Here is a 72,089-nt window from a genome sequence, read left to right as displayed (position 1 = left end):
AAGCGGGAATATAAGTTGATGTCATCTAATTGGGAAAAGAGGATACAGATATGCTAAGTGATATTTTTCAAACTGTCTAAAATGGTTTATGGTTAATGTAATCAATGGAATCCATAAATATGGCTTGTTTTCTTTTACTGCTTTCTTTTAACCAGATATACAAAGCTGTGGTGGGGACCAGTTATTTCCCACACTATCCCACCATACACCTTGTGCCTCTTGGGAAGTATCCACCATTCTCTCTACTTTCTTTCCTTTAACCCAGGGCTTGACTCAGCTTCTCAGAAAATATTTCTCGAAATAGTGCACATGGAAAAAAGCCTATATTTCACAAATTGCCTAGAAGACACCCTCCAAACCATTGAATTTTACAAACTTGTTTTAATATCTCTGCGAATCTTTGAAGGTGCCCAACATTGACTGTGGCTTGTTTTGCAGACAAATCAGGGAACTCCTGAAATGCCACCTGTGGCCACCATGGTGTGTGTGTGTGTGTGTGTGTGTGTGTGTGTGTGTGTGTGCCCTTAACAAGGACACTGCTCCACCAGTGCAGAAGACACCAGTTAACCTCCTTTTGGACTTCCTTCAAGATCTCAGCGAATTTCTTCAAGGATAGAATAAATATTACTCTACAGATTCTTGTGGATCTATTGATAATCCCTACAAGTGACAACCTAAGGTACTACAGTGACTAAACTGCATCCTTCTTACACATACAAATACATAAAATTATAAATGACTAAATGAAGGTCCATGGAACCTCCCCTCAGAGGAGACAGACAATGAACCCCAAATGGGTCACCAAACTAAATTTAAGAGGAGAAGTAATAAACCTCAGAGAATAACGCCTACAAAGAAATCTTCCTGACCTTAGCTTTGGCATCTGTTTCTTATGATGACACCAGAATCAACAAGTGCAAGAAGAGGTACATGGGTAAATTGTTCACTGACACGAATGCCTTTCCCCTGGACTCCACATGTGCTCCCAGGCACCAGGCAGGAACTGTATGAGTCATTTCTTTCTACATCCCACTTAGCAGTACTCATTACATTCTCCAATTTAGGGGTGGGGTCTGTAGCTTCAGAGCCTTGCTTGAGGTCACCCAGCTACAAAACGTCTGAGCAGGGACTAGAACTGCTGTCTCTCTGCCATTGGACTCTGTGTTCCATCCACTTGGCTCACTCCTGGAACTCAGATGTGCAGAAAGCTCCACATTCAACCCCGAGCCCTGGAGAACTCACTAAATTCAAGGGGAAGTGGTGTCATCTCTCACTGGGACTTGTCACTGGTCTGTTGTCTGATGATGTTGTGCCTTGGCACTGAAGACTCTCCCAGTACCAGCCAGGCTTTGTCTGGGTAGGAGGAGGTTTCTCCCTGGTTACAAAGGCCAATGAAACCTCAAGGTTAAGAAGTATCTTCTGAAGCATCTGGACACAAACTTCTTGTGAGATTGGGCCCAAAATGCTCGCAAGCCCTAGGTTCAAACCCTGCCTGTAACTCAATGTGGAGCATGGAAAGGGACAGTTTCTTAAAGGTTTGGTTTCATTCTTCATCAAACAGAGAGAGCATTTCTACCTTCCTCATGGAATTGTTAGGGGGATTAACTGACGTGATTGATGCTATCAAAAGATACTCAGTACTCCTTAGCTTTACCTGCTAAAATTAGTCCACAGGGAACACATTGCTGTCATGGGCTCTTGGTTTCTGCCTTACTGTGTCCCTTCAGCCTGCCAATCCAGGCTCCCCTGACTCAGTGGTCCTTCCAGAAAGACTTCATCATCTCCATTATGGGATCCCACAACACTGGTGCTCATCCATCAGACCCAGGCCAACCCTGGGACAGGGTGTCACCTGGAGCTTTTGTCCTGGACATGGAGAATCCTCAGTGTGGAGACTGGCAGGCTGGAGCCACCAGAACAACTGTCACCTGTTTTTGGAACAAATATGGGCGTGCCTTTTGACTGGGCTCTTTCTCCCCAAAACAAGGAAATTAGCTGCCTTAAGTTCCATGACACCTGTCCCACCTTTCCCCCACCGGGCAATCTTTGGTACAGAGAATCTTAGGTCTCCTTGGCTGCCTGGGTCCCACTGCCATTTCCTAGTTGCAGTTGAAAGTATTTTATGGGTGTCATTTTGGTTTTTGATGGACCTATTGTTAGGAGGAAGCCTGACCATTCCCTATAAACCAACAGAAAGCCTGTGTCACTGACCAATACGGCAGCACTCAGCCCATGGCCGCCCTTCCCCTAGTGCTCAGAGCTCTCCTTTCTCACTGAGTCCCACTCACTGGTGTTTCTCTTTCTTCCTGCAGGGAGCACCCCAAATGTTCTCTCTCTAAGGATAACTTCTGTGCCTGATTATCTCCATGTAATGGCAGAGAAGAAAGGAATTAATGACGATGGCCTCTAATAGAGCGTCAGATCAAGTGGACTCCCCCTTACTTGACTTGGGGTAGGAGAGTGGTCTCAGCAGGAAGCACAGCCCCTCTCTCAGACAAGCTTAACTTGAGGGATGCCAAGGTTGGGTTTAGCAGGGCCAGGGTTCACAACTAGAGCATCTGGAGGTGTGTGGATGAACTATGTCCAGTGTCAAACCCCTGGTTGAGGCTCTGTCCATCCTGAAGTTTCTATGAGCAGCCAGTGTGCTTTGTAAAGGCCTGTCTTGCTCACACAAGTTCAAGTGGTTCTTGCTCTTGCTACTAAAACTAAATCTGGATGAACACTTGTCTGTAACCACTGACCTGCACTGTCTTTGGAGGTGCCTCCCTGGGAAGATGGGGTTCAGCCAGGAATGAGAGGAAGCAAGCTGAGAGGAGTGGCCTGGTCTGCACCCCTCTGCTGGCATGGAGCATGGTTCTGGTTGCTCTAGTTAACATCTGAGTTAAGGAGCAAGAGGGCCTGGAGTGGCTGGAGCATGTCACCGGACAGGACATGTGTGAGTGTGTTCCAGGACACAAGGCATGGAAGCTTGTGGGAGAGGACAAATGGGGGGGGGGTTGTGGGCAGTCTCTTCCATATTCTATGGTCCCAGTACCCCCATGGCATCACTGCTGGCTTGTCCTCCTCATGATTTCAGGTCTCATATATAGATTCCAGGATCCCTCCTTTCCAAAGCAATGCTTCTCCATAATAAAGAGAGCATAGAGGAGCCAGCAGCCATTCCCCCCAAAATGTGATTAAAGTGTTTCCAGTATTGATGTTTATAGGAATTATTCTTAAAGAAACAGAGATTTATGGCACAGACATGCTTATTACTTACATTATGAGAGTCAAATAAATGGAAATGTCTTAGTTGTTCATCAGATGGGGCTTCTGAGTGCTGTCACTGTGAATGCCCAAGCGGACAGGAGCGACAGTGCCTGTCCTCTGTGGGGACATCAGGTTGAACAAGAGTGCAACCCTGGAACCTTCTCTGCCCCACTGTGTCACACACATGTGTGTGCACATGCATACACACACACACAAACACACACACACACTACGCTTAGGGGGAAAGGGAGGGAAGATGGACACGTGTGTTATGGGCGATTATTTCTTTGTAGAAGGAACGTGCCTTCTTTTTTCATATTTAAATCATTATTTACTAAATAAACATAGTCTGGATAAAACCCAAAGTACTATTTACTTCATTGCCTAACGTGTTAGCATAAATTAGAATATTTAAGATATGATTTTAATATTTTATAATATGCCCATTAGAATAGTTTAAACATAGTCTATCCAGGAAAATGAAAGAATTGAAAGGTGTCTCATGGACCCAGACATTTCTCTTGTGGTTTCTGCTTTTCAAGGCATCCTCATGAAAGGGAATCCTAACAAAGATAATGAAAATAGTTCATTTTGGGGCTTCCCGTGATCTTTGTTCTCTCAGGAACATTCCCATGTAACAAAATGTTATTTGTATATGTATATTTTTTAGTGTGAATCACTATTATGTTCTGCAGACAGACAAAGAAGACCATATTGTAGGATTCCAGGCACATGAAAATCGAAGATGAGGTAAAGAGAACAGCAGTGGTTTCAGGGCCTGGGGTGAGGGAATGAGCAATGAGTCATTAGTAGCACAAGTGTCTCTGTGATGGAAATGTAGAAGTAAATGGTACCTAATGTACCTGAACTCTGAATGTACCTAATGAGACATCGATATGCCATTGAAAAGGATCCGAGTAAAATTTTATGTAAACTCAAATTTTACTTTATTTAATGAACAAAGTCTACTAAGTCATGCAGGTGTATACAAAACACAAATATTACAAAGATGGCAATGACAGGGGAAGAGAAGGCATTGTTTGGGGCTACAACCTGCACCAGCTGCTTCTCAGGGGCTGATGCTGCTTGCTCCACTGAGGTAGGTAATGGTTCAGGCTGTTCAGGGACTCCAGGATCAGGGACAGGACCCTGATGGACCTCCAGTTTAGGCAAAGGGGCCCCTGGCTCTTCCATCTCAGGAGCGTGAATTAGAGCCCTGACTTTCACCTGCTCTGGTCCCAACATGACAGGTGAAGTCACTCCTCTTCCTTACTGGTGAGCCACAGTGGCAGAGATGGGATGGGCCAGTTCAGGCTCCAAGATGCAGGGGGTGCCAGAATGGGTATTGGGACGGGTTCCTGAGGTGGATCAGGATCTTGCTCTAGGGCTGGTGCTGTAGCTCCAAGAAGAGAAAGCATTATCAGCATGACTGACTTTTCTTTTACCTTATAACTAAAAGAAACTTTTCCCACCACTCAATTTGGTCTGCAGTCAAGACCACATCCTTGGAAGGTCTCCCCAACTAAAGCCCCTGGGGACGAGGATCAGAGACTACTCACTTCTCTCAGACCAATAACAATCTGTGGAGGCTTACTCAGTGTGGCCCACCTTGTCTCCTCCTCAGGTCCACGTCAGTCAACCCCTGTCCTCCTCACTCCTAGTCTCTGGCTTTGTGGGCTCAAGGTGTGGCAGCTGTGAGAGCAGAGGCTGGGCACGATGCTCTAGGTCTGAGCCTGGCATGTTGAGCCCCATGTATGCCAGCAGCATATACAAGCTGGGAAATTCAGGGGGCTGGAAAAATTCCCCAGAATATTGTTCCAGCCAGATGCCCAAGATGTAATAGATGGACCTAGGGACAGACAGTTAGGCAGAGAAGTCAGACGACAGGGCACCCATCCAAACCAATATCCCAGGGAACCCCTGTGGAACCTGGACCCCTGGACATCCAGCTCTTGTCAGAGACCAGTCCTACTCCTTGTTAACCTGTGATCTGTCAGTGCTTCCCAGGATAGGCCTGGTCACAGATGGGGGGCTGGCAAAAAGGAGTTATGACTGGGGATCCTTGATCAATGGTGTGAGCATTTCTGTCCTTCTTAGGGGAGCTGGACACATTCCTCAGTCTCTCTCCTTCCTCTTGCCACATGAATTCAACTTCATATGCCCAGAGAAGGGTGGTGTCTGGCCTCCTAATTACCCTCACTGCACCCACAACTGCTCTGTAAAGATCCAACAAAGGAAGGAACAAAGGTACTCTGTCTCTAGCCAGGCCTTCCCAGGACCCTCAAAATACCTCAAACGTTACCTCCTGTGCCCGTGTGCTGCCTTATTCACTAGGTTGCCATGAGTGGGTCTCCTTCCACTGACACTAATCTCCCATAGGATGTGGGTTGTGTGGTCCCTGATCTAGCACTTGGTCTCCTGAGCACCCTCTCAACACAAAGTGTCCAGTCTCTAACAGACTGCTGTGTGATGGTTCCTAAATCCTCTGTTCAGGGTCCTAGATTTGAGGTAGAAATAGAGCTGGGAGGATGCAGAGTTGAAGAATGACCCTCTTAAGGGTTGAAGTTGTCCTACATCCCACTATGATTTTCCATAGTGCTCACACACCAACCACGTCTCCCCAGGACACCTTCCCATTTTCCAGAAAAAGCTCTCAGACCTGAAAAGAATAAGGTGACTCAGTGTTTCCTTGGGTTAATAATAAGGCTCTTGGTTTTGGTTCATGTCATATTCTCAATGTCCTGGGACTGCGCTCTTGGTAGGGCTGAGCCCGTAGGGCAGTGTCTGCTTGAGGATTCTGTCTCTATCTCTGCTTCTCCCCACTCTCCCCCTGCCTCTCTCTCAAATCCGTCAATCAACCAATCAATTAATAACCTTTAAGGAAAAAGAAAAAAAAAGAGGTTCGTGGCATCCATTGAAGTAAATGGTGTCTGAACTGATAGTATCTCAGATCACTTTGTGAGCTAAGTACTGATAGCAGCACCCTGCATGAATGGCATGAATCCTGTGATTTCTGATAACATCCCATTCTTGAGATGAGAACACAGAGATGTTTTAGGTGAGAGGTCTTAGGATATTAGGGCGTGAAGGATGTAGGATGCAGTACTGTGCATTGGCAACAGAAGGGGATCACATTAAATTCCTGCTTCAGTAAAGTGCTCAATGTCTGTGATAAATGACTGGCCTTCTGGAATGGTGTGCAGCACAGTGGAGCCCCTGATCCTGACCCTGGAGGCATCCCAAAGATGTGTTCCATCCAAACAAAAGGGCATAGCAAGAGAAATTGTACCATGGGATGAAGGGCCCTTTGGATAAAAATCTCCCAATTCACCATTATCATTTGCAAGACTTGCAGAACTTGGGGAAGAGCTGTTGGTCCAATGGGGACATTTGGGAGCTCGAGCTGGGAAAATGTATAGCACAGTGCAAAAGAACTCTAGATAAATGAGATGAGACATGGTTTAAAGTCTCTTTTCTGATATTCTTATAAATAAGTAGACATGACTCTGCTTCTGTCCTAGGTGTGGGCAGGACCAGATGGGAAAGTTTGGGGAAGAGATGGGATGGAGATGAATGTGAGTATAGGACCCTAGGAGCCCAGGCTAGCTTCTAGGATGTGGGGTACTTTGTTCTGCATTGGCGCCCTTGGAGTGGGATCTCCCCAACACCTGCACTCATCTCGAACTAGTGCTGGATTCTGTTGGCAATGTGGGGCACCTTCTTATCCTTCAAGGAGCTATAGATGGTGATCTCATCATTCAGCTCCGGCCCCATTTAGTTTCCAGAGGTCTGTAAAGACAGTGACCGGCAGCCAGGCAGGAGGCCTCAGAGCCCTGTCTGGATGTCTTTGCTGGTTTTCTGACCAAGGGAATTCCATTACAGACACACCACACCCCAGTATTCACACACCTCCATCAAGGAGAGAAACGTGGCACAGCTTCAGGATCTTGGATGGGCTCTGTCACAGGTTAAGAGGCACCTCAGGGATCCTCTTTCCACCCTTCCCACCATGACATTTGTGTGAACAAGAAGGGATCACCAGGGTGTCCACGGTGCACAACCTACTATAGCCCTAGGGCGGGAACCCCACATATTCCTCTTTCCCTAAAACTCAAGAGGAAGGGAAGGGGCTGCCCTTTGATAATTCACAGGGGTGGGCATCGCCTAGTCTGCTCAATATTAAGTAAGTTATGGCACCTCCTGCCAAATGCCCTGAGGTATTGGGGGCGAGGTTTTGGGCCAATACCAGCAGCATATGAAAAAGCCATTCCCTTGGGGTTTCTGGAAGCCAGAGCCCCAGAAAGTAGGCAAGCAGCAAGAGAACATCTTTCCATATCAGATGTCTCTAGCCAAGTAACCCTGACACTGGAGTGCACTAGAATGTGGGTGCCTGGTTGCAGGGGTTCCAAGTTCTGTTGGGGTCTGTGGTCAAGGAAGTGACATCACTGCCTGGGATCCCCTACTGGAGTCCACTCCTGGTTTGACACCAAAGCAAAGAGTGCTCTGGTTTGTCATCTCCTCATCCCTTTTCTGCATGCAAGGCCACATCTGCACACAGTGACATCAACATACCCCTCTGTACAGGGCCCAAGGGAAGATCTGGGTGCCGCCAGAGCCCCAGCTTGGAAACACATCTGGTTTCAGACAAAAATCTATTCTTACCTGTTTTTGCCCCTATATAAGCCATTGTTCCTGACAGGGATGGTCTTCTCTGTAAAATACAGTTGATTCTAGCACGCCCTTCTACCAGATATCCAAAGCCATTGGTTGGATAATATCTATGATGTTAGAGGTATAGTGTCACATGTAGGAAATACCTCCGACCAAATTTCTTTCCTCCTATCAACTTCTTTGAATCTTCTACTAGTCATATCCCACTCCACAGTCCCTACTGGTTTGTGTGTTTTTGTGTGCACATGCACTCTCCCTCCTGTGTGCACACATCTGTTCATCAGCGCTGACATTCTGCAGTCCCAGAAGATGACAGTCCCACCTACAATGGGTGGGTAATAGCCTCACAAGATCTTAGCCTTCTAATTTTTAATGCAATCCCTAAAGAAGGGATTGGTATCTTGGCCCTTTATGGTCAGAATGCACCCTTATACTTTGAGACTGCCTGTCCTGGGATGCAAGTCATTACCTCCTTTCCAATGTGTGTGATGTAGATAGGGGCCCATTCAGTAGGTTGGCATAAACTGGGGTCCTCCTCAGACAAGAACATGGGGAGATGTCTCCTTTCCAAGATATCAATGATCACCCTCAGCCCGATACCATTTCCATGTCTAGAGCCACTTCCTTCTTGACAACATTTTCCAGAGCCCCACGTGAATGTATAGGTGTGCCAGGACCCCACCTTTGAAGATACTCAAAGAGCTGGATTCATGCCTGGTAAGACTTCCTACCAGTCTGATTCTGGGCAAGGCACTGACCCCGCAGGTATCATCACCTTCTCCCCTCAGGGGTACCGTTGGTTCCACAAATCCTCTGCATATATCCTTGTGTAACACCCTCCCCTGAATGTGGTCTGGATTTAGTGATTCACTTCCATTCCACAGAAAATGGCAACATGACCCAAAGTCCCTGCTGAGATTTAGTTATAAAAGATCATTGCCCAGCCCCATGTTGACTCTGACCCATGTTCTCTATCAGATCCTTATACTGGAGTACAAGCCCTTAGGTTGAACCATGACACAGACATATGTATGTGGCCTAGCACTGTGATTCAACATCAGACAGAATAACTCAGGTATTTGAGATGAGCTGTATCTGGCCAATGCCCCTAAGTGAGCTCAGGTTCTCAGAGAAGCAGATCCTCCCTTGGTGTTGTCAATAGCCTCAAACTAATGAGAGAATGTGGAAGGAGCCCCCAGCTAAGCACTGCTGGATTTCTGATCCCCTGAGACCGGGAGACAGTGTTTGTGTGTTCAGCCATTGAGTATGTGGAAATGTGGTCATATAGCACTGGGAGAAGGGCACTGATACTGTCGAACTGCCCCAGTCCCTGGCCCTCCCTCTCTGCTCTCTTCCTCAGCTTCCTCTGGACACCCTGGCCTCCTTTCTAACCTCCACTCTGGGAACATCAAATTCTGCCCCGATGCTTTGCTCCACGGTGTCATCTGCCAGGTTGAATACACTCAGATTTGTGCAGGGATGTCTCCTTCTTTTCCTGACACAGGACTTCTCAATGTCATCTCAGCATAACCTTGTCAAACCCCTCACTTGGTGGAGCTCAGGACTTAGTTGTAGTCCCCTGCTCTTTTCCTATTGAGCAATTGCTCTTATCATTCTAATTTTTGTTTCTTGTTTGTCCATCTTCTCCTCTAGGCCCTGAGTTCTTAGATGGAGAATCTGGTTGGATGATAAGCACTGGAACAACCTGAGTCTGCAGTGCCCAGTGGCTGAATGAATGGGAGACAGGATCCATCCCCACACTGACCAGCTACATCCTTTAAGCCTCATTGATTTTGCTCATGTGTAAGTCCTTTTTTTCATTTTTATAATTTGTTTTCTAAATAACTATGCCTGATGGCTCAAACTCATACCAGATATCAAGTATCCTACTGACTGAGGAAGCCAGGTGCCTCTTTGGTCATTTTTAAAGATTTTTGGCTGATAACTCTTGAAGTTAACTTGGTGATGTCAACATGTTGTAGGTATATTACATTATGCTAAGTTATGAAATAACTCCCCAAATTTTGGTAGCATGTCACCACAGATTTCCCCCCCCATTACTGTGCTGGGGGGTCTTCATATTAGGAGACTGAAATCCTTTATGTGGTCTTTCAGGAATGCAGAGTCCCTCCACCATCAGCCTTCTCACTCCTTGGGTTGTCATGCACCTCTGATTCCACTAGCGCAAGAGGAAAGATGACAAAGAAATACACAAAGGAGGATGTTTCCAGTCAGGTCTTGAAGGCCTAAGTGTACAATTTTAAGCTAAAACTTTTATTATTTTTTCAGGATTTTATTTCTTTATTAGAGGGTAAAGAGCACAAGCAGGAGGGGATGAGCAGAGGGAGGAGAGATGCTGAGGTGAAGAAGACAGGATGTGGTAGATATAGACCAGTGGATGGAATAGCTTAGACCACACAGAGCTAGTCTCCATCTACTGGTAGTCCAGGAGTAATGAATATTCTCAGATCCCTATGCCCATGACCTGCCATTAGGGGAGACTTTCCAGGGAGTGCTTCATGTACTCAGAGACCATTGAGTAGTGGGAAAATTTTTCATTATTTAGGAGGGACATGAAAAGTCAGTCATGATGATGATACTTTCTCTTCTTGGGCCAACAGAACCAGCCACAGAAGAAGAACCTGAACCACCTCAAAAGCAACCTTTAACTCTCACTGTGGTGTCGGCAGCAGTTTCAGAGCTTGAGTAGCATGGGTGGGAATAATTTGTGGCGGTGATATGACTGTGGATACAGCAGAGGGGAGGCACCTACCTGAAGGAGCTTGCCACAAAGTTTTTAGTGACAATGAAGTGCTTGATTGAAACACTTGGGAGTCGACAACTATGGGGGACATTTATGGCTTAAAAGTGTTCAAATGGTGAAACTGGGTGGAATCCCAGGTGTGACAGCATGATCTGAGGATCCTGAGGGTTGCAAGAAGAACAAGTGGGGCCAGGATGCTTCAGAGTTCCCAGACATCAGTTAGGGAAAAATGGCTGAAAACCACTGAGCTAGGTCCTGGCTTTCTGCTCTGTGTAGCCCTATACTCCGAATCACAGTATTGTTGGGCATTCACTTTACTGAGAGGGGGCTAGAAAAAAAAAAAAAAAAGCATGGCAAGACCTCAAACACCCAGCCGGTATGGTGAGGTTCTGTGCCACAGGAATCCATAGAAAATGGAATTGGGGCCAGCTGGGTGGCTCAGTTGTTTAAGTAACTGCCTTCATCTTAGGTCATGACCCCAGAGTGTCCGGATCTAGTCCCATATCAGATTCCCAGCTCCATGGGGAGTCTGCTTCTCTCTCTGACCTTCTCCCATCTCATTCTCTCTCTCACTTTCACTCTCACTCTCTCTATCTCTCAAATAAATAAAATCTTTAAAAACAAAGATATTGGAGTTAGAACTCAATTGTGTTCCTGAGATAAAAATGCCTTGTCACTGGCAGTGTGAACACAGATTCTGACAGAAACCAGGGAGTTAACGACTGGTGGACTGTTTTTTTTTTTTTTTTTTTTTTTTTTTTTTTTTTTTTTTTTTTTCCTGTGAAGGCTCTCTGAAGAGCTGGGGTGCAAATTTTCAGCTCCGCATAGAGAGCAGGGTGCAATGATATTCATCTCACCCATTGGTGCTGCAAGAATTCAGGGAGTAAAACTGTGCCACATACTGGACTCTAGGGCTGCTTACCCTGAGGCCTGTCTCTATTGCTTAGGAGGGCTGCTTTTGAACCAATTGGAGTCCACTTGAGGTTCAGGGCAAGAGATCCCTCCCCTAGAAGACCAGCACAAACAACTCACTCCTCTCAAGTTTACTGATAGTAGAGGGCTGCAAAGCTTCAGAGTGTAGGGAAAACACTAAGCACCATTTTTGTATTTTAATTTTGTAGACTTTTATTTATTTTTTCAGGTTTTTCTTATTTTTCATTTTTTTAAAAATAATTTTTATTAGAGGGAGAGAGTGTGTGTGTGGGGGGGTCGGTGTTGGGCAGAGGCAGAGAACCATCAAGCAGACTCCCTACCGAGCATAGAGTCCAACGCTGGGCAGGATCTCAGGGTCCAAAAGAAAAATACCTGAGCTGAAACTCAACAAGACTGAGCCTTCTAGGCTCCCCTCAAAGAGAATCTTCAAATGAGAAGAAGTTAAAATTGTATCAATCCTAAATATGTAAGAATAAAAAGGAAGAGTAGGAGAAGGAAGAGAAAGAAGAAATACAAGAGCAAAGAAAGAGTAGTAAAGGAGTAATATGAATTTTATTAAAGTGTGACATGAGACAAAACTAGAAAGAAAGAACTGTATTAGTAGTATCTTTGCAGTATGACCAAATATGTTTTGTTTTTATTCTACATACTTGAAAAAATATCTTCCTATTTTAAGGCATGCATGAATTATTTCAATTTTATCTTTAATATTTAAAGAAAATATGTTATATAATTTACTTTCTCAAATGTCTTAGGACTTCTAGCAGGAATTTTCCTCAACCACACTGCATCGCCAAAGGTCTTTTTTTTTTTTAATTTATTTTTTCAGAGTCACAGTATTCATTGTTTTTGCATCACACCCAGTGGTCCATGCAATACGTGCCCTCCCTATTACCCACCACCTGTTCCCCCAACCTCCCACCCCCAACCATTCAAAACCCTCAGGTTGTTTTTCAGAATCCATAGTCTCTTATGGTTCGCCTCCCCTTCCAATTTTTTTTTTATAAACATATAATGTATTTTTATCCCCAGGGGTACAGGTCTGTGAATCGCCAGGTTTACACACTTCACAGCACTCATGATAGCACATACCCTCCCCAATGTCCATATCCCCTCCCCCTCTCCCAACCCCACCTCCCCCATCAACCCCCAGTTTGTTTTGTGAGATTAAGAGTCATTTATGGTTTGTCTCCCTCCCAATCCCATCTTGTTTCATTTATTCTTCTCCTATCCCCCTAACCCCCCATGTTGCATCTCCACGTCCTCATATCAGGGAGATCATATGATAGTTGTCTTTCTCCGATTGACTTATTTCACTAAGCATGATACCCTCTAGTTCCATCCACATCGTCGCAAATGGAAAGAATTCATTTCTTTTGATGACTGCATAGTATTCCATTGTGTATATATACCACATCTTCTTTATCCATTCATCTGTTGATGGACATCTAGGTTCTTTCCATAGTTTGGCTATTGTAGACATTGCTGCTATAAACATTTGGGTACACGTGCCCCTTCGGATCACTGCATTTGTATCTTTAGGGTAAATACCCAGTAGTGCATCGCCAAAGGTCTTGGAGGTGACCCTCGACTGTGTTCTCGAATATGAACCAATAATACTAGTCATTCCTGCATCATGTTTGTTTCTTTAATTGTCCTTACCACAATGATAAGTACTTACTAATTTAGTTATGTACATATTAAATGTTTTTTTTTCTCTCCTACTTATCAACGTCAAAAGAGCAGTCACCTATTCTGTTTTGTTCACCAATGTATAGTCAATTGCCTACCAAAATGACACATTAGGTAGGAATTCAATAAATACCTTGGAATGAATAAATATGTAAACCAAGAAAGTGAAATTGTATCAGACTTTGGACATATAACTGAAAATCTATAAATACGAAATAAAAAATGATTCATTGGAGCAAATGGTTGCAAATTTGTCATCACAAAATGGGCCATTAGTGTCCAGATTTTTTTTTACTACTCTTTCATTACTATTGTCCACTAAGATTTGCTGTTCCCGAAACTGAAAAATAGCCATATCATCTGAGAAAAGAATAACTAATTGTTTTTGATGCAGTGTAAACACCAGAACCATCACTAAGGTGAGGCAATTGATGTATCCAGAGCACACGATGTCAGGAGACATTCACACCTAGGTGTTCACAAACCTCACCCATGAATCTTCATGACCCTGCAAGTGAGTGGCTCCTTAAATTTTGTACCCTAGGGACCTCATTTGTCTCATTCTGGTATCTCTGTTAATTGATCTATTATTTATTCTTTCTATAAACTTTTCCTTGAAAGAGAAATGAGTGCATCTCCAGGCTATCTCAGCTTGCCAACGATAGGTTCATGAATGTTCTTTTCATACACAGATTTCTTTCCATCTCTTGACTGCCTGCCAGGCACACACAACAAAACTTCCAGGTTGGTGACCACTATCTACTTCCTTTCCTCCAGTCCCATACTGTTAATTGTGACTCAGCTGACTGGCTGCACTAAACATTTTTGTTATTCAGCCTTAGCTGGTCTGTAATAAGACTCGTTATTCTTTTCTTCTTATCACTTTGTTCAGACCAGAGATTACAAATGAGGTGTTGGGTCTCAGTGCATAGACACCTTTCTTTGCCTCCAACATACTTAATGTTAACTACTTCATTTAACTGTTTACTTCATTTCTCTAAAATCTAGTTTCCTGTTTTCAAAATGGAGTTGACATTTGTACATCTTTCCTGACTGTCAATGAGATTTATGAGATTTCCCAATAATATTGGGAAATATGCAATTCAGTACTCTGCATATAGTATAGTGATTACTATATGTTTTATAGTATATGTGCTTTATAGTACAAAACACAAAAATGAATCATTACATCTTTATAGAATAAAATGATGTAATATATAATTTTATGCGTTTCCTCCATGCAAGATTTTACTACTTGATCTTTTATTCCTAAGGGAGACTTCATATTTTGTAGTACATTCTGTGACTTTCTTTCTTTTACCAGATTGCTCTAGGTCATCACCAGCCCACTTTATGGGAATATACTATTTTATTCAATCAGAGTAAGCAAGAGTTTTAACCCTCCTTCTGAAAAAGAATCTCTTCTTGCTTGGCAAAGACCTTTCCTACATATTAGGGGCATTGCCTCCAGGATACTTTCTATGTAACACCATTAAACTTTCCCCAGAAAACCAACCATAAGTCAGGGAGTTCCTAGTTCATCCTTTCATGCTCCTTGTCTGAGCTGCATGGGCTTCTATACACAGTAAACAAACTGTCTTCTCCTTGGTATTTAGCCTTGGCTAGTATGGGCTATTGCTACTGCATCATATTTGCCCAAAGTCTAGTTATGTCTCATATATTGTAATGTTATGTCTCATATATTGGAAATGGGATGTTTGTTCTTCATTGCCAATGGCAACACCTGAGACTATTGTGTGATTCAAGTATTTTCAACTCCTCCTTCTCTTTTGCTTTGAAATCCATCAGGCCACGTGTAATCAGAGAACAAATATGATCACTCAAAGGTACTAGTGGCTGGAAAATATAGAACTAACCCTTCATACCTGATTCACACAGAGATTGCTTTTCATCTTTCTCTGCATGACACAGAGCTCATCTAAATGAGAAGTACAAATGTTTTCAAAGGCAACTCCCATCCCAACTCAAAACTGTAAAATAATGACAAAAACACATCTTTTGGTATTATCTGTTTCGCCCACCTGACTTTTGATTGCAATCAAGATACATTAATGATGGGATTGAATGTTCAATGATTTTGTTTATTAATTGGTCAGGGTTGCATCTTTTAGAGAAAGATCTTTGAATATTCACAGATAAATGATAAGCATGTGGAATTAGAAAGGATATGTTAATCAGCATTAATGGAAAATCTACCATATGAAAATTATTGTGATAGGTTTTATGGGAATATAAGGAAAATGTCTTAGTCAGATTGGGCTGCTATAACAAAATACCATAAACTGAGTAGCTTCTCAACAATAGAAATGAGTATCATCCTGGAAGCTTTAAGTCAGATATCAGAGTTGCAGCATGGTCAGGTTCTGGTGAGAGCCGTCTTCCACACTGCAGATTGCTAACTGCTCTTTGTATCCTCATGTGGTGTAAAGAGAACTAGCTAGCCCTCTGACCTCTCCCTGTAAGGACACCAGTCCTATACATGAGGGCTCACCATTGTGACCTAATTATCTCCAAAGGCCCCAACTCCAAATACCATCTTACTGGAATTAGGATTTTAACATGAATTTTTGAGAGGCATAAATTTTCAGTCCATAAAAGGTGACTAAAAATAGTTATCTCAAGAACTTCACTTTAGAGTTATAGATCATTAAGGTATACCTCTGGAACTGTAAGATTCTAGTTGCTTGAGGAAAATCCTACTGTATACGTCTGAGCCTGTAGTACTCAGTGTATCTAGGACATATGCTATATTGAGTAGAAAATAATCCCTTTTTGCAAATGGTCTTAACATAAAGTAGAGAAAAGATGAGGAGGAAAAAGAAATCAGAAATCAATCACGGAATGGTATGTGCAAATTGAAAGTTTAGCTAAATGTTTTCATCACTTACAGTTTCTGAGGGGCAGAGATTCATTCAACCCAACTTTCATTCTAGAACTGTTGGAACTCTTGTGTCCCTATTACTCTGCTAAGAATATTCTCGCTGAGGCTCAATTCTTGCCTCTCTTGGACCCATTATTGCCTCCATCCCATTCATACATTCTTAGCTCAATGCTGTACTCTCCTTAGTGCTGCCTTTACATGACATCTGAATCTGATCTACCACATACCTTTATTCTCTTGCCTCAAGCTCCTTATCTGCGTTAATAATGTGTTTTTTCTTTCCTTTTCCCTTTGCAGTCCTAGTGTAATATGTAAAGTTCAATACCACATGAAACGTTAGAAAACACCTTTCTGGAACTATTACTCATGAAACGACTGCTGGCTTTTAGCCATGGATCATATGCAGAGACTAATATACATAGGAGGAAATCAATAAGCTTCAATTTATAGAAAATAAATGAAGTAGAGCAATATTTGAAAGAAAGATCCATAGTATCACAAGAATGTGCCTTGTGCCTGGTATCATTTGCAAATTATTTATTCTGATAGCAACTAGAAGTGCCGTAAGTTTAGAAAAGAAAGACAAGTCTCTGGATTAGTCTAGAACAGCCTTATGGATTAACAATAACTATTGTTAGATTATGAAGATAGATAGGATTTAGAAAGTAAAAAAGATTGGGAAGGTTGTTCTATAGGAAGGCAATCTGTGGTTAATGATAGGTGCATAACTGTATTATAAGTGGAGCTCATCTAAAAATAGTAGTTCCTATGTAGCTGAGGTCTAATTACACCTAAATCTGAGTCTGCATCTCATTACTCCCCTCCACGGTTTTCTAATGAATGCCTTGGCAGTGTATAGAAAACATGTACGTGTGTATGTGTATGTTTGTATGTGTGTGTATCTATACACTAACAAGTTTCTCCATATATATATAGTGAGATACTGTTTCATTGTGTGCCTCTGTATCAACTACAGAGACTGGATTCAAGTGCAAAGTAATAAAAACATAGAGAATGGAATATTACTATATTAAAGGATAAGCTTTCAAATATACTCCAAATAACACTGATAGCGGTTTAGAGGAAATCGCATTTCATTTGCTAACTTTTCTAATGCAGGTCAGGGGTATAACCTGTCTCCTGAGAAGAAAACAATATGCTAATAAGACTGAGCGAGAATAGCCAACACTGGGGAGGAAATAATCACCCTTCTCTTCATTTTTTGTGTTTAACAATGATGTGAAGGCTAAGTGTTTAGCCTACGTAAGGTGTTAATTGAAGTCACTGGCATGGCAATATAAACATGAAATGGTACGTTTGCCTATATTGTTATTTCTAGTTATTTTGGTGGAGATATATATGGATATGGAGATATATATCTCCATATCCAAATATTTTAAAAAGTTTGAGTATGTTTCCCAAAACCCAGTAAAGTGCTTTTAATTATCAGTCAATGATATGAGCCAAAACACATAATAAAATAATTACATGGATTATTCTGCCTCTCAGATAAAAATATGCCAGTGGCCTCAGAGCACTCTATCATAGGAATTGATGTAATGTTAGCAAGGCTTTTCTTGAGATATAAAGAGACACATTGAATTTCATACTTGAAATTTAATGTCATTACCACAGTAATGACAACTAATAATTCTAATAAGTCTATCAGACTGAGTTGTGAAGTTACAAAGATAGCATGTCACTGTGAAAACAGCAGGAATCTTAGAAACAGACATCCGTGGTTCCATATGTGAGTTATTTAACGTCGGGCATGTTATTGACCTTTCTGTCTGGAGGGGAATGCCATTTCCCACTCCAGGCTTCCAAGAGGAGGTTATATTCCTTTTGCATATTCTGGCCTTCCTCTACTTCTTCACTCACTCAACCCTAGTAAAAGTGAAGTTTGCATAACTAATTGATTACTTGGGGAAGAATAACTACATATTTGAACTAATTTCACTCTTTTCTCTTTTGCTACTAACCTTGTCTTTAAAAAGCACAAGTTTTTCTCCAGTCCTCTGATTTGACCATAATCGGGAGGGTAAATCTGCTTAGGTCTGAGGTTCAGGATTAGCAGGGACACTTGACTCACCTATTGTGAGCCATTCTTGTCAACTAGGTATCTATTATTATTTTAACCCCTATTTTGAGGACTTGACTATTTTTTTTTCCTCAGCTTCTTCAGATTACACCAGGGTCAGGGAGGGACAATAGTAATTTTGTGATGGCTTTGTTATATGGTCTCACTTATTTGTGGAGCATAACAAATAACATGGAGGACATGGGGAGATGGAGAGGAGAGGGAGTTGAGGGAAACTGGAAGGGGAGATGAACCATGAGAGACTATGGACTCTGAAAAACAACCAGAGGGTTATGAAGGGGCGGGGGGGGCAGGGGTGGGGGGGGTGGGAGGGTGGGGTGGGAGGTTGAGGAACCAGGTGGTGGGTAATAGGGAGGGCACATACTGCATGGAGCACTGGGTGTGATGCCAAAACAATGAACACTGTTATGCTGTAAATAAAAAAATAAAAATAAATAAATAAATTAAAAAAAAAAAACCCAACATCAAATGTATCAGCCAGAAATACTGAAAAATAAAACCAAAAGAATGGAATTGGGAGACCAAAGTGTGCACATGGGAAGTCTTGGTGGTTTAAGGATAAGTAATTTGGGCCTTGGTGCTCTGACTATGGTGATTTGTAGAGGTAGCATTAGGTTCATATGTGTTTTTAAATTCTATGATTGAGTAAATTGAAATATTTTAGCCCAGCCATGTGGTATTTTGGTTGTGGTAGATGATTGCAGCTTGCAGGATTTTTTGTTTGTTTGTTTTGTTGTTGTTGTTGTTGTTTGTTTGCTTGCTTGCTTTGTCCGTAATTAAATGGCTTTATTTCCCTGCATACAGAAATTTAGACGAAGGTCCCTGGCCCTCAGGAAAGATATTCAAGAAGGGATATCAATGAGAAAGTTCCATGAGGATGAAATCAGAGAGAGACAGTGGGCATCACAGCAAACTGGTATGGGGCCTCTCAATTCTCAATAGAAGGGCAGAGTCTGGCAAAGACTCAAAGCTCCAGGGCTTAGAAAGGGTAGACTTCCAGAATCAGGAAGCTGCATCCTCCTCTTCTTATTTTTCTTTTTCTGGCTGAAGCAAATGTTCCACTGCAAGGAAGAGTACAGGCCTTTTAGGTATTAGTGGGAAATACAGTGTTTGCTGATTCTAAATTGCAAGGTAGTGAAGTTCTGCATGTGTCTCAAAGCAGTACTGGGTTTTTAGCTTAACCCACTGAGCTACCCAGGTGCTCCGGATACATCTATTCTGACACCTCTGTGCTCCATAGTGGTTTTTTTAATGTTTTTTTTAAATTTTATTTATCTTCTTAACTTCTTTTCAGTGTTACATAATTCATTGTTTATGCACCACACCCTATGCTACATGTAATACCTGCCCTCCATAATACCCACAACCAGCCTCACCCAACCTCCCACCCTCTCCCCTCCAAAGCCCACAGAATATTTCCTCAGAGTCCACAGTCTCTCATGGTTCATCTCCCCTTCCAGTTTCCCTCAACTCCCTTCTCTCCATCTCCCATGTCCTCCGTGTTATTTCTTATGCTCCACAAATAAGCAAAACCATACGATAATTGACTCTCTCTGGTTGACTTATTTCACTCAGCATAATCTCTTCCAGTCCCATCCATGTTAATACAAAATTTGGGTATTCATCCTTTCGGATGGAGGCATCATACTCCATAGTTTATAAGGACCCCATCTTCCTTACCCATTCATCTGTTGAAGGACATTTTGGCTCTTTCCACAGTTTGGCGACTGTGAACATTGCTGCTATAAACACTAGGGTACAGATGGCCCTTCTTTTCACTACATCTGTATCTTTCGGGTAAATGCCCGGTAGTGCAATTGCAGAGTCATAGGGAAGCTCTATTTTTTAATTTCTTAAGGTATCTCCACACTGTTTTCCAAAGTGGCTGCATCAACTTGCATTCCCACCAAAAACATATAAGGATTCCCCTGTCTCCACATCCTCTCCAACACACGTTGTTTCCTGTCTTGCTAACTTTGGCCATTCCAACTGGAGTAAGGTGATGTCTCAATGCAGTTTTGATTTAAATCTCCCTGATGACTAGCGATGATGAACACTTCTTAATGTGTCTGTTAGCCATTTGTATGTCTTCATTGGAGAAAGTGTCTGTTCATATCTTCTGCTCATTTTTTGACATGATTATCTGTTTTGTGTGTGTTGATTTTGAGGTGTTTTTTATAGATCCTGGATATCAGCCCTTTGTATTGTCATTTACTAATATCTTCTCCCATTATGTGGGTTACCTCATAGTTTTGTTGACTGTTTGCTTTGTTGTGAAGAAGGTTTCAACCTTGATGAAGACCACAAAATTTATTTTCACTTTTGTTTCCTTTGTCTTTGGAGACATATCTTGAAAGAAGTTGCTGTGGCTGATATCAAAGAGGTTGCTGCCTATGTTCCCCTCCAAGATTCTGATGGATTCCTGCCTCTTTTATCCATTTCGAGTTTATCTTCATGTATGGTGTAAGAGAATGGCCGACTTTCATTTTTCTACACACAGCTGTCAAATTATCCCAACACCATGTATTGAAGAGACTCAATTTTCCACTGGATATTTTTTCCATATTTGTTAAAGATTTTTTGATCTTAGAGTTGGGGATCCATATTTGGGCTTTCTACTGTGTTCCACTGGTCTATGTGTCTGATTTTATGCCAGTACCATGCTGTCTCGGTGATCACAGCTTTGTAGTAAAGCTTGAAATCAGGCAGCGTGATGCTTTCAGTTTTGTTTTTCAACATTTCCTTAACAATTCTTGTTTTTTTCTGATTCCATACGAATATTAGGGTTGTTTTCTCCAGCTCTTTGAAAAATATCAGTGGAATTTTGATTGGAATGGCATTAAAATTATAGATTGTTCTAGGCGGTATAGACATTCTAACAATGTTTATTTTTCAGATCCATGATCATGGAGTGGTCTTCCATCTTTTTGCATCTTCTTCAATTTTTTCATGAGTGTTCTGTAGTCCCTCAAGTACAGATCCTTAACCTCTTTGGTTCACTTTATTCCCAGGTATCTTATGATTCTTGGTGCTATAGTGAATGGAATGGATTCTCTAATTTCCCTTTCTGTATTTTCATTGTTAGAGTATAAGAAAGCAACTGGTTTCTGTACATTGATTTTTGTATCCTGCCACATTACTGAATTGCTGAATGAGTTCTAGTAGTTTGGGGATTGGGTCTTATGTGTTTTCCATATAAAGTGTCATGCTGTCTGCGAAGAGAGAGAGTTTGACTTCTTCACTGCAATTTTTGCTCCATAGTTTTAAATGGTTCTTGACTGGGTCAGTCAGCATAGTATCTGTCTCTTGATCTCAGAATCTTGAGTTCAAATTTTTGTCATGGAGATTGTTTTAAAAAAAGGTGGGGGTGTTAATAACATTCTGTCCAATTTTCGTCTAGGTATTTTATAGGTGTAGCTGTTTTGTTGGAGTCCTTGTCACGTGTTGACTCCGTTGTTATGGATGGGGTTGGGTATACATTCAGTTGCATTGCTTTATTTGAGGTTGCCCAGTGTTTCCAGAACCTCTAATGTGGAGACTGTTGCTTCCCTATTTTTTATTGTTGGAGCTTTGGTTGGAAATGAATTGACTACATACGTGTCAGTTTCTTCCTGGGCTTTTTTCTATGTTCCATTCATAGAATGTGTCTGTATATCAATAATATACCGTTTTGATTTCTACAACTTTGTAATACACTTTGAATTCAAAAAGCATGATACCTCCAGTTTTTTCCAGATATTTTTGGCTATTCAAGGCCTTCCATGGTATTATTCACTTTGTATGATTGCTGTTCTTATTTCTGGAAATGATATTAAATGTTGATGGGGTTTGAACTGAAGGTTTAGATTGCTTTTTTGCAGTGTGTACTTTGGGATTACATATATTCTTGGGATCCATTAGTATGGGATGACTAAAGACTTCATTCTGTCTTCTCAAAATTCTCTCATTAATGATTTATGGTTTTCAGTATACAGGTCTTTCCCTTCTTGATGAAAATAATTTGTAAGTATTTTATTCTTTTTGAGTGATTATGAATTAAAAATTATTTTCATAATTTCTCTCAGTGATAACTTTTTATTCATGTATAGAGGTAAAACTCATTTTTTTTGTATATCGAATCTGTGTCCTTAAGCTTGAATTAATCTATCTGTTGGTTCTATGAGGATTTTAGTAGAATCATTTTGGGTTCCATATATCTTATCATGTTCTCCTAATATGTAAAAAATACACTGGGAATATAGGTTGATGTTATCTAACTGGGAAAAAAGGATACAATTATGCTGAGAGATCGTTTACAAATTGTCTAAAATGTTCTGTGGTTAATGTAAGCAAAAGAAACCATAAATGTGACTTGTTTCCATATACTGTTTTCTTTCAACCGGATATACAGAGCTGTGACTTAGACCAGTTATTCCCCCACACTTTCCCACCCTACATGCTGTGCCTCTTGGGATACATGCACATTCTCTCTGCTTTCTATCCTTTGACCCAGGGCCTGACTCAGCTGCTCAGAAAATACTTCCCAAAATAGTGTGCTTGGGAAGAAGCCTATTTTTTCATAGAATTCCTAGAAGACATCCTCCACAACATTGAATTTTACAGAATTGTTTTTCATCTCTCTGGGATCCTTGAAGATGTCCAAGGTTGAATGTGGTTTGTTTTGCAGACAGGTCAGGGAGCCCTGCAGTTCTCCTGCAATGTCTCCTGTGGCCACCAGAGGGGTGGGTGTGCTCTTATCAAAGACATGGCTCCACCTCTGCAGAAGGTAGAAGTTAACCTCCTTAACGACTTCCCTCACAATCTTAGACAACTGCTTCAAGGATTATTTACTGTAAAGACTCTTTGGGATCTATTGACAGTTCCCTACCAGTGACAACCTAAGGGTCTACAGTGACTAAACCGTGTTCCTTCTTGCACATGAAGATACATAAAATTATAAATGACTGAATGAAGGTGGACCCTCCCCTCACATGAGACACAAAATGAACCCCTAACGGGTCACAGACATAAATTTAAGAGCTAAAACTATAAACCTCAGAGAAGAAAGCCTGAGAATAAATCTTTCTGACCTTAGATTAAGCGTCTGTTTCTTAAAGATGATGCCAGAATCAACAAGTGGAAGAACAGATACCTGGGTAAATTTGTCACCAACACAACTGCCTTTCCTCTGGGTTCCCGATGTGCTCCCAGGCACCAGGTAGGAACTGTGGGCGTCTTTTTTTCTACATTCTATTTAGCTGTACCCATTACTATGTCTAATTAAGGGATGGGGTCTGTAGCTTCAGAGCCCTGCCTGGGGTCACCCAGCTTCAAAGAGACTGAGTAGGGGCTAGAACTGCTGTCTCTCTGCCACTAGACTCTGCTCCATTCACATAGTCCCAACATGGAATTCAAAGCTGTGCAAAGCTCCACATACAAACACCCAGGCCTGGAAACCTCATTGAACTCAGGGGACAGTGGTACCACTCTGGAGCTTGGCCTGGGTCTGTTGTCTGACAATGATAGTTCTTGGCACTGAGGACTCTCCCAGATCCATCAAGCCTTTGTCTGGGCAGGATGAGGTTTATCCCTGGGTACCAGGCACAACGGATCGTGTAAACTCAGAGTCGAGAAGTCCCTTCTGAAGCATCTGGTATACAGCCATCCTGTCAGGTGGGGCCAACAAGGGTAGGCAAGACCTGGGTTCAAATCCTGCCTCTGACTTACTGTGGAGTATGGAGAGGGGCAGTTTCACAAGGCCTTGGTTTCATCATTTGTCAAACAGGACAGTATTTTTACTTTCCTCATGGAATTGTTATAGAGATTGACTGACAAGATTCATGTTCTCAAAGGACACTCTGTCATCCCTAGCTCTATCTACTTAGATTACCCATTGTGAGCCTACTGCTGCCATGGGCTCTGAGACTCTACCTTATTCTGCCCCTTTTGCCTGGCAAGCCTGACTCCCCCTGACTCAGTTTTCTTTCCATAAAGCCTTCATCCCCTCCAGTATGGGTGACCTGTCCCTCAGCTGGGATCCCACAACACTGGTCCTCATCCATTAGACCCAGGCCAGGCCTGGGTAAGGATCTCATGCAGAGCTTGTGTCCTGGACATGGGCAATACTCAGTGTGGAGACTCTCAGTCTGGAGCTTCCTAAATTGCCATCTGTTTTTGGAAGAAATGTTGGGGTGCCTTGTGGTGGGGCTCTTTCCCTCGAAAGCAGGCAAATGAGCTGTCATCACTTCCATCACGAAAGTCTCCTATCTCATCCTATCGTATAATCATTTGTACATAGCATGTTAGGCTCCCTTGCTTGCCAGGATACCAGAACCTTTTGACGGTCAGAGTTGAAAGTGTTTTCTGGAGGAGAGTTTGGTTTTTGATGGACCTGTTGGTAGGATGAAGCCTGACCACTCCCTACAAACCTACACAGATCCTGTGCCACTAAAACTACATCTGGATAAACACAAGTCTGTAACTCACTGACCTGCACTGTCCTTAGAGTTTCTTCCCTGAGAGGATGTGATCCAGCCAGGATAGACAGGGAGCAACCTGACGGGAGTGCCCTGGTCTGCACTCCTCTGCTGGCATGGAGCAGGGCATTGCTGCTCAGGTTAGAATCTGAGTTAAAGAGCACAAGGGGCTGGAGTGGCTGGAGCGTATCCCTGGACAGGGTCTGGGTGATGTGTGTTCCAGGATATGGGGCAGGGATGCTTGTGGGGGATGACACATGAGGGGGGTGTGGGAAAGCTCTTACCTGCTCTGCGGTCTCTCCCACTACTAATGGACTCACTGCTGGCTTCTCCTACTTATGGCTTCAGGTCTCATCTATAGACTCCAGATTCCTCCTTTCCCAAGGAAGGATGCCACTGGATAAAGAGAGTGTAGATAGAGGAGCCTGCAGCATGTCCTCCAAAAATGTGGTTAAAGTGTGTTCCAGATGGTGCTTATAGGAATCAGACATAAAAAAACAGAGATTTGTGACACAGATTTACTTATTACTTTACTGATGTGTGTCAAATAATTGGAAATGGCTCAGTTGTTCATCAGATGGTGATTTGAATCCTGACACTGAGAATGTCCAAGAGGACAGCAGCAACCGTGCTTATCCACTGTAGGGACATCAGGTAGAACAAGAGGCCAACACTAAAACTCTCCCTGCCACACCCCCATCTTTGCACACAAAAATTCATGCAAGCAAACACACACTAAATCCAGAGGGAAAAGCATGGAAGCCGGACACCATTCATTATTGGTGATTATTTCATGGAAGAAGGAAAGTGTCTTCATTTATTCGTATTTAAATCATTATTTTACTACATAAATATTGTCTCCCTAAACCTAGAGAACTATTTACTTTATTTCCTGGCTCGTTAGTAAAAAATGGGGAGATTTAAGATGTAATGTCAATATTTTTATAATATGCCACTAAAATAGTTTAAAAGTAGCCTATGCAGGAAAATGAAATCATTTAAAGGTGTCTCATGGACCCAGATATTTCCCTGGTTTCTGCCTTTCAAGGTATCCTTATGGAAGGGAACACAATTCAAGATAATGGATGTGGTTCATTTTGGGTCTTCCCATGATCATTGCTGTTTCAGAAACATTCAGTGTAATAAGATGCTATTTTTATAAAAAATTGGGGGAAAAAAGATTTTTATATCTTTCTTATGTTCTGTAGCCAGATAGAGAAGGTCAGAATGTAGGATACCAGGCACACGAAAATCCCAGATGAAGTAAAGTACCAAAGACATAGAGAAAAGCAGTGATTGCCAGAACTGGGGTGAGGGTATGAGCAGTGAGTGATACATAGCCCAGATTTCTCTGTGATGGAAATATTCTTCAAGAAATAAGTGATCAAATCTTGAAGATGGCGGGGAAGTAGGAGGAGGCACCGTTTCAACCTGTACCCTAAAGTGAGCTGATTCCCTGCCAAAGAACTCCGACCACCCATGAAATCAGACTGAGATCAGAATTATACACGTCTGGATCTCTAAAGGTGCAGAAGACGCCAGTGGCAGGTAAAGCAGACTGGGAGCGTCCGACTGATATCGGAAGGTAAACAAAAGGGGGAGGGAGCCACCAGAGGTGACCAATTGGAAAGTAATACCCCAATACGAGAGTGCCCTGCATCTGGGGACCAGCATTAACTTGGAGTCTGGTTGAAAGCACTCAAAAAACAAAGAGCAAAGGATCGCGGGGGGGTAATAGTGGGAACCTGGGCGGTTAGGGTCAGGGACCTAAGTCCCTGGACCCAGGACAGCCTCCCCTGGGTTGAGCCAGAGAGAGTACGGTGGAGAAATCAGGTCACAGTCCCTGAGCCTCCAGTGCACCTGACCCGCGAGCACCTGAGAACGAGTGGGGTTTGGCTCCCATGAGGGGCTAGAAACCTGGCCAGATGGCAATCCTGAAATGCGCGCGTCCCACACCCTCCCTTGGGAGAGGTGCTTGTAGGTGCTAGTCTGGAGCTCTGGCATACGGAAAAAACAGACATTCCCAGCCCAGGACAGCGGGAAAATCTCAATGTGCGATCTCTGCTTGGAACCACTCTGGCGGTCTGCAGCTGCATAGACAGCCGCCGCTGCCCTGGTATTGGGTACAACAAGGAGCTCCTGCATCCCCAGGGACAGTGACTCAGAACCGATTCTGACAGCCCTTTTGCAGAACATTCTAAGACTTCTCTCTGAGAGGGAGGTCGGGGTGCAGTTTGCTCTCCTCTAAAACTCCAAAAACCATCAAAAGCTGTCAAGGTGAGAGAAAGCAGATGAAAGAACATAAAAACCCCCAGAGAACAAAAGCCTGAAAAAAACAGTTTCCTCAGAGCCCACCCCCTTGAGGGGAGCGGGAGGACCTAACTCATGGAACATCATTGTCTGAAAACATACGTGGCAGGCCCCTCCCCCAGAAAACCAACCAGGAAGGAAGAAAAAAAAAAAAGACTACAAGAGAACAACCACCACTACTTCATAAATACAACTTTTATTTTTAACTCTTTACCAATATTCTGGTTCTTTTTTCTATACATACAGATAATTTTTTAACCTATTTACCATCACACTGAGATGTCCAGTACATCAAATTCTTTAATAACCTTCTAACCTGAACTTTTTGATACATACACCCGTGTTTTTCTTCTGCTTTTCTATTTTTTTAATTCTTTTTTAATTTTAACTTGTTTAGTCTAGTTTATTCTTTTTTAATTTTTATTTTCTACTATACATATACAGTTAAACTTCAAGGTAATCCCCTTTCCACAATCACTGTTACCCCTATAGGCAAACCAGTTCCTAATCCCCCTGTAACTTAGGAAAGTTGAATCCCTTAACAAAAACATCAAGATACATTCAGGAAGAATCAAAATAAACTTCCTCACCCACACTGAGAATTTGTAACCACTCTCCCAATTTTTCCTTCTGTCAGTGTTTCTGTGAATTTGTGTTTGTCCTGATAATATATAAATCATATACGTGGGGTTCTTTCTGATGAGGTTCCTCCCTTTTTTGCATACATCTTTTTTTCCCTTGTCATATACTTTTTTTAAAATTTATTTATTTTTATTTGTTTATTTACAGCATAACAGTGTTCATTGTTTTGGCATCACACCCAGTGCTCCATGCAGTACGTGCCCTCCCTATTACCCACCACCTGGTTCCTCAACCTCCCAACCCCCCCATCCCCCCAACGTCCCTTCATAACCCTCTGGTTGTTTTTCAGAGTCCATAGTCTCTCATGGTTCATCTCCCCTTCCAGTTTCCCTCAACTCCCTCTCCTCTCCATCTCCCCATGTCCTCCATGTTATTTGTTATGCTCCACAAATAAGTGAGACCATAGGATACTTGACTCTCTCTGCTTGACTTATTTCGCTCAGCATAATTTCTTCCAGTCCCATCCATGTTGCTACAAAAGTTGGGTATTCGTCCTTTCTGATGGAGGCATAATACTCCATTGTGTATATGGACCACATCTTCCTTATCCATTCATCCGTTGAAGGGCATCTTGGTTCTTTCCACAGTTTGGCGACCGTAGCCATTGCTGCAATAAACATTGGGGTACAGATGGCCCTTCTTTTCACTACATCTGTATCTTTGGGGTAAATACCCAGCAGTGCAATTGCAGGCCATAGGGAAGCTCTATTTTTAATTTCTTCAGGAATCTCCACACTGTTCTCCAAAGTGGCTGCACTAACTTGCATTCCCACCAACAGTGTAAGAGGGTTCCCCTTTCTCCACATCCTCTCCAACACACGTTGTTTCCTGTCTTGCTAATTTTGGCCATTCTAACTGGTGTTAGGTGGTATCTCAATGTTGTTTTAATTTGAATCTCCCTGAAGGCTAGTGATGATTAACATTTGGTCATGTGTCTGATAGCCATTTGTATGTCTTCGTTGGAGAAGTGTCTGTTCATATCTTCTGCCCATTTTTTGATATGATTCTGTTTTGTGTGTGTTGAGTTTGAGAAGTTCTGTATAGATCCTGGATATCAACCTTTTGTCTGTACTGTCATTTGCAAATATCTTCTCCAATTCCGTGGGTTGCCTCTTTGTTTTATTGACTGTTTCCTTTGCTGTGCAGAAGCTTTTCATCTTGATGAAGTCCCAAAAGTTCATTTTTGCTTTTGTTTCCTTGGCCTTTGGAGACATATCTTGAAAAAAGTTGCTGTGGCTGATATCGAAGAGGTTACTGCCTATGTTCTCCTCTAGGATTCTGATAGATTCCTGTCTCACGTTGAGGTCTTTTATCCATTTCGAGCTTATCTTTGTATACGGTGTAAGAGAATGGTCGAGTTTCATTCTTCTACATATCGCTGTCCAGTTTTCCCAGCACCATTTATTGAAGAGACTGTCTTTTCTCCATTGAATATTTTTTCCTCTTTTGTCGAAGATTATTTGACCATAGAGTTGAGGGTCCATCTCTGGGCTCTCCACTCTGTTCCACTGGTCTATGTGTCTGTTTTTATGCCAGTACCACGCTGTCTTGGTGATCACAGCTTTGTAGTAAAGCTTGAAATCAGGTAACGTGATGCTGCCAGTTTTGTTTTTGTTTTTCAACATTTCCTTAGCAATTCGGGGTCTCTTCTGGCTCCATACAAATTTTAGGATTATTTGCTCCAGCTCTTTGAAAAATATCGGTGGAATTTTGATCGGAATGGCATTAAAAGTATAGATTGCTCTAGGCAGTATAGACATTTTAACAATGTTTATTCTTCCAATCCAAGAGCATGGAACAGTCTTCCATCTTTTTGTGTCTTCTTCAGTTTCTTTCATGAGTGTTCTGTAGTTCCTCGAGTACAGGTCCTTTACTTCTTTGGTTAGGTTTATACCCAGGTATCTTATGGTTCTTGGTGCTATAGTAAATGGAATTGATTCTCTAATTTCCCTTTCTGTATTTTCATGGTTGGTGTATAAGAAAGCCACTGATTTCTGTACATTGACTTTGTATCCTGCCACGTTACTGAATTGCTGTATGAGTTCTAGTAGTTTGGGGGTGGAGTCTTTGGGGTTTTCCATATAAAGAATGATGTCATCTGCGAAGAGAGAGAGTTTGACTTCTTCCTTGCCAATTTGGATACCTTTTATTTCTCTTTGTTGTCTGATTGCCGTTGCTAGAACTTCTAATACTATGTTGAACAAGAGTGGTGAGCGTGGGCATCCTTGTCGTGTTCCTGATCTCAACGGGAAGGCTGCAAGCTTTTTCCCATTGAAGATGATATTTGCTGTGGGTCTTTCATAGATAGATTTTATGAAGTTCAGGAATGTTCCCTCTATCCCTATACTTTGAAGCGTTTTCATCAGGAACGGATGCTGGATTTTGTCAAATGCTTTTTCTGCATCAATTGAGAGGACCATGTGGTTCTTCTCTCTTCTCTTATTGATGTGTTCTATCACACTGATTGATTTGCGAATGTTGAACCAACCTTGCAACCCAGGGATGATTCCCACCTGGTCATGGTGGATAATCTTTTGAATGTGCTGCTGGATCCTGTTTGCTAGGATCTTGTTGAGAATCTTTGCATCCATATTCATCAGTGATATTGGTCTGAAATTCTCCTTTTTGGTAGGGTCTTTGCCTGGTTTGGGGATCAGGGTAAGGCTGGCTTCATAAAAAGAGTCTGGAAGTTTTCCTTCTGCTTCAATTTTTTGGAACAGCTTCAGGAGAATTGGTGTTATTTCTTCTTTGAAAGTTTGGTAGAATTCCCCAGGGAATCCGTCAGGTCCTGGGCTCTTGTCTTTTGGGAGGTTTTTGATCACTGCTTCAATCTCGTTACTAGATATCGGTCTATTCAGGTTGTCAATTTCTTCCTAGTTCAATTTTGGGAGTTTGTAGCTTTCCAGGAATGCATCCATTTCATCTAGGTTGCTTAGCTTATTGGCATATAACTGTTGGTAATAATTTCTGATGATTGTTTCTATTTCCTTGGTGTTAGTTGTGATCTCTCCCTTTTCATGGATAATTTTATTAATTTGGGCTTTCTCTCTTTTCTTTTGGATTAGTGTGGCCAATGGTTTATCGATCTTATTGATTCTTTCAAAAAACCAGCTTCTAGTTTCATTGATATGTTCTACTGTATCTCTCGTTTCTACCTCATTGATCTCTGCTCTAATCTTCATTATTTCCCTTCTTGCATGTGGAGTTGGTTTGATTTGTTATTGATTCTCCAGTTCTTTAAGGTGTAGAGACAGCTGGTGTATTCTGGATTTTTCAATGTTTTTGAGGGAGGCTTGGATGGCTATGTATTTCCCCCTTAGAACCGCCTTTGCTGTATCCCTTAGGTTTTGGACCGAGGTGTCTTCATTCTCATTGGTTTCCATGAATTGTTTAAGTTCATCTTTGATCTCCTGGTTGATCCAAGCATTCTTAAGCAAGGTGGTCTTTAGCTTCCAGGTGTTTGAGTTCCTTCTGAACTTTTCCTTGTGATTGAGCTCCAGTTTCAAAGAATTGTGATCGGAGAATATGCAGGGAATAATGTCAGTCTTTTGGTATCGGTTGAGTCCTGCTTTGTGACCCAGTATGTGGTCTATTCTGGAGAAGGTTCCATGTGCACTTGAGAAGAATGAGTATTCTGTTGTTTTAGGGTGGAATGTTCTGTATACGTTGATCAGGTCCATCTGGTCCAATGTTTCATTCAATGCTCTTATTTCTTTATTAATTTTCTGCTTCGATCATCTGTCTATTTCTGAGAGAGGCGTATTAAGATCTCCTACTATTATTGTATTCATATCAATATGACTCTTTATCTTGATTAGTAGTTTTCTTATGTAATTGGGTGCTCCCATATTGGGGGCATAGATATTCACAATTGTTAGATCGTCTTGTCGGATAGTCCCTTTAAGAATTATGTAGTGTCCTTCTGTATCTCTGACTACAGTCTTTAGTTTAAAATCTAATTTATCTGATATGAGAATTGCTACACCGGCCTTCTTTTGAGGCCCATTGGCATGAAAGATGCTTCTCCATCCCTTCACTTTCAGACTGGGTGCATCCTTAGGTTCAAAGTGGGTCTCTTGTAGACAACATATGGATGGGTCCTGTCGTTTTATCCAATCTGCAACCCTGTGTCGTTTTATGGGCGCATTTAGGCCATTCACATTGAGAGTGATTATTGAGAGATAGGTTTTTATTGACATCGTGTTGCCTTTGAAGTCTTTCTGTCTGTAGATTGTTTCTATATTTCTGTTCAATGATATTCTTAGGATTTTTTCTCTTTTATAGGACCCCCCTTAATATTTCCTGCAGTGTCGGTTTGGTGGTTGCATAGTCTTTTAAGCCTTGCCGGTCTTGGAAACTCTTTATCTCTCCTTCCATTTTAAATGTCAGTCTTGCTGGATAGAGTATTCTTGGTTGCATGTTCTTCTCATTTAGTACTCTGAATATATTTTGCCAGCCCTTCCTGGCTTTCCAGGTCTCTGTGGAAAGGTCTGACGTTATTCTAATGGGCTTTCCTCTATATGTAAGAAGCTTCTTTTTCCTAGCGGCTTTTAAGAGGGTCTCTCTTGAAACATAATTCCCCACTTTAACGATAAGGTGCCGTGAGGACTTTCGAGAATCTAAAATCTTGGGAGGAAATCTTTCTGCCTCTAGTACATGAACGTTGTTTCCATTCGTGAGATTGGAAAAATTTTCATAGACAACTTCTTCCATTATATCTTCTAGACTTCTTTCTTTTTCCTCCCCTTCAGGGATTCCAATAATTCGGACGTTGGAACGTTTCATGGCATTGTTTATTTCCCTGATTCTGTTTTCATGGCTTCTGAGCTGCTTGTTCCAGGCTTCCTCCTGATCCTTTCTCTCTATCTGTTTGTCCTCCAGATCACTAATTCTATCTTCTGTCTCAGTTACCCTAGCTTTTAGAGAATTTAGATTTGATTGGAACTCATTGAGAGCATTTTGAACATCAACCCTGGTGGCTTTCAGTTCTGCCCTAACATTGTGAACATCATCCCTGGTGGCTTTCATTTCTGCCCTAACATTGTGAACATCATCCCTGGTGGCTTTCAGTTCTGCCCTAATCAATTCTGTTTGGTCATCCATGGCTTTCTCCAACCTAGCTATTGCCTGGATAATTGTTAGTCTGAATTCCTTTTCTGACATATTGTCTATGTCGATAGTCATTAACTCTGTTGCAGAAGGCCCATCCTCTGTATTTTTCTTCTGTTGGGTATTCCCCCTCCTAGTCATTTTGGTAAGAGATGACTAAACAGATGCAGCTGGACTTATCGATTGTGGTGCAGTCAATGTGCACCCTGGAACACTTCTGTGCAATCAGGATTCCCCACCCAAATGAGAGAAAAAAGAAAAGAAAAAGAAATAGAGAAGAAAGAAAAAAAGGGGAAAGAAAAAAGGAAAAAAAGAGAGAGAGAGAGATAGGGGAAAAAAGGAAGATAAAAGAGAAGGCTCAGCCCAAATGGGCCACAAGGTAAGATTTGTGGAGTATACAAACAAAAATAGACAGACAAAAAGAGTGATAAAAGTATATGACAAGAGAAAAAAATATGTATATATAAGCAAAAAAAAAAAGGGAAGAACCTCATCAGAAAGAACCCCAAGTATAAGGTTTATATATTATCAGGACAAACACAAATTCACAGAAACACTGACAAAAGGAAAAATTGGGAGAATGATTATAGATTCTCACTGTGGGTGAGGAAGGTTATTTTGATTCTTCCTGAAGGTATCTTTATGTTTTTGTTAACGGACTCAACTTTCCTAAGTTACAGGGGGATTAGAAACTGGTTTGCCTATAGGGGTAGCATTGATTGGGGAAGGGGATTACCTTGAAGTTTAACTCTATATGTATAGTAGAAAATAAAAATTAAAAAAGAATAAACTAGACTAAACTAAGTTAAAATTAAAAAGAATTAAAAAATAGGAAAACAAAAGAAAAACACGGGTATATGTATCAAAAAGTTCAGGTTAGAAGGTTATTAAAGAATTTGATGTACTGGACATCTCAGTGTGATGGTAAATAGGTTAAAAAATTATCTGTATGTATAAAAAAAAAGAACCAGGATATTGGTAAAGAGTTAAAAATAAAAGTTGTATTTATGAAGAAGTGGTGATAGTTCTCTTGTAGTCTTTTTTTTTTTTTCTTCCTTCCTGGTTGGTTTTCTGGGGGAGGGGCCTGCCACGTGGGTTTTCAGACAATGATGTTCCCTGAGTTAGGTCCTCCCGCTCCCCTCAATGGGGTGAGCTCTTTTTTTTCAGGAAACTGTTTTTTTTTTTTTCAGCCTTTTGTTCTCTGGGGGTTTTTATGTTCTTTCATCTGCTTTCTCTCGCCTTGACAGCTTTTGATGGTTTTTGGAGGTTTAGAGGAGAGCAAACAGCACCCCAACCTCCCTCTCAGAGAGAAGCCTCAGACTGTTTTGCAAAAGCTGCTGGCAGAGTCGGTTCTGAGTCACTGTCCCTGGGGATGAAGGAGCTCCTCGCTGTACCCAAAACCAGGGCCGCGGTGGCTGTCTACGCAGCTCCAGACCGCCAGAGAGGTTCTGAGCAGAGATCACACACTATTTTCCCGCTGTCTCGGGCTGGGAATGTCTGGTTTTTCTGGCTGCCAGAGCTCCAGGCTAGCGCCTATGAGCACCTATCCCAAGGGAGGGTGCGGGACGCGCGCGTTTCAGGATTGCCATCTGGCCAGGCTCCCAGCCCCTCACGGGAGCCAGACCCCACTCGTTCTCAGGCACGCTGGCATTCAGGCGCACTGGCGGCTCAGGGACGGAGACCTGATTTCTCCGCCGCACTCTCTCTGGCTCCGCACCGGCGGAGGCTGTCCTGGGTCCGGGGACTTAGGTCCCTGACCCTAACCGCCCAGGTTCCCACTATTACCCCCCGCGATCCTTTGCTGTTTGTTTTTTGAGTGCTTTCAACCAGACTCCAAGTTAATGTTGGTCCCCAGAGGCAGAGCACTCTCCTGTTGGGGTGTTACTTTGCAATCGGTCACCTCTGGTGGCTCCCTCCCCCTTTTGTTTATCTCCTGATATCAGTCAGACGTTCCCAGTCTGCTTTACCTGCCACTGGCATCTTCTGCTCCTGTAGAGATCCAGACATGTATAATTCTGATCTCAGGCTGATTTCATGAGTGGTCAGATTTCTTTGGTAGGTAATCAGCTCACTTTAGGGTACAGGTTGAAATGGTCTTGTCATATACTTTTATCTGTCTTTTTGTTTGTATGTTTTTATACTTCAAAAATCTTACCTTGTGGCCCATTTGGGCTGAGCCTTCTCTTTTATCTTCCCTTTTTTCCTCTCTCTCTCTCTTTTTTTCCTTTTTTCTTTTTCCTTTTTTTTCTTTCTTCTTCTCTATTTCTTTTTCTTTCCTTTTTTCTCTCATTTGGGTGGGGAACCCTCATAGCACAGAAGCATTCCAGGGTGCACGTTGACTGCACCACAATTGATAAGTCCAGCTGCATCTGTTCAGTCATCTCTTGCCAAAATGACTAGGAGGAGGAATACCCAACAGAAGAAAAACACAGAGGACGGACCTTCTGCAACAGAGCTAATGGCTATCGACATAGACAATATGTCAGAAAAGGAATTCAGACTAACAATTATCCAGGCAATAGCTAGGTTGAAGAAAGCCATGGATGACCAAACAGAATTGATTAGGGCAGAACTGAAAGCCACCAGGGAGGATGTTCACAATGTTAGGGCAGAACTGAAAGCCACCAGGGATGATGTTCAAAATGCTCTCAATGAGTTCCAACCTAATCTAAATTCCCTAAAAGCTATTGTAACTGAGACAGAAGATAGAATTAGTGATCTGGAGGACAAACAGATAGAGAGAAAGGATCAGGAGGAAGCCTAGAACAAACAGCTCAGAAGCCACGAAAACAGAATCAGGGAAATAAACGATGCCATGAAACGTTCCAACGTCCGAATTATTGGAATCCCTGAAGGGGAGGAAAAAGAAAGAAGTCTAGAAGATATAGTGGAACAAGTTGTCTATGAAAATTTTCCCAATCTCACAAATGGAAACAACGTTCATGTACCAGAGGCAGAGAGATTTCTTCCCAAGATTTTAGATTCTCGAAAGTCCTTACGACACCTTATAGTTAGAATGAGGGATTATGTTTCAAGAGAGACCCTCTTAAAAGCAGCTAGGACAAAGAAGCTCCTTACATACAGAGGAAAGCCCATTAGAATAACGTCAGACCTTTCCACAGAGACCTGGCAAGCCAGGGAGGGCTGGCAAAATATATTCAGAGTACTAAATGAGAAGAACATGCAACCAAGAATACTCTATCCAGCAAGACTGACATTTAAAATGGATGGAGAGATAAAGAGTTTCCAAGACCAGCAAGGCTTAAAAGACTATGAAACCACCAAGCTGACACTGCAGGAAATATTAAGAGGGGTCCTATAAAAGAGAAAAAATCCTAAGAATATCATTGAACAGAAATATAGAAACAATCTACAGACAGAAAGACTTCAAAGGCAACACAAGGTCAATAAAAACCTCTCTCTCAATAATCACTCTCAATGTGAATGGCCTAAATGCGCCCATAAAACGACACAGGGCTGCAGATTGGATAAAACGACAGGACCCATCCATATGTTGTCTACAAGAGACCCATTTTGAACCTAAGGATACACCCAGACTGAAAGTGAAGGGATGGAGAAGTATCTTTCATGCCAATGGGCCTCAAAAGAAGGCCGGTGTAGCCATTCTCATATCAGATAAATTAGATTTTAAACTAAAGACTGTAGTCAGAGATACAGAAGGACACTACATAATTCTTAAAGGGCCTATCCGCCAAGATGAGCTAACAATTGTGAATATCTATGCCCCCAATATGGGAGCACCCAATTACATAAGAAAACTATTAATCAAAATAAAGAGTCATATGGATATGAATACAATAACAGTAGGAGATCTTAATGTGCATCTCTCAGAAATAGACAGATGATCGAAGCAGAAAATTAATAAAGAAATAAGAGCGTTGAATGAAACATTGGACCAGAAGGACCTCATCGACATATACAGAGCATTCCACCCTAAAAGAACAGAATACACATTCTTCTCAAGTGCACATGGAACCTTCTCCAGAATAGACCACATACAGGGTCACAAAGCAGGACACAACCGATACCAGAAGACTGACATTATTCCCTGCATATTCTCAGATCACAATGCTTTGAAACTGGAACTCAATCACAAGGAAAACTTCAGAAGGAACTCAAACACCTGGAAGCTAAAGACCACCTTGCTTAAGAATGCTTGGATCAACCAGGAGATCAAAGATGAAATTAAACAATTCATGGAAACCAATGAGAATGAAGACACCTCGGTACAAAACCTATGAGATACAGCAAAGGCGGTTCTAAGGGGGAAATACATAGCCATCCAAGCCTCCCTCAAAAACATTGAAAAACCCAGAATACACCAGCTGTCTCTACAGCTTAAAGAACTTGAGAATCATAAACAAATCAAACCAAATCCACATGCAAGAAGGGAAATAATCAAGATTAGAGCAGAGATCAATGAGGTAGAAACCAGAGATACAGTAGAACGTATCCATGAAACTAGAAGCTGGTTTTTTGAAGGAATCAATAAGATCGATAAACCATTGGCCAAACTAATCCAAAAGAATAGAGAGAAAGCCCACATTAATAAAGTTATGAATGAAAAGGGAGAGATCCCAACTAACACCAAGGAAATAGAAACAATCATCAGAAATTATTACCAACAGTTATATGCCAATAAGCTAAGCAACCTAAATGAAATAGATGCATTCCTGGAAAGCTACAAATTCCCAAAATTGAACCAGGAAGAAATTGACAACCTGAATAGACCGATATCTAGTAACGAGATTGAAGCAGTGATCAAAAACCTCCCAAAAGACAAGAGCCCAGGACCTGACGGATTCCCTGGGGAATTCTACCAAACTTTCAAAGAAGAAATAACACCAATTCTCCTGAAGCTGTTCCAAAAAATTGAAGCAGAAGGAAAACTTCCAGACGCTTTTTATGAAGCCAGCATTACCCTGATCCCCAAACCAGGCAAAGACCCTACCACAAAGGAGAATTTCAGTCCAATATCACTAATGAATATGGATGCAAAGATTCTCAACAAGATCCTAGCAAACAGGATCCAGCAGCACATTCAAAAGATTATCCACCATGACCAGGTGGGAATCATCCCTGGGTTGCAAGGTTGGTTCAACATTCGCAAATCAATCAGTGTGATAGAACAAATCATGAAGAGAAGAGAGAAGAACCGCATGGTCCTCTCAATTGATGCAGAAAAAGCATTTGACAAAATCCAACATCCGTTCCTGATGAAAACGCTTTGAAGTATAGGGATAGAGGGAACATTCCTGAACTTCATAAAATCTATCTATGAAAGACCCACAGCAAATATCATCCTCAGTAGGAAAAAGCTTGCAGCCTTCCCGTTGAGATCAGGAACACGACAAGGATGCCAACTCTCACCACTCTTGTTCAACATAGTATTAGAAGTTCTAGCAATGGCAATCAGATAGCAAAGAGAAATAAAAGGTATCCAAATTGACAAGGAAGAAGTCAAACTCTCTCTCTTCGCAGATGACACAATTCTTTATATGGAAAACCCCAAAGAAGCCACCCCCAAACTACTAGAACTCATACAGCAATTCAGTAACGTGGCAGGATACAAAGTCAATGTACAGAAATCAGTGGCTTTCTTATACACTAACAATGAAAATACAGAAAGGGAAATTAGAGAATCGATTCCATTTACTATAGCACCAAGAACCATAAAATACCTGGGCATAAACCTAACTAAAGGGGTAAAGGACCTGTACTCGAGGAACTACAGAACACTCATGAAAGAAATTGAAGAAGACACAAAAAGATGGAAGACCATTCCATGCTCTTGGATTGGAAGAATATCCATTGTTAAAATGTCTATACTGCCTAGAGCAATCTATACTTTTAATGCCATTCCCATCAAAATTCCACCGGTATTTTTCAAAGAGCTGGAGTAAATAATCCTAAAATTTGTATGGAATCAGAAGGGACCCCGAATTGCTAAGGTAATGTTGAAAAACAAAAATAAAACTGGCGGCATCATGTTACCCGATTTCAAGCTTTACCACAAAGCTGTGATCACCAAGACAGCGTGGTACTGGCATTAAAAACAGACACATAGACCGGTGGAACAGAGTGGAGAGCCCAGAGATGGACCCTCAACTCTATGGTGAAATAATCTTTGACAAAACAGGAAAAAATATTCAATGGAAAAAAGACAGTCTCTTCAAGAAATGGTGCTGGGAAAACTGGACAGCGATATGTAGAAGAATGAACCTCGACCATTCTCTTACACCATACCAAAGATCAACTCGAAATGGATAAAGGACCTCAATGTGAGACAGAAATATATCAGAATCCTAGAGAACAACATAGGCAGTAACCTCTTCGTATCAGCCACAGCAACTTCTTTCAAGATATGTCTCCAAAGGCCAAGTTAACAAAAGCGAAAATGAAATTTGGGACTTCGTCAAGATGAAAAGCTTCTGCACAGCAAAGGAAACAGTCAACAAAACAAAAAGGCTACCCACGGAATGGGAGAAGATATTTGCAAATGACAGTACAGACAAAAGGTTGATATCCAGGATCTATAAAGAACTTGTCAAACTCAATGCACACAAAACAGATAATCATATCAAAAAATGGGCAGAAGATATGAACAGACACTTCTCCAACGAAGACATACAAATGGCTATCAGACACATGACCAAATGTTAATCATCACTAGCCAACATGGAGATTCAAATTAAAACCACATTGAGAAACCACCTGACACTACTTAGAATGGCCAAAATTAGCAAGACAGGAAACAACGTGTGTTGGAGAGGATGTGGAGGAAGGGGAGCGCTCTTACACTGTTGGTGGGAATGCAAGTTAGTGCAGCCACTTTGGAGAACAGTGTGGAGATTCTTCTAGAAATTAAGAAGAGAGCTTCCCTAAGACCCTGCATTTGCACTGCTGGGTATTTACCGCAAAGATACAGATGTAGTGAAAAGAAGGGCCATTTGTACTCCAATGTTTATTGCAGCAATGGCTACGGTCGTCAAACTGGGAATAGAACCAAGATGCCCTTCAATGAATGAACGGATAAGGAAAATGTTGTACATATACACAATGGAGTATTATGCCTCCATCAGAAAGGAATACCCAACTTTTGTAGCAATATGGACGGGAGTGGAAGAGATTATGCTGAGCAAAATAAGTCAAGCAGAGAGAGTCAAGTATCATATGGTCTCACTTATTTGTGGAGCATAACAAATAATATGGAGGACATGGGGAGATGGAGAGGAGAGGGAGTTGAGAGAAAGTTGAAGGGCAGATGGACCATGAGAGAATCTGGACTCTGAAAAACAACCAGAGGGTTTTGAAGGGGCGGGGGGGGGACGTTGAGGAACCAGGTGGTGTGTTATAGGGAGGACACATACTGAACGGAGCACTGGGTGTGATGCCAAAAAAATGAACACTGTTATGCTGTAAATAAACAAATAAACAAATAAAAAAAAGAAATTTGAAGATATGGGGGAAAAAATGGTTGATATCCAGGATCTATAAAGAACTTCTCAATCTCAACGCACACAAAACAGATAATCGTATCAAAAAATGGGCAGAAGATATGAACAGACACTTCTCCAACGAAGACATACAAATGGCTTTGAGACACATGGAAATATGTTCATCAACACTAGCCATCAGGGAGATTCAAATTAAAACCACATTGAGACAACACCTGACACCAGTTAGAATGGCCAAAATTAGCAAGACAGGAAACAACGTGTGTTGGAGAGGATGTGGAGAAAGGGGAACCCTCTTCCACTGTTGGTCGGAATGCAAGTTAGTGCAGCCACTTTGGAGAACAGTGTGGAGATTCCTGAAGAAAGTAAGAAGAGAGCTTCCCTATGACCCTGCAATTGCACTGCTGGGTATTTACCGCAAAGATACAGATGTAGTGAAAAGAAGGGCCATCTGTACCCCAATGATTTTGCAGCTATGGCTACTGTCGCCAAACTGTGGAAAGAACCAAGATGCCTCAACGGATGAATGGATAGGGAAGATGTGGTACGTATACACAATGGAGTATTATGCCTCCATCAGAAAGGATGAATACCCAACTTTTGTAGCAACATGGACGGGAGTGGAAGAGATTATGCTGAGCGAAATAAGTCAAGAAGAGACAGTCACGTATCATATGGTCTCATTCATTTGTGGAGCATAACAAATAATATGGAGGACATGGGGAGATGGAGAAGAGAGGGAGTTGAGGGAATCTGGAAGGAGAGATGAACCATGAGAGACTCTGGACTCTGAAACATAACCAGAGGGTTTTAAAGGGGCGGGGGGGGTGTGTGGGAGGTTGAGGAAACAGGTAGTGGGTAATAGGGAGGGCACATACTGCATGGAGCACTGGGTGAGATGCCAAAACAATGAACACTGTTATGCTGTAAATAAACAAATAAAAAAAAGAATCAATAAGATCGATAAGCCATTGGCCACACTAATCCAAAAGGAAAGAGAGAAAGCCCAAATTAATAAAATTATGAATGATAAGGGAGAGATCACAACTAACACCAAGGAAATAGAAACAATCATCAGAAATTATTACCAACAGTTATATGCCAATAAGCTAAGCAACCTAAATGAAATGGATGCATTCCTGGAAAACTAGAAACGCTCAAAATTGAAACAGGAAGAAATTGACAACCTGTATAGACAGATATCTACTAATGAGATTGAAGCGGTGATCAAAAACCTCCCAAAAAACAAGAGCCCAGGACCTGATGGATTCCCTGGGGAATTCTACCAAACTTTCAAAGAAGAAATAACACCAATTCTCCTGAAGCTTTTCCAAAAAATTGAAGCAGAAGGAAAACTTCCAGACTCTTTTTATGAAGCCAGCATTATCCTGATCCCCAAACCAGGCAAAGACGCTACCACAAAGGAGAATTTCAGTCCAGTATCACTGATGAATATGGATGCAAAGATTCTCAACAAGATCCTAGCAAACAGGATCCAGCAGCACATTCAAAAGATTATCCACCATGACCAGGTGGGAATCATCCCTGGGTTGCAAGTTTGGTTCAACATTGGCAAATAAATCAATGTGATAGAACAAATCATGAAGAGAAGATAGAAGAACCACATGGTCCTCTCAATTGATGCAGAAACAGCATTTGACAAAATCTAGCATCCATTCCTGATGAAAACGCTTCAAAGTATAGGGATAGAGGGAACATTCCTGAACTTCATAAAATCTATCTATGAAAGACCCACAGCAAATATCATCTTCAATGGGAAAAAGCTTGCAGCCTTCCCGTTGAGATCAGGAACACGACAAGGATGCCCACTCTCACCACTCTTGTTCAACATAGTATTAGAAGTCCTAGCAACGGCAATCAGACAACAAAGAGAAATAAAAGGTATCTAAATTGGCAAGGAAGAAGTCAAACTCTCTCTCTTCGCAGATGACACGATTCTTTATATGGAAAACCCCAAAGACTCCACCCCCAAACTACTAGAACTCATACAGCAATTCAGTAACGTGGCAGGATACAAAGTCAATGTACAGAAATCAGTGCCTTTCTTATACACTAACAATGAAAAGACAGAAAGGGAAATTAGAGAATCGATTCCATTTACTATAGCACCAAGAACCATAAGATACCTGGGAATAAACCTAACCAAAAGGGTAAAGGACCTGTACTTGAGGAACTATAGAACACTCATGAAAGAAATTGAAGAAGACACAAAAAGATGGAAGACCATTCCATGCTCTTGGATTGGAAGAATATACATTGTTAAAATGTCTATACTGCCTAGAGCAATCTATACTTTTAATGCCATTCCCATCAAAATTCCACCGGTATTTTTCAAAGAGCTGGAGCAAATAATCCTAAATTTTGTATGAAATCAGAAGGGACCCCGACTTGCTAAGGTAATGTTGAAAAACAAAAATAAAACTGGCGGCATCACGTTACCCGATTTCAAGCTTTACTACAAAGCTGTGATCACCAAGACAGCGTGGTACTGGCATAAAAACAAGACACATAGACCAGTGGAACAGAGTGGAGAGCCCAGAGATGGACCCTCAACTCTATGGTGAAATAATCTTCGACAAAAGAGGAAAAAATATTCGATGGAAAAAAGACAGTCTCTTCAAGAAATGGTGCTGGGAAAACTGGACAGCGATATGTAGAAGAATGAACCTCGACCATTCTCTTACACCATACACAAAGATCAACTCGAAATGGATAAAGGACCTCAATGTGAGACAGGAATCTATCAGAATCCTAGAGGACAACAAGCGAAAATGAAATTTGGGACTTTGTCAAGATGAATAGCTTCTGCACAGCAAAGGAAACAATCAACAAAACAAAAAGGCAACCCACGGAATGGGAGAAGATATTTGCAAATGACAGTACAGACAAAGGGTTGATATCCAGGATCTCTAAAGAACTTGTCAAACTCAACACATACAAAACAGATTATCATATCGAAAAATGGGCAGAAGATATGAACAGACACTTCTCCAACGAAGACATACAAATGGCTATCAGACACATGACCAAATGTTCATCATACTAGCCATTAGGGAGATTGAAATTAAAACCACATTGAGATACCACCTGACACCAGTAAGAATGGCCAAAATTAGCAAGAGAGGAAACAACGTTTGTTGGAGAGGATGTGGAGAATGGGGAACCCTCTTACACTGTTGGTGGGAATGCAAGTTAGTGCAGCCACTTTGGAGAACAGTGTGGAGATTCTTCAAGAAATTAAGAAGAGAGCTTCCGTAAGACCCTGCAATTGCACTGCTGGGTATTTACCCCAAAGATACAGATGTAGTGAAAAGAAGGGCCATCTGTACCCCAATGTTTATTGCAGCAATGGCTCCGGTGGCCAAACTGTAGAAAGAACCAAGATGCCCTTCAACATTTGAATGGATAAGGAAAATGTGGTACTATATACAATGGAGTATTATGCCTCCACCAGAAAGGATGAATTCCCAACTTTTGTAGCAACATGGACGGGAGTGGAAGAGATTATGCTGAGCGAAATAAGTCAAGCAGAGAGAGTCAAGTATCATATGGTCTCCCTTATTTTTGGAGCATAACAGATAAAATGGAGGACATGGGGAGATGGAGTGGAGAGGGAGTTGAGGGAAAGTTGAAGGGCAGATGAACCATGAGAGACTCTGGACTCTGAAAAACAACCAGAGTGTATGACGGGGCGGGGGGGTGGCAGTTTGAGGAAGCAGGTGGAGGGTAATAGGGAAGGTACATACCGCACAGAACACTGGGTGTGATGCCAAAACAATGAACACTGTTATGCTGTAAATAAACAAATTAAAAAAAAAAGGAATTTGAGGACATGGGGAAAAAAAAAACAAGGTTGATATCCATTAGATTTTGGATCCTAGCCCTTTATCTGATATGTCCTTTTCAAATATCTTCTCCCATGCTGTCAGTTGTCTTTGGGTTTTGTGGACTGTTTCCTTTACCGTGCAAAAGCTTTTGATCTTGATGAAGTCCCAATAGTTCACTTTTACCCTTGCTTTCCTTGCCTTTGCAATGTTTCTAGGAAGGAGTGGATGCAGCTAGGTCAAAGAGGTTCCTGCCTGTATCATCTTCAAGAATTTTGATGGATTCCTTCCTCACATTGAGGTCTTTCATCCATTTTGAATATATTTTTGTGTGTGTTGTATGGAAATTGTCCAGTTTCATTTTTTTTTGCAAGTGGCTGTCCAATTTTCCCAACATCATTTGTTGAAGAGACTGTCTTTTTTCCATTGTACATTCTTTCCTGGTTTGTGAAAGATTACTTGGCCATAGAGTTGAGGGCCTATTTCTGGGCTCTCTATTCTGTTCCCTTGATCTATATGTCTGTTTTTGTGCCCATATCATACTGGCATCAAGCTGTGTTGATGAAGACAGCTTTGTAATAGAGCTTGAAGTCTGGAATTGTGATGCCACCAACTTTGGCCATTCCTCTCGCTATTCAAGGTCTTTTCTGGTTCCATATTTTTTTGGATTATTTGTTCAATTTCCTTAAAAAAATATGGTATTTTAATAGGGATTGCATTAAATGTGTAGATTGCTTTCGGTAGCATAGACATTTTCAGAATATTTGTTCTTCCATTCCATGAGCATGAAACATTTTTCCATTTTATTATGTCTTCCTCAGTTTCTTTCCTGAGTATTTTATATTTTTCTGAGTACAGATTCTTTGCATCTTTGGTTAGGTTTATTCCTAGGTATCCTATGGTTTGGGGTGGAATTATAAATGGGATTGACTCCTTTCTCTTTTTTCTGTCTTGTTGTTGGTGTATAGAAATACAACTGATTTCTGCGCATTGATTTTATATCCTGACACTTCACTGAATTCCTGTACAAGTTCTAGCAGATTTGGAATGGAGTCTTTTGGGTTTTCCACATAGAGTATTATATCATCTGCAAAGAGTGATGGTTTGATTTCTTCTTTGCTGATTTGGATGACTTTAATTTCTTTTTGTTGTCTGATGCTGAGAGTAGTACTTCTAGTACTATGTTGAATAACAGTGGTGATAATCGACATCCTTGCCATGTTCCTGACCTTAGCAGAAAAGCTCTGTTTTTCTCCATTGAGAATGATATTCGCTGTGGGTTTTTCATAGATGGCTTTGATGATATTGAGGTAGGTGTCCTCTATCACTCCCCATACCTTGAAGAGTTTTGACCAAGAAAAGATGTTGTATGTTGTCAAATGCTTTTTCAACATCTATTGAAAGTACCATATGGTTCATGTTCTTTCCTTTATTTATGTATTGTATCACATTGATTGATTTGTGGGTGTTGAACCATCCTGGCTGCCCTGGAATAAATCCCACTTGGTCGTGGTGACTAATCCTTTTAATGTACTCTTGGATCCTATTGGCTAGTATTTTGGTGAAAATGTTCACATCTGTGTTCATCAAGGTTCTTGGTCTGTAATTGTGTTTTTTAATGGGGTCTTTGTCTGGTTTTGAGATCAAGGTAATGTTGGCCTCATAAAATGTGTTTGGAAGTTTTCCTTCCATTTGTTTTTTGGGGGGGAACATTTTCAGGGGAATAAATATTAATTATTCTTTAAATGTTTGGTAGAATTTCCCTGAGAAGCCATCTGGCCCTGGCCTCTTGTCTGTTTGGAGATTTTGGATGACTACTTCAATTTCCTTACTGGTTATGGGTCTGTTCAGGTGTTTGATGTCTTCCTCATTCAGTTGTGGTAGTCTATAAGTCTCTAGGAATGCATCCAATTCTTCCAGATACATATATTTGCCTCCAGGATGTAAATTTGCTCATAATATGTTCTTATAATTGTTTGCATTTCTTTGGTGTTGCTTGTGATCTCTCCCCTTTCATTGATGATTTTATTTATTTGGGTCCTTTCTCTTTCTTTTTGATAAGTCTGTCTAGGGATTTATTGATCATATTAATTCTTTCAAAGAACTAGGTCTTAGTTTTGTTGATTCCTTCTACTGTTTTTTTAGGTTTCTATTTCATTGAATTCTTCTCCGATCTTTATTATTTCTCTTCTCTGGCTGGGTTTAAGTTTTCTTTGTTGTTCTTTCTCCAGCTCCTTTAAGTGTAGGTTTAGGTTGTGTATTTGAGACCTTTCTTGTTTCTTGAAAAAGGCTTGAATCACTATATACTTTCCTCTCAGTATTGCCTTTGCTGTGTCCCACAGATTTTGAACCATTGTGTTTTCATTATCATTTGTTTCCATGATTTTTTTTTCAATTCTTTAATTTCATGGTTGACCCATTCTTCCTTAAATAGGATACTCTTTAACCTGCATGTGTTTGGGTTCTTTCCAACTTTCCTCTTGTGATTGAGTTCTAGCTTCAGAGCATTGTGGTCTTAAAATATGCGGGGAATGACCCCAATCCTTTGGTACTGATTGAGAACTGATTTGTGACCCAGGATGTGATCTGTTCTAGAGAATGTTCCATGTGTGCTAGAGAAGAATGTGTATTATTTTGCTTTGGGATGGAATGTTCTAAATATATCTGTGATGTCCATCTAGTCCAGTTCGTCATTTAAAGCCTTTATTTCCTTGTTGAACTTCTGCTTGGATGATTTGTTCCTTTCAGCGAGGGGGGTTTTAATGTCCTCTACTATTATTGTATTATTGTCAATGTGTTTCTTTGAATTTGTTATTAATTGGTTTATATAGTTGGCTGCTCCCATGTTAGGGGTATAGATATTTAAAATTGTTAGATATTCTTGTTGGACAGACCTGTTGAGTGTGATATAGTGTCCTTCCTCATCTCTTCTTATAGTTTTGGCTTAAAATCTCATTGATCTAAGGATTGCCACCCCAGCTTTATTTTGATATCTATTAGTATGGTAAGTTGTTTTCTACCCCTCACTTTAAATCTGGAGGTGTCTGTGGGTCTAAAATGAGTTTCTTGTCGATCACATGTTGATGGATTGTTTTGTTTTGTTTTGTTTGTTTTTTTGTGGGTTTTTTATTTTTTATTATTTATTTATTTATTTGGTTTATTTATTTGATATTATTCTAATATCCTTTGTCTTTTGATTGGGGGGTTTAGCCCATTTACATTCATGGTAACTATTGAAAGGGTACATTCAGCATAATAATGAAAGATATGAATTTATTGTCATTGCATTGCCTGTAAGGTGAATGTTACTGTATATTGTCTCTGTTCCTTTCAGGTCTACTACTTTTAGGCTCTCTCTTTGCTTAGGGGACCCTTTTCAATATTTCCTGTGGGGATGGGTTTTTTTGTTTGCTTGTTTGTTTGTTTGTTTTAGTTTTTGTTTATCCTGGAAGATTTTGTCTATCCTTCTATTTTCAATGATAGCCTAGCTGGATATAGGATTCTTGGCTGCATGTTTTCCTCATTTAGTGCTCTGAATATACCATGCCAGTTGTTTTTGGTCTGCCAGGCCCTGTGGGTAAGTCTTCTGCCAAAATAATATTTTTACCATTGAATGTTACAGACTTCTTGTCCCAAGCTGATTTCAGGATTTTCTCTTTGTCACTAAGACTTGTAAGTTCTACTACCAGAAGACAGGGTGTTGTCCTATTTTTATTGACTTTGATGGGGCTTCTCTGTGCCTCTTGGATTTGATGCTTGTGCCTTTTGCCATATTAAGGAAATTCTCTATAATAATTCTCTCCAATATGCTTTCTGTCCTGCTGTCTCTTCTTCTTCTGGAATCCCAATTATTCTAATTTTTTTTTCTCTTATGGTATCACTTATCTCTCGAATTCTCCTCTCATAGTCCAGTACTTGTTTGTCTCTCTTTTGCTCAGCTTCTTTTTTCTTCATCGCTTGGTCTTCTATATCACTAATTCTCTCTCTCTCTCTCTTTTTAAAATATTTTATTTATTTGACAGACAGAAATCACAAGCAGGCAGAGAGGCAGGCAGAGAGAGAGGAGGAAGCAGGCTCCCTGTGGAGCAGAGAGCCTGATGCGGGGCTCGATCCCAGGACCCTGAGACCATGACCTGAGCTGAAGGCAGAGGCTTTATCCCACTGAGCCACCCAGGCGCCCCACACTAGTTCTCTCTTCTTCCTCATTTATACACACAGTAAGAGCCTCCATTCTTTATTGCACCTCATTAATATCTTTTTTCAATTTCAGCTTGATTAGATTTTAGTTCTTTTATTTCTCCAAAATGGGTTTTTATTTCTCCAGACAGGGTTTCTGTAATATCTTCTATGCCTTTTTCGAGCCCAGCTAGTGCCTTGAGAATCTTCATTCTGAACTCTACTCTGACATATTACCAATGTCTATATTTATTAGGTCCCTAGCCTTCAGTAGTTCTTCTTCTTCTTCTTCTTCTTCTTCTTCTTCTTCTTCTTCTTCTTCTTCTTCTTCTTCTTGAATTTTTCCACCTTGTCATTTTATCTAGATAAGAATATATGAATAAGAGAATAAAATACTAAAAGGGTGGCAAAGACCCCATAAAAAGTATGCTAACAAAATCAGAAGGGACCCAAAGTCAGTGGGAGAAGAAATGGGGTAAAAAAGTTAAAAAAATATATATATACCCCAAATATTCATCATACAGTATGTGACATTTAAAACTCTTCTTGGCTGTGCATGTTCTATAACCATTTTATTATCATTAGTCAACAGTGTTTATAAAATTTTGCTTGATTTGATAACGAAAATGGTATTTCCTTTTTACTAGCTTGCATTTCTTAAGTAGTAAGGTTGAATTTTTTTCATGTTTGTTATTGATCTATTGAATTTCCTTTTTCAGTTTGTAGGTCTGTGATCATGAGTCACATATTGATTCCATCTGAACCTTGGTTTCCTTTTCTATAAAACCGAGCCAATAATAAGAACTATGCAAATAATTTGAGACCTACATTAGACAATAAGTGTAAAGTATTTAGACAGTTTCAGAGGCCACAATTCAGAATATCACATATCATGACTCTCTTTCCCTCCTTGGAACTTGTATTACCTAATATATTGAAAATTAGTGATCTTTATCTGATTACATTAACTATAATATGCTTCTTAATTTTTATATATTTATTCAATATATGTTTTATAACAATCAATTGTTAGGATCTGTTACTCAGCTTCTTCATTTATGAAGTGGAAAGACACATTGTACTTACTGGCTTTTTGTGAAAACTAAGTGGGTTTATGTATGTAAAATTCTTGGAACAAGGCTTGGCAGACAGGAAAGACTACGTAAATGTTATTTTTTTACTAGAATTTTTATTCCTATTATCATTTATTACTAGTATGTGGAAAACACCAAAATGTTAACATTACAAAAGAAAATATACTTCCTGAGCACATATGTTGCTCAGTGGTTTAATCCCCTGCCTTCAGCTCAGGTCATGATCTCAGGGTCCTGGAATGGAGCCCCACATTGGGCTCTCTGCTCAGCTTCCCCATCTCCCTTTGCCTTCCTCTCTGCCTACTTGTGATCTTTCTGTCAAATAAATAAATAAAAATCTTTTAAAAATACACTTCTTTAAAAGACCTATGGTTTATACCTTCCTTATACCAACATGTAAGATTTGATTGGAGATTAAGTCAAAGAATGCAATATTCATTGCATTGCACAAGTGGATTGTGGAAGGAACACCTGGGAGGCTCATTTGGTTAAGCATCTGTCTCTAGATTTGATCTCAGGATGTGAGATGACCCCCATGCCAGCTCCACACTCAGCATGGAATCTGCTTGAGTTTCTCTCCTTCTCCCTCTGCCCTTTCCATGTTCATGTGTACTTCCCACTCTCTCTCTTTCTTTCTAAAATAAATAAATCAATCTTATTTTTAAAAGTGGACTGTGGAAAATTCAGACTTGGAAACATTCTTCTTTAGTTCATTTATTCAACAATCATTGATTTAGCACTATTCTATGGCAAATATTGTGCTACATATCCTGGAAATATGTCTGGGACTAATAATAATAATATACAATTATAGAGTAATATATAGCATATACAATAACCTATAATATGATTATATATATACACATATACATATGTATATATATAATTATAATTGTTAAGAACTGCTTTTATAGTAAGCTTTATAGCCAAATTTACAGAGTACTCACTATGAGTCAGGCTGGGAATTTTTCTAAGCATTTGATTATCAAAAATACAAAATAATGAGACAAGTATAATGACACCCCTGATGTATAGGTGAGTAAATGAGGGTCTGAGGTGGGTCACTCTCCTAAGACTGTAGGCCAGTAAAAGTCATAGGTAGCAAGATTGTACCTCTAGGCACCATGTTGAAGATGCCTCTGAGATGAGCATGTGTTCTCAGAAAACTTAAAGACTGGCACAAGGAACCAAATAGTTATAATAAAGCATGACAAAAGCTACACTGGGTTATATTTAAGGTGTTAATGAGAACTCTCTAACCCAAGGAATGAGAACAAGAAAGACCCATTTAAACCGAAGCCTGATGCATCAAGTGTTATGACTGGATGCTGGGATGAGAGGTCAAAATCTTGCAGGGAGAGGAAACAGCATGAACTCCCTGAGGTGATGGAGAATAAATTTTGAGGAAGGACATAAATTTCACTGCACCTGAAGGGGAGGATGATGAGAATGAGCCCACAGATTTAAGATAACAAAGTCCAGACGCTAGAGCAGCAGACCCTCTTCTTCTCTTACAGGTCTGTCCAAAAAGGTAGTGTCCGACCCACCTTCCAAAGCCCCACTTACAGTAAAAAGTGCCTGAGTAGCCATCAAAAGAAATGAAATCTTGCCATTTGCGACAACGTGGATGGAACTAGAGCGTATCATGCTTAGTGAAATAAGTCAATCGGAGAAAGACAACTATCATATGATCTCCCTGATATGAGGACATGGAGAAGCAACATGGGGGGGTAGGGGGATAGGAGAAGAATAAATGAAACAAGATGGGATTGGGAGGGAGACAAACCATAAATGACTCTTAATCTCACAAAACAAACTGGGGGTTGCTGGGGGGAGGTGGGATTGGGAGAGGGGGAGCGGGCTATGGACATTGGGGAGGGGAGGCGAACCATAAGAGACTATGGACTCTGAAAAACAACCTGAGGGTTTTGAAGGGTCGGGGGTGGGAGGTTGGGGCAACCTGAGGGTTTTGAAGGGTCAGGGGTGGGAGGTTGGGGGAACAGGTGGTGGGTAATGGGGAGGGCATGTTTTGCATGGAGCACTGGGTGTTGTGCAAAAAGAATGAATACTGTTACGCTGAAAAAATAAATAAAATGGGAAAAAATAAAAAAAAAGTGCCCGAGTATCAGAATGGGCCACAACCTTGCAGGCAGAACAATTCCAGGGAGAATTCATGGAAAACCTGCCTCTCTACTTCAGTCCTTTCTTTTTCTTTTAATAATCTATTAAAATATAGCACACTAAATTTCTTTGAATAAAGTCTATAAAGGTTTTTGTAGGATAGTTTTAGAGCAAAAAAAAATAACATATAATGGTAAACAGGATGAGTTGGGAGAACAGGAACAACTTCGTAGGAGGCTGGATAAAGAGAATGAATGGTGGATGGCCCTTTTAAGATGTCAGAGAGTGAGTGAAAAAGTTAGAAGTGATATGAAAAATGGTTTTCAAAGGGACTGAGTAGAGACAAGTCTTTCAAGGAGAAAGTCAATATTCTATAAGACTGCAGAAAATTTTGATGGAGAACGTAAGAACAGAACAGCAAAGGAGAGAAAATAAGTTAAACCTAATGGAGCAAATATCTGAATACAGGTGAGAAAATCTGTCTATACCATTAAGGTACAAAGTATAAAGAAAAGTTCAGACAAGAATAAAATGTCACACAGGAAACATGGAATATGCAAAGAAAAGGTCATTAGGATTAATTTTTTACATATTAAAAATAAACAGTAAGAATACAAAAAGAGAATTCTTAAAGAAAGAAAATGATATGTTACATTAAACAGAAATAATGTGTGCCAATGCCACGGAATTAATAGAGAAGTTAAAAATTATTTTTTTTAAAATTTTCTATTTTTATTAACATATAATCTATTCTTAGCCCCAGGGGTACAGGCCTGTGAATCGCTAGGTTTACACACTTCACAGCACTCACCATAGCCCATACCTTCCCCAAGAGAAGTTAAAAATTATTTTATGGCAAACATATCAACTCAAAAATCACACAGAGTGATGTAGAATGTGATGTTTCTCTTGGGTTTGACATTTGATTGTTCTCCCCTGAGTGTTTCAGCTCTTTAAACAAAAGAAATTCTAAAAAGCTTTTGGATCAACAGTATGTGAATAAAAGGGCAAAGGTCAGAACAAGGAAAACTACCAATAATAATTACAAAGGAGAAAATAAAGGCATTAGAACCCAGAATCCAGTAGCATATCTGAGTATTGATCAGAGGATTTACATAGACATGTTGCTGCAAAAGTTGGCAAGCTTAGCAGAAGGCACGACACACAGGACAAATGATGTGTCAGACATCCAAAAATGTCTGATTGTGAATTTCAGAGGAGATCTGAATCAGGCCAAAATAGAGAGGTGGGAAAATTATTAGTTAATTCAAAAATATGTCTTTGATGTTAAACTACAATGATTCTTTCTGTAAATCTGGTCCCAAAACAGTGTTTGGGAGATAAGCTGAAAAAAATAAATGAGGATGTTATATATCAAAGTGACCCACGTTCTAATGCTCAGTGGGTGGGAAGAAATAAATTAATTTGACAAGGAGCAGGAGACAAGTCTACCCACACAGTCCTTTATTTTCATGTGTGCTCTGTAGACCCTTTCAACAGAAAATAAATAACAAATCAAGAGAAGACAAATGGAAATTATGTGAAAAAAAAAAAGATGCTATCGGAGGTTAGTTAATAAGCCTAGGTGCCTTCTGCAGATAACTCATTTTGACAGTAGTGGACAAACCAAAGACAGAATATTTAAAATCTATAAAGGGTTCTCCAGGAAAGCTTTGGCAAGAGGAACGGTGCCATCAAATGAGACAGAAGGAGATGATATTGAAAATGCCAAAGTGCAGGCCAAGCTACTGGTAATGCTTGACTTGCTTTGGAGAGGAAGAAGACACAGAATGGCATTAGTGCAGTGAAAATAAGAGAACAGAAGATGAAAATAACCACGGGGAATTTGAACAATATTGGGAAGCAAGACGTGTATAATTAAGCATTGCAAAGTGCCAATCCATGGGTGCACATGACAGTTCCCACCACTGCATGCATCTCCTCCATTAAAGAGTCATTTGAAAGTCCTCATGGCACAACGAGGGCAAGAAAAGTTAACGGGATTGTTTGTACTTCTTATGAGAGGGTGATCTATGTCAAGGCATTTCATCAGTCAGTGTTTTGGTCTTTCAAATACACGAAGGCAGAAGGGGACCAAAACTGGGCCAGGTGGTGATGCACAGCAGGGTAGAAAAATATCTGCTTTGTCAGAAACAGATCCCTTTGAAATCAGGTTCAACCATCTCAGCTGGAGGGCTGAGCCACTGACTACCCCCTGGCATCTGTTTTCCTATGTGTGCATCCTAAAGTGACAGAATTAGACAGTGATAGATGCAAAGTGCTCAAAGATCTGCAGGCTTCAGTGAAGGTAGAATTTCAAAATCTAAAGACTCAGAAGGGGGGATGGGAAGACAACACTGAAATATTAAAGCACAATGAAGAATTTAAACAAAAGGTTTGGACATATTTCTAGGCAGCTACTAGGACGGAGTGTTCTGCAGAACACAAAATTACAGAAAGCACCCCCCAAGCGTGAGACATGTGAGGAGACAACAGACAACAGACAGCTTCTGGAGGCACTCCTCTACAGGTTAGGGGTTGAGGGGATGAGTCAACTGCAATCACAGGTTGGGGCATGATTGAAAGAGAATAGCACAGAGAGCAAACACAGTTGGGAAATGCTCTGCAGGGAATAGCAGGAAGGGTAAAGCATTTTTCATTCATTCATTCACTCACAGATTTCACAATTATTTACTGTGCTAGTCATAGTAAAATAATGAAAATAACTGATGAAAAAAGAAATTACATAGAAAAAGAGATGAAAAGCACCACACACGTTTGATTAAGATATGCCAGATGGTGATCATAGGAGAGTAAGAATCTATATCCAGAAATTTAAGGTTACCCTGAGTGGTTCAGTCAGTAGAACATGTGACTCTTGATCTCAGGGTCTTTCAGTTCAAGGCCTGCACTGGGTGCAAAATTTACTTTTAAAAAAGAAAAGGTTTTTATGCTTTTATGCCAAGAAGAAGAAGAAGAAGAAGAAGAAGAGGAAGAATAAGGAGAAGAAGAAGATATGGGAGGATGAGGAGAAATTTGGGGCACTACATATAGGACACAGCCTCATGTGAAACTCCTGGTCTGATTTTCTTAAATTAAAGAAAAGGTTTTAGTTGGTTGGTCTGACTCAACCTACCAGTTGCACTTGGGGAATAAGGAGGGAAGAATGCTTCACAGAGGCTTCTTGATTTGCCTTTGAGATGTGCCATGGCCCACATGACAAATCGACCAGGAAGCGTGAGGGTAAGAGGATGGTGAAAAGAAATTAAAGAGACAAAGAGATGGGGTCAGGAGGAGCACAGGGGATGATTTCCACCAAATGCTGAGTTTATTCAAGGCAGCAAGGCATTATATAGCCAACAATAACTATTTTTAACTGATTATAAAAGAATTTACTACATGCACAAAAAACCCTCCAGACTTGCCCATTATCTACTTCTCACGGTCTAAATGCAGACTCTCCAAGGCCAGTGGTCTCTGTCTTCAGATAATTCCTCAACCAGCTGCACTGACTCCAAAGTAACTCAAAACATACAAGAAGTAACAACAAACCTGAGAGTGATTCATAAGCTGTGCTGGAACAGCAAGGACCAGTTATGAATTTATGACCCCAACCAAATTGCTCTCAACTAACAAGTAAACGTGTGGGAAATCGCGTAGGCGAGAGCACAACACATAGCACAGACCCTTTCTCAGTGCTACTCAACTTTTCCATCCTAAACCTTTTGTTAGGCTATTCAGACTTTAAAGGAGACACAAGTCAGGGCCTGGTTTGGTCCTCGTGTCAAGCCTTATCACGGCCTCCCACAGAGATGCTTTGAGTATCCACAGTTCTTAGCCTTGAAGGAAGAGGAGGAGGAGAGATGTATGAAATTAACAATGGTTATCACTCCTTCTGACCAATGTCAATGGGACCAGCTAGTTATGAATAATGCATAAATAAATTCATCCAAACAATAAATAATCCAATCAAGAAATGGGCAGAAGACATGAACAGACATTTTTGCAAAGAAGATATCCAGATGGCCAACAGACACATGAAAAAGTACTCCACATCACTTGGTATTACGGAAATAGAAATCAAAACCACAATGAGAAATCATCTCACACAAGTCAGAATGGCTAAAATTAACAAACAAGTCAGGAAACAACAGGTGCTAGCAAGGATGTGGTGAAAAGGGAACCCTTCTACACTGTTGGTGGGAATGCAAGCTGGTGCAACCACTGTGGAAAACAGCATGGAAGTTCCTCAAAAAATTGATAATAGAACTACTCTAAGACCCAGCAATCACAGTACTGCATATTTACTCTAAAGATACAAATGTAGTGATCCTAGGGGGCACGTGCACCTGATGTTTATAGCAGCAATGTCCACAGTAGCCAAACTATGGAGAGAACCTAGATATCCATCAACAGATGAATGGATAAAGAAGATGTGGTATGTATGTGTGTATATATATATATGTATGTATGTATGTGTGTATGTATATATATATATATGTATATATATATATGTATATATATACATATATATGTATATGTATATATATGTATATATGTATGTATATATATGTATATATATATGTATATATATATATATACATACACACATACATACATACATATATATATACATATATACATATATATATATATACACACTATGCAGGCCTCAAAAGAAATGAAATCTTGCCATTTGCAATGACGTGTTTGGAACTAGAGGTTAGTATTCTGAGTGAAATAAGTCAATCAGAGACAGATAACTATCATATGATCTCCCTGATAAGAGGAAGTTGAGAAGCAAAGTGAGCAGTATGGGGGGTAGAGAAGGAAAAAATGAAACAAAAAGATATGTGGAGGGAGACAAACCATAAGAAATTCAGTCTCACAAAGCAAACTGAAGGTTGCCAGGGGTAGGGGGGTAGGGAGGTGGTGGTTGTGTTGTGGACATTAGGGAGGGTATGTGCTATGGTGAGTGCTGTGAAGTGTGTAAACCTGGCAATTCAAAGACCTGCACCCCTGGGGCTAATAATACATTGTTCTGTTTTGTGTCTAAGGGGTTTCAGGTGTGGAGGGATTTGAGAGAAGGGCTCTGGGCATGGATGCCTGAATTCCCAACCTAGGGTTAGGATTGGGGCCTAGGGGAATGGCAGGCTCAATATACTGGCTCTACGCCCAGATTCCAACAGGCCTTCTTTGAAACCAGTACTGAAGTTGAGGGTTACAATTTTGCCCAGGGAAGCCCTCAAATGTGGGCGTGGACTCATGGGCCATGCAGGTTACTCCTAGTCTGAGGGTTTTACACCCACACCAACAGCATTTTTTTAAGAGTTTTATCCATTTTATTTATTTTTTCAGCGTAACAGTATTCATTCTTTTTACACAACACCCAGTGCTCCATGCAAAACGTGCCCTCCCCATTACCCAACCCCTGTTCCCCCAACCTCCCACCCCTGACCCTTCAAAACCCTCAGGTTGCCCCAACCTCCCACCCCCGACCCTTCAAAACCCTCAGGTTGTTTTTCAGAGTCCATAGTCTCTTATGGTTCGCCTCCCCTCCCCAATGTCCATAGCCCGCTCCCCCTCTCCCAATCCCACCTCTCCCCAGCAACCCCCAGTTTGTTTTGTGAGATTAAGAGTCATTTATGGTTTGTCTCCCTCCCAATCCCATCTTGTTTCATTTATTCTTCTCCTATCCCCCTACCCCCCCATGTTGCTTCTCCATGTCCTCATATCAGGGAGATCATATGATAGTTGTCTTTCTCCGATTGACTTATTTCACTAAGCATGATACGCTCTAGTTCCATCCACGTCGTCGCAAATGGCAAGATTTCATTTCTTTTGATGGCTGCATAGCATTCCATTGTGTATATATACCACTTCTTCTTTATCCATTCATCTGTTGATGGACATCTAGGTTCTTTCCATAGTCTGGCTATTGTAGACATTGCTGCTATAAACATTCGGGTACACGTGCCCCTTCAGATCACTATGTTTGTATCTTTAGGGTAAATACCCAGTAGTGCAATTGCTGGGTCATAGGGTAGTTCTATTTTCAACATTTTGAGGAACCTCCATGCTGTTTTCCAGAGTGGTTGCACCAGCTTGCATTCCCACCAACAGTGGAGGAGGGTTCCCCTTTCTCCACATCCTCTCCAGCATCTGTCATTTCCTGACTTGTTCATTTTAGCCATTCTGACTGGTGTGAGGTGATATCTCATTGTGGTTTTGATTTGTATTTCCTTGGTGCCGAGTGACGTGGAGCACTTTTTCATGTGTCTGTTGGCCATCTGCATGTCTTCTTTGCAGAAATGTCTGTTCATGTCCTCTGCCCATTTCTTGATTGGATTGTTTGTTCTTTGGGTGTTGAGTTTGCTAAGTTCCTTATAGATTTTGGATACTAGCCCTTTATCTGATATGTCGTTTGCAAATATCTTCTCCCATTCTGTCAGTTGTCTTTTGGTTTTGTTAACTGTTTCCTTTGCTGTGCAAAAGCTTTTGATCTTGATGAAATCCCAATAGTTCATTTTTGCCCTTGCTTCCCTTGCCTTTGCCGTTGTTCCTAGGAAGATGTTGCTACGGCTGAGGTCGAAGAGGTTGCTGCCTGCATTCTCCTCAAGGATTTTGATGGATTCCTTTCTCACATTGAGGTCCTTCATCTATTTGGAGTCTATTTTCATGTGTGGTGTAAGGAAGTGGTCCAATTTCATTTTTCTGCATGTGGCTGTCCAATTTTCCCAGCACCATTTACTGAAGAGGCTGTCTTTTTTCCATTGGACATTCTTTCCTGCTTTGTCGAAGATTAGTTGACCATAGAGTTGAGGGTCGATTTCTGGGCTCTCTATTCTGTTCCACTGATCTATGTGTCTGTTTTTGTGCCAGTACCATGCTGTCTTGATGATGACAGCTTTGTAATAGAGCTTGAAGTCCGGAATTGTGATGCCACCAACTTTGGCTTTGTTCTTCAATATTCCTTTGGCTATTCGAGGTCTTTTCTGGTTCCATATAAATTTTAGGATTATTTGTTCCATTTCTTTGAAAAAAATAGATGGCATTTTGATAGGGATTGCATTAAGTGTGTAGATTGCTTTAGGTAGCATAGACATTTTCACAATATTTATTCTTCCAATCCAGGAGCATGGAACATTTTTCCATTTTTTTGTGTCTTTCTCAATTTCTTTCATGAGTACTTTATAATTTTCTGTGTATAGATTCTTAGTCTCTTTGGTTAGGTTTATTCCTAGGTATCTTATAGTTTTGGGTACAATTGTAAATGGGATTGACTCCTTAATTTCTCTTTCTTCAGTCTTGTTGGTGTACAGAAATGCAACTGATTTCTGTGCATTGATTTTATATCCTGACACTTTACTGAATTCCTGGACAAGTTCTAGCAGTTTTGGAGTGGAGTCTTTTGGGTTTTCCACATATAGTATCATATCATCTGCGAAGAGTGATAGTTTGACTTCTTCTTTACCAATTTGGATGCCTTTAATTTCTTTTTGTTGTCTGACAGCTGAGGCTAGGACTTCTAGTACTATGTTGAATAGCAGTGGTGATAATGGACATCCCTGCCGTGTTCCTGACCTTAACGGAAAAGCTTTCAGTTTTTCTCCATTGAGAATGATATTTGCGGTGGGTTTTTCATAGATGGCTTTGATAATATTGAGGTATGTGCCCTCTATCCCTACACTTTGAAGAGTTTTGATCAGGAAGGGATGCTGTACTTTGTCAAATGCTGTTTCAGCATCTATTGAGAGTATCATATGGTTCTTGTTCTTTCTTTTATTAATGTGTTCTATCACACTGATTGATTTGCAGATGTTGAACCAACCCTGCAGCCCTGGAATAAATCCCACTTGATTGTGGTGAATAATCCTTTTAATGTACTGTTGAATCCTATTGGCTAGTATTTTGGTGAGAATTTTTGCGTCTGTGTTCATCAAGGATATTGGTCTGTAGTTCTCTTTTTTGGTGGGATCCTTGTCTGGTTTTGGGATCAAGGTGATGCTGGCCTCATAAAATGAGTTTGGAAGTTTTCCTTCCATTTCTATTTTTTGGAACAGTTTCAGGAGAATAGGAATGAGTTCTTCTTTAAATGTTTGGTAGAATTCCCCTGGGAAGCCGTCTGGCCCTGGGCTTTTGTTTGTTTGGAGATTTTTTTTTTTCTTTTTCCCCTTTTTATTAATTTTTTCAGCGTAACAGTATTCATTCTTTTTGCACAACACCCAGTGCTCCATGCAAAACGTGCCCTCCCCATCACCCACCACCTGTTCCCCCAACCTCCCACCCCTGACCCTTCAAAACCCTCAGGTTGTTTTTCAGAGTCCATAGTCTCTTATGGTTCGCCTCCCCTCCCCAATGTCCATAGCCCGCTCCCCCTCTCCCAATCCCACCTCCCCCCAGCAACCCCCAGTTTGTTTTGTGAGATTAAGAGTCATTTATGGTTTGTCTCCCTCCCAATCCCATCTTGTTTCATTTATTGATGACTGTTTCAATCTCCTTACTGGTTATGGGCCTGTTCAGGTTTTCTATTTCTTCCTGGTTCAGTTGTGGTAGTTTATATGTCTCTAGGAATGCATCCATTTCTTCCAGATTGTCCAATTTGTTGGCGTAGAGTTGCTCATAGTATGTTCTTATAATTGTCTGTATTTCTTTGGTGTTAGTTGTGATCTCTCCTCTTTCATTCATGATTTTATTGATTTGGGTCCTTTCTCTTTTCTTTTTGATGAGTCTGGCCAGGGGTTTATCAATCTTATTGATTCTTTCAAAGAACCAGCTCCTAGGTTCATTGATTTTTTCTATTGTTTTTTTGGTTTCTATTTCATTGATTTCTGCTCTGATCTTTATGATTTCTCTTCTCCTGCTGGGTTTAGGGTTTCCTTCTTGTTCTTTCTCCAGCTCCTTTACGTGAAGGGTTAGGTTGTGTACTTGAGACCTTTCTTGTTTCTTGAGAAAGGCTTGTACCACTATATATTTTCCTCTCAGGACTGCCTTTGCTGTGTCCCACAGATTTTGAACTGTTGTGTTTTCATTATCATTTGTTTCCATGAATTTTTTCAATTCTTCTTTAATTTCCTGGTTAACCCATTCATTCTTTAGAAGGATGCTGTTTAGTCTCCATGTATTTGGGTTCTTTCCAGCTTTCCTCTTGTGATTGAGTTCTAGCTTCAGAGCATTGTGGTCTGAAAATATGCAGGGAATAATCCTAATCTTTTGATACCGGTTGAGACCTGATTTGTGACCCAGGATGTGATCTATTCTGGAGAAGGTTCCGTGTGCACTAGAGAAGAATGTGTATTCTGTTGCTTTGGGATGAAATGTTCTGAATATATCTGTGATGTCCATCTGGTCCAGTGTGTCATTTAAGGCCTTTATTTCCTTGTTGATCTTTGGCTTGCATGATCTGTCCATTTCAGTGAGGGGAGTGTTAAAGTCCCCTACTATTATTGTATTACTATTGATGTGTTTCTTTGATTTTGTTATTAATTGGTTGATATAGTTGGCTGCTCCCACGTTCGGGGCATAGATATTTAAAATGGTTAGATCTTCTTGTTGGACAGACCCTTTGAGTAGGATATAGTGTCCTTCCTCATCTCTTATTATAGTCTTTGGCTTAAAATCTAATTGATCTGATATAAGGATTGCCACCCCAGCTTTCTTCTGATGCCCATTAGCATGGTAAATTTTTTCCACCCCCTCACATTCAATCGGGAGGTGTCTTCGCGTCTAAAATGAGTTTCTTGTAGGCAACATACTGATGGGTTTTGTTTTTTTATCCATTCTGATACCCTGTGTCTTTTGATTGGGGCATTTAGCCCATTAACATTCAGGGTAACTATTGAGAGATATGAATTTAGTGCCATTATTAGCCTGTAAGGTGACTGTTACTGTCTATTGTCTCTGTTCCTTTCTGATCTACTACTTTTAGGCTCTCTCTTTGCTTAGAGGACCCCTTTCAATATTTCCTGTAGAGCTGGTTTGGTGTTTGCAAATTCTTTCAGTTTTTGTTTGTCCTGGAAGCTTTTGATCTCTCCTTCTATTTTCAATGATAGCCTAGCTGGATAGAGTATTCTTGGCTGCATGTTTTTCTCGTTTAGTGCTCTGAATATATCATGCTAGCTCTTTCTGGCCTGCCAGGTCTCTGTGGATAAGTCTGCCGCCAATCTAATATTTTTACCATTGTATGTTACAGACTTCTTTTCTCGGGCTGCTTTCAGGATTTTCTCTTTGTCACTAAGACTCGTAAATTTTACTATTAGGTGACGGGGTGTGGACCTATTCTTGTTGACTTTGAGGGGGGTTCTCTGCATCTCCTGGATTTTGATGCTTGTTCCCTTTGCCATATTAGGGAAATTCTCTCCAATGATTCTCTCCAATAGACCTTCTGCTCCCCTCTCTCTTTCTTCTTCTTCTGGAATCCCAATTATTCTAATGTTGTTTCGTCTTATGGTGTCACTTATCTCTCGAATTCTCCCCTCATGGTCCAGTAGCTGTTTGTCCCTCTTTTGCTCGGCTTCCTTATTCTCTGTCATTTGGTCTTCTATATCACTAATTCTTTCTTCTGCCTCATTTATCCTAGCAGCGAGAGCCTCCATTTTTGATTGCACCTCATTAATAGCTTTTTTGATTTCAACTTGTTTAGATTTTAGTTCTTTAATTTCTCCAGAAAGGGCTTTAATATCTCCAGAGAGGGTTTCTCTAATATCTTCCATGTCTTTTTCGAGCCTGGCTAGAATGTTCAGAATCGTCAATCTGAACTCTTGATCTGACATATTACCAATGTCTGTGTTGATTAGGTCCCTAGCCTTCAGTACTGTCTCTTGTTCTTTTGTTTGTGGTGATTTTTTCCGCCTTGTCATTTTGTCCAGATAAGAGGATATGAAGGAGCAAATAAACTACTAAAAGGGTGGCAAAGACCCCGGAAAAATGCGCTGTAACCAAATCAGAAGAGACCCCAAATTGTGGGGGGGGAGAAAGGGGATAAAAACACGTTCTGAAAAAAAAAGAGAAAAAAAAAAGAAAAAAAAAAGAAAAGAATTTAAAAAATAAAACAAATAAAAAAATATAAAAAAGAAAGAAAAAATATATATATTTAGATGAACTAGTCAAAAAACATTAAAAAAGAAAAGGGTAAAAGTTTTAAAAAATTTAGCAGAAGAAGAAAAAAGAAAAAAGAAAAAAAATTGAAAAAAGAAAAAAAAATTGAAGTGGCCGCAAGTCTAAAGAATCATGGGGAGAAAGCCATGAGTTCCGTGCTTTGCTTTCTCCTCCTCTGGAATTGTTCTGCTGTCTTAGGAATTGAATCTGCTTTCTCCTTGATAGATGAACTTCGTCCTGGCTGGATATTTTGTCGATCTTCTGGGGGAGGGGCCTGTTGTAGTGACTCTCCAGTGTCTTTGCCCGAGGCGGGATTGCACCGCCCTTACCGGCGGCCGGACTAAGTAATTGTCTCAGGTTCGCTTTTGGGAGCTTCTGTTCCCTGAACGCTTTCCGTAGAGTTCCGGAGGACAGGAATGAAAATGGCGGCCTCCCAGTCTCCGGCCCGGAGGAGCCGAGAGCCTGGGGCCCCACTCCTCAGTGCGCCCCCAGAGGACAGCACCCAATCACTCCCGTATCCCCAGCCTCTGGCCACGCTCCGAGCTCACCCAGCCCGCGACCAATTCAAGGTAACCCCGAGCTGAGAGTTCAGTCCTTGGCTCTGTCTCTGCAGCCGGCTTCTCCGTTCTAATATCTGCGAGCTCTCCGACACTCCGACACCCCCGATCCTTCTGTGACCCTGCGGGGCCGGGGGCCATGCTGGCCCCGCATGGGCTTCACCCCGGTTTAGCCTCTGGAGCAATGTCCCTCAGTGGAACAGACTTTTAAAAGTCCTGATTTTGTGCTCCGTTCCTCCACCGCTTGCCGGGAGCCGGCCCCTCCCCCCGCGGTCTTACTTCCCTTCGTTTTAGATTCACTTCTCCGCCAGTCCTACCTTTCAGAAAGTGGTTGATTTTCTGTTTCTAGAGTTGCTGTTCTTCTTCTCTTCGCTCTCCCTTTGGAATTGTAGGTGTTTGCAATGTTTAGATAAGCTATCGAGCTGTTCTCCTGCTACCTGATGTAGTCTCAGGCTGCTACTTCTCTGCCATCTTGACTCCTCCTCCCACCAACAGCATTTTAACTCAGCCTCCATGTTGCTCACACCAATGCCACCACATCTAACCTACCATGTCCCTAGGATCCAATATTAACCCTATGTTGGTTTCCCAGGCATCCATATGGAGAGCCCTGCTCTCGAATCTTTCCAGGTAGGGGAAACTTGAGCCATCAAACAGGATTCCCCTGTCCGGCAGAAGAAAACCTTGTTGTTTAAAAGTCCACACACCAACAGAGTGGGAAAACCTCCATGGCCTCATGAGGACACCCCCAAATTACGTGGCCATCATGGACAAAAATTCCAACATGAGTGAATAAGTGCCCTTACTTAAGGTATAGGGATCTCGCCTCAGCCTCTACATTTGGGCCTGCCATGTCCTAGGACCTAAAGCTAAGCCTAGCTTGTGTTGTTGGACTTCTTTCCTATCACTACTGTCCCACAAGTCCTCCATATGGGGAATTGTGGAACCACAACACAGCATGTTACCAGCCCACCAGAGGGAAAAAGTGTCCTATGGGCCTACACGAAAACCTCAAAAGAGGACCAAACTGCGCAGCCCTCAAGGGCACTCAAAAATCATAGACCTCCCTCTGCACTTATGCTCTGTCTGACACAGCCTGTTCCCTGACATCCTGGCAGCCACCCAAATAGCTGGCTGCCTATCCAGCAGATTGAACCTGCCATGGCACTAGGCCGTCATCTCTACTTAACCTGGGTCTTCAGGCATCTGTCCCCAGACCTTATCTCAAATACCTGCACATGGGGGAACCTAATGCACAAAACAGAACTCCTCCTTCCCCATGGCACAAAGCCTTGATGTTGGGATGGATGTGATATCCTTGGCGTAGGAGAAACTGCATGGTGTATGAAGCGACGCCCACAGTTTAGTGCCGTCCTGGGTACAAATGCCCATTTTGACCATCATCCTGAGTCAAGTTTTGAAATAAGGCCCCTCAGTAGATTTACCAAGAGCATGAATATCAGGCCTGCCATGCCCTTAGACCCAAATCCTAACACATGTTGTGGGTTCCAGGCACCCGCACCCAGAGACCTGATCTGGAATCCCTCCTTTTGTGGGACCCTTGAGAAAGACAACAGGGCACCTCCTTTCCCCCAGAATGACACAAAACTTTTGGGATCCAGACAAAACTCCCAGAGAGTGAGAATCATCCATGGCCCCATGAGTCTACCCCTACATTCCGGGGCCATCCTAGATACTAGACACAAAATCCAGAGACAAAAGCTTCAGTTAACACCTCACACTCGCCCTAATTTCAGATCCCAGTTAGCTCACCTCAGGGTCTGCAGATCGGGCCGGCCATACCCTCTGCCCTAACCCTAGTCCTACTTTCTGTTTTCAGACTAATGTCCCCAGAGCCCTAGCTCACAAAAATCCCATGCTGGGGTCCCCAGAGCAGCACCACAGGACTGCGACATCCCTCCAGAAGGAAACTGTGCCCTTTAGAGCTATTAAAACACTCCAGATTAAGAGATACCTGCAAGGCCCCCAAGGCCACAATAATTTCGTATGCTGCCCTGCACAAAAATGAGCATTCTGACAAACCCTGAGCACCTACCTCCAGTCAGACACTCAGGAAGATGGCACCACAGACACAAGATTGAAACTGACATGCCCCTCAGCCCCAATATGAACTCCTGCTTAGGTTTTCAGGCATCTGTCCCCAGAGGCCTGGTCTCGATTATCAACATATGGGGGATCCTTGAGCCCCAAAACAGAACATGTCCTGACCCCAGAAGGAAACCTTGCAATTTGGAGCTGTGTCAAACTGCATGGTAGGAGAATCCTGCATATCACTTGAGCCACCACCACATTCCAAGGTCGTCCTGGACATACACCTGCATTGTGACTCATCAGCTCAAGGCTCCATTTCAACTCAGCCCCCTTTTAGACCGTCCCAGACCCAGGAAATCAAACTTGCCATGTTTCAAGGTAACAATGGCAATGCTAGTTGGGGTTTCCAGGCATCCATATGTAGAGTCCTGCTATCGAATCTTTCCATATAGGCAGCTTTGAGCCATCAAACAGTACTCCCCTTGTAATGAAGAAGGAAACCTTGTTTGGAGCAGCTCACAACCCCAGAGTGGGAAAACCTCTATGGCATCATGGGGTCACCCCTACATTAGGTGCCCTCGTTGACACAAACTCCAGCATAAGTGAACGTCTGACACTCGCCCTAATGTCAGATGCTAGAGATCTCGGTTCAGAGTCTGCAGATTGGGCCTACCGTGCATTAGGCCCTAAACTTAACCCTAGCTTGTATTTTCACACTTTTCATCCTCACATTCCTGGCTCAAAAGCCCTTGAGATTGGGAAATCTGGAGCCACAAAGTAGCACTATGCCTGCCCACCAGAAAGAAAATAGTGCCCTATGGGGCTGCCCCAAATCATCAAGTGAGGATCCACCTCTATGGCCCTTGAGAGCACCCCAATTTCATAGCCCTCCCTGTGCAGTAATGCTCTGTCTGAGAAAACCTGAGCCCAGACCTCCCCTCAGACACGCAGACAGATGGCGGCATATCAAGCAGATGGGACCTGCCATTGCCCTGGGCCGGCATCTCTACCCAACCTGACTTTTCAGGCATCTGTAATCCGACCTTATCTCAAATCCCTGCATATGGGGAAACCTGATGCACAAAAGAGTACTACTCCTTCTCCATGGCAGGAAAACTTGCTGTTGGGATGAGTGTATCAGCCTTGGAGTAAGAGAAACCACCATGGCCCATTAGGCCATGCCAACTCATGAGGACCGCCCTGGGCACATACATGCATTGTGACACTCAGCCTGAGCCTGTTTTCAGTAAGGCACCATCGGGAGCTGGACTAAGAGCAAGCATATCGGGCCTTCCTTGACCCTAGACCCGAATTCTAACACACAGTGTTGTTTTCCAGGCAACTGTACCCAGAGTCCGTCTCTGGAATCCCTCTATTTGGGGACCCCTGAGATAGAAAACAGGACTACTCCCTTCCCATAGAATGACACCAAATTATTGAGAGCCTGGTAGAATCCCCAGAGACAGAGAATTTTCCAAGGTCCCATGAGGCCACCCCTACACTGCTTCCAATCCTAGACACACAATCCAGAGACAAAAGCCTAAGCTATAACCTCACACTTGCCCTAATATCAGATCCCAGAGAGCTGCCATCGGGGTCTGTGATCGGACCTCCACAACCTGGGTATTAACCATAACCCGAGTTTGTGTTTCCAGACTTCTGATACCAAAGCCCTGGGCAAATACACACTGCAGGCTGGGCCATCCGGAGCCACACCACAGGACTGTGCCTGCACTCCCGAAGTAAACTGTGCCATTTACAGTTGCCAACTCCCTCCAGCTTACGAGAACCCTGCAAGGCCCCTGGAGCCTACCCAATTTTGTATGCTGCCCTTGGCAAAATGTGCAGTCTGAAAAACCCAAAGCACCTACCTCCAAGCAGACACACAGATAAATGGCCCTAGAGACAGAAGATTGAACCTGATATGCCCCTAGGCCCTAATCTGAACCCTAGCTTAAGATTTAAGGCATCTGTCCCCAGAGGCCTGGTCTCGAATACCAGCATAGGGGGTCCCTGAGCATAAAACAGAACACCCTCTGTCCCCAGAAGGGAAGCTATTATGTGGAGCTGTGTCAAAGGAGAATCCTGCATGGCCCCTGACCACTGCCACATTCCAAGGTCTCCATGGACATAAACCTGCATTGTGAGCCAAAAGCATGAGACTCCATTTCTACTCATCCTTCTTGGTTGCTCACCCCAGAGGCAGCAGAGAGAACCTGCATTATTCCTAGGCAAAAATGGGAATGCAAGGAAGGGTTTCCAAGCATCCAACATGGAACCCTGCTCTCAAATCTTTCAGTATGGGGAAGCATTGAGCCAACAAACACAACTCCGCATGTCCTGCAGAAAGAAACCTTGCAGTTTGGAGCAGCTCACAAGCCCCACAGTGGGGAAAGGTCCATAGCCTCATGAGGCTACTGTTCTACTAAGTAGTCATCATAGACACCAGTTGCAGCCTGAGGGAACTTCTGACACTCGCCATTACTTCAGATGCTGGAGATCTCAATTCAGTCTCTGCAGATTGGTCCTGCCATGCCCTAGGCCCTAAACCTAAGATAAGCTTGTGTTTTCAGACTTACATCCTCACACTTCTTCCCCTCAAGACCTCCATATTGGAAATTCTGGAGGCGCAACACAGCACTCTGCATGCCCACCAGAAGGAAAAAAGTGGCCTATGGGGCTGCACAAACACCCAAATGAGGATCAACGTACACAGCCCTCAATGGAACTGCAATTTCATAGACCACCCTGTGCACTAAGGCTCTATCTGACACCGTCTGAGGCCAGAAATCCCGTCAGGCACCTAGTTAGCTGAACGCATATGCAGGAGGGCAGAACTGCCAAGGCCCTCGGCCGTCATCTCGTCGCAACCTGGGTTTTCAGACATCTGTCCCCAGACCTTATCTCAAATCACTGCACCTGGGGGAACCTGATGCACAGAACAGAACTCCTCCATTCCCATTTCAAGAAACCTTGCTATCAGGATGCTGATGGGTGTCAAAGTCAAATACTCAGAGTAGGATAAACCTGCATGGCCCATGAGGCAAAGCCCAAGCTTGAGGGTCACATTGGGCACAAACATGCATTGTGACCCTCAGCGTGAGCCCCGTTTTTCAATAAGGCCTCTAAGAGGCTCGACCAAGAGCTCGCATATCAGGCTGGCCGTGACCCTAGGATCTAATCCTAAAAAAAAGTTGGGGTTTTCTGGTCGCCCACTCCTGGGACTCTGCTCTGGAATCTCTCTTTTTGAGGGACCCCTGAGACAGAAAACAGGACTCCTCCCTTCCCACAGAATGACCACAAACGATTGGGAGCTGGGCCAATTCCCTAGAGAGGGAGAATCATTCATGGCCACCACTCCATTCCACGGCCATCCTTGACACAAAATTCAGAGACAAAAGCCTGAGCTATGGACTCACACTCACCCTTATTTCCTGTCCAGAGTAGCTCCCCTCACTTTCTGTAGATCCGGCCTGCCATGCCCTCAGTCCGATACCTAAGCCAAGGTCGTGATTTCAGATTTCTTTACCCAAAGCCGTGGCCCACACAACCTATAGGCTGGGTCCTCTGGAGCCACACCACAGGACTCTGCCTGCCATCTTGAAGGAAACTGTACCCATTCCATTGGCCACAAACCTACAGATTAGGAGAAGCCTACAAGGCCCCCGACCCCATCCTGACTAGGTAGTCCACCCTGGAGAAAAAGGCATTTCTGACACAACATGAGCAACTACCTCCACTCAGACATACCGACAGATATCCTCAGAGACAGAACATTGAACTGGACTTGCCCCTTGGCCCTAATGTGTACCCTAGCTTAGCTTTGCAGGCATCTCTTTCCAGAGGCCTGGTTTCAAATACCAGCATATGGGGGTTTCCTGAGGCACAAATCAGAAAACCTCTCGTATCCACCTTTGAGCCTTGCTACTGGGAGTTGTGTGAAATCCTCTGGGTAGGTAATCCTGCAGGGCCCCTGATCAACTGACACAGTCCAAGGTCTCCATGGACACAAACTCACATTATGACCCAACAGCATTAGAGTCCATTTCAACTCAGGCCCCTGGGTAGCTCGCCCCAGAGCCAGCAGATCAAACCTGCCTTGCCCAGGAGTCAGTGGAAATGAGAGGAAGGGTTTCCAGACATCAGTTGACATCCTTTGAGCCGGGCTCTCAAATCTTTCCATATGGGGTATCCTTGAGCCATGCAACAGGACTTGCCTGTACAACAGAAGGAAACCTTGCTGTTTGGAGCAGCTCACAACCCTTAGAGTGGGAAAACCTCCATGGCCTCATGATGACCCCAATTCATTTAGATGCCATCTTGGACACAATGTCTAGCTTGAGCCAACAATTGATCCTCGCCTTTACTTCAGAGGGTAGAGATCTCAATTCAGACTCTGCAGAGTGGGCCTGCTGTACCCTCCTCCCGAAAAATAACCATAGCTTGTGTTTTCAGACTTCTATCTTCACACTCCTGGCCCACAAGCCCTCTTGATTGGGAATTCTGGAGCCACAACGCAGCACTCGGCCTGCACACCAGAAGAAAAAAGTGCCCTATGGGCCTGACCAGAAACCCCAAATGAGGATCAACCTGCTCGGCCATCGACCGCACCCCAATTATATAGGCCACCCTGTGCACTAATGCTCTGTCTGACACAGCCTGAGCCCAGACCTCCCATCAGACACCCAGAGAGCTAGCCGCATATGCAGCAGATCAGGCCCGCCATGGCCCTCTGCTGTCATCTCTTCCCAACCTGGGTTTTCAGGCATCTGTCCCTACACCTTATCTCAAATCCCTGTACCTGGGGGAACCCGATGCACAACACAGAACTCCTCTCCCCCATGGTAAGAAACCTTGCTGTTGGGATGGGTGTCAAAGTCACATCCTCAGAGGAGGAGTAACCTGCATGATCCATGAGGCCACGACCATGCTTGAGGGATGCGTTGGGCACAAATTGACATGGAGGCCCTCAGCCTGAGGACCGTTTTCAAATGAGGCCTCACAGTAGTGGACCAAGAGCCCACATAATGGGCTGGCCATGCCCTTAGGTCAGAATCCTAACCAAATTTGGGGCCTTCTGGTCATAGGTACCTGGGGCTGTGCTCTGGAATCCCTTTTTTGAGGGGCCCATGAGAGGGAAAACAGGACTCCTCCCTTCCCACATCATGACCCCAAATGATTGGGAGCCAGAACAAAGAGAGGGAGAATTTTCCATGGCTCATGAGGCCAGCCCTACATTCCACGGCCATCCTTGACACAAAATGCAGGGACAAAAGCCTGAGCTACCACCTCACACTCGCCCTTATTTCACATCCCAAGTAGATCGGTCTGCCAGAACCCAGGCCAGAAACCTTAGCCAAATTTGTGTTTTCAGACATCGTCCCCACAGCCCTGGCCCCCACACCCTCCAGGCTGGGGCCTCTGGAGCCACACCGCAGGACTGTGCGTGGCTCTCAAAGGAAACTGTGCCCATTCCATTGGCCACAACCCTACAGATTAGGAGAAACCTCCATGGCCCCTGCAGCCATCCCAATAATGTAGTCTGCCCTGGACAAAAATGCGCATTCTGACACAACCTGAGCAACTACCTCCACTCAGACACACAGATAGATGTCCCCAGAGACAGAAGATTGAACCAGACATGTCTCTAGGCCCTAATCTGAACCCTAGCATAGGTTTGCCTGCACCTCACCCCAGAGGTCTGGTTTTGTATACCAGAATATGGGGGTTTCCTGAGGAACAAAACAGAACACCTCTTGTCGCCACATGGAAACCTTGCTATGGGGAGTTGTGTAAATCCCTCTGGGTAGGAGAATCCTGCAGGACCCCTGGGGCACCACCGCATTTCAGGTTCTCCATGGACACAAACCTGCATTATGAGAATCATCAGCATGAGAGTCCATTTTTTTTCCATTTTATTTATTTTTTCAGCGTATCAGTATTCATTGTTTTTGCACAACACCCAGTGCTCCATGCAAAACGTGCCCTCCCCATTACCCACCACCTGTTCCCCCAACCTCCCACCCCTGACCCTTCAAAACCCTCAGGTTGTTTTTCAAAGTCCACAGTCTCTTATGGTTCGCCTCCCCTCCATTTTTTTAAAGATTTTTATTTATTTATTTGACAGACAGATATCACAAATAGGCAGAGAGCCAGGCAGAGAGATTGGTGGAAGCAGGCTCCCCGCTGAACAGAGAGCCTGACACGGGGCTCGATCCCGGGATTCTGGGATCATGAACTGAGCCGAAGGCAGAGGCTTTAACCCACTGAGCCACCCACGTGCCCCATGAGAGTCCATTTCAACTCATGCCCCTGGTAGCCTTCCCCAGAGCCAGCAGATCAAATCTGCCTTGTCCCTAGGAACCAATGGAAATGTGAGGTGAGGTTTCCAGTCCTTCATCCTTAGAGGCCTGCTCTCAAGTCTTTCCATACAGAACACCCCTGAGCCATTCAAGAGGACTCGCCTGTCCTGTAGAAGGAAAGCTTGATGTTTGGAGCAGCTCACAACCCCCAGTGTGGAAAAACCTCCATGGCCTCATGAGGGCACCCCTCCATTCAGGGCCATCATGGTCACAAACTCCAGCCTGAGCTAATCTCTGATACTCGCCCATAGTTTAGATGCTTCAGATCTGGATTCAGCCTCTGCTCTGGATTCAGCCTGCTGTCACCTCGGCCTGAAGCGTAAGCCTATCGTCTGTTTTCAGACTTCCATCCTCACACTCCTAGCCCACAAGCCCTCCAGATTGGGAATTCTTGAGCCACAATGCAGCACTCTGCCTGCGCACCAGAAGAACAAATCGCCCTATGGGTCTGCCCAGACACCCCAAAAGAGAATCAACCT

The sequence above is a fragment of the Meles meles genome, chromosome 3 (genome assembly GCF_922984935.1).
Source record: "Meles meles chromosome 3, mMelMel3.1 paternal haplotype, whole genome shotgun sequence".
In the NCBI taxonomy this organism is placed as follows: Eukaryota; Metazoa; Chordata; class Mammalia; order Carnivora; family Mustelidae; genus Meles; species Meles meles.
This window is presented reverse-complemented; position numbering follows the sequence as displayed.